At 36.9% G+C, this 72089-nt stretch overlaps 2 protein-coding genes across 2 annotated transcripts; both read left to right on the top strand.

The window, feature by feature from the left end:
- The first annotated feature begins 39017 nt into the window (after nucleotides 1-39017).
- On the top strand, nucleotides 39018-45520 carry LOC114291908 (disease resistance protein Roq1). The gene is made up of 5 exons (XM_082871755.1): nucleotides 39018-39155; nucleotides 41317-42396; nucleotides 43196-43633; nucleotides 43718-44659; nucleotides 44750-45520. Exons 1-5 carry the CDS (start codon nucleotides 39018-39020, stop codon nucleotides 45332-45334), a joined length of 3183 nt encoding a protein of 1060 aa, XP_082727881.1. The 3' UTR covers nucleotides 45335-45520.
- A 616-nt stretch (nucleotides 45521-46136) lies between these two features.
- Nucleotides 46137-67873, top strand: LOC145791401 (DNA repair RAD52-like protein 2, chloroplastic). The gene is made up of 6 exons (XM_082871754.1): nucleotides 46137-46393; nucleotides 46612-46743; nucleotides 56200-56385; nucleotides 64981-65018; nucleotides 65129-65223; nucleotides 67444-67873. The coding sequence occupies exons 1-6, from the start codon at nucleotides 46137-46139 to the stop codon at nucleotides 67585-67587; spliced, it is 852 nt and encodes a 283-aa protein (XP_082727880.1). The 3' UTR covers nucleotides 67588-67873.
- Nucleotides 67874-72089: the final 4216 nt, after the last annotated feature.

Raw genomic sequence — 72089 nt, 5'->3', positions numbered from 1 at the left:
TCACTCTTTCTTTGGAAGGTGAATTTCCAATTGTTTCATTTCTATCTCATCTTTGTTTTCTTACTTTTGTTTCATATTGTTTTGTTGTAAAGTGATTAGGTTTCAATCCCTTCATTTTCTTGCACTTTCTATCTTATATTTGTTTTCTTATTTTAGTTTTTTTATAATCAAACCAGAAGTGATTAGTTGAGCCACATACATATTCCTTGTTTGTTCATTTTATCGGTGTTACAACAAGACAGGTTTTGCTAGGCCTAGTTGGCCAGCCGGCTAGCTTCTTTTGGACAACACAGAGTAGTATTCTGGCGTTGAGTATCCTAGTTTCCGATAATCCTCAAAGACACATGAAGCTTCTATTTTTTTTTATTTGAGTGTTTTGTGAGGTTTTTATTTTGTTGTAATATTTTCCTCATCTCTTTCTCATTTTGTTTGTAATTATTTTTTCAAGTGTTGTAATAATTTTCCGCCCCGCTTCTTTCTATCCCAGTCTTTGACTTGCTTTCTTTATTTGTGCATAAGCATCATATTTTGTTTTTCATTATATCCATGTTTTGTATCCATGTTTTATGTATCTTGAAAGTTTGCATTTGTGGATTTAATCAATTCCTATATGATTATGTGCGCTACCTTATGTTCTTGAGATGATTCACATGTCATATCTTAGAAGCCGAATCTTCAGTTATATCTCATGTGTGAATTGGATTTATGATTTTATACAAGATCATGCATATTTTACTAACTTTGTTTTATAGCTGTTCGCGGGATGTCGATAGACATATAAGTTTTTATGCTTTAGCATCCTGCTTGTGTGTGTGTGTGTGTATGTGTTTTTTTTTTATCTTACTATGTTTAGCATTATACCATGAGGCTACCTTCTTACTTGATATAACTGTATGAGTCTCGGTAGATGGAGGTTGTGTGGTTTAATTTAAGACGATGTTGATTTTCATGTTTGTAAACTCAATTTCTTTGAGTTTTACATCTTCAAAACACATGAAATCAAATTTTACATCTTCAAAACTCTTTTGAAACACATGAAATCAAATTGTTCCAAAATAAATGACATAGTCTATACTTGTATGTTTCACATAGTAAATTTTAGGATTTATTTAATAACTGGAATATGAACATATAAAGTTAATAAAACTCATATCATGATTTAGTAGAGGCCGATCTTTGATCAGGTGAGCGGAGGTGCTCAATTAATGACTTTTTCCTCTCACACCTAAGATTCTGAGCCAAACATCTTTGGTTACGACGAATAGCGGGCTTGGTGCGAGTCATAAGTTTCCTAATTTTCTCAAAAATAGGTGGCGACTCTAAGATCTGGTGATGTAATCCAGTTTTGGCAAAAATTCTGTATTAACACAGATTTTTCATAAAAGTTGTCAAATCTGAACTCTCATCTATGTTTCACATTGCACTCGTGACACTAGATCAAAAAAGTTGAGAGTCTGAACTGTTTAATGCGCACAGATACCCCCCGGGCATGTTACACTACCATGACTCCCGCCTTTACTATCACGCACCTGGCCTCTTCCTACCATCCTAATTAAGGACAGAAATAAACAATTTAGCATACAATCACATATGTGCGCACAACTGTATTTCACACGTCTTATCACAATAATTTTGTAAGTTTCCATTTTATGTAAACACTTAGTTTTACTCCACGTAAGCACTTAATCAGGTAACCATATACGAATTACTCCATTACGATGAAATTTGTCCCATGAAATACCAAGAATTCCTATTAGAATGAGCATTGATTAGGTGCCCTTCTAATAGGAGTTCAAGGAATTTAATAGGCGCAAACAACATCCTAAAAGTTCAATCCCATACCCATGTAGTCATATAGCATGTTATCACATAACACATAAAACATGGAACATCTCGTAGTTTAGAGAAATGAACCCATTGTGGAGGGGGGAAAAAATACTTTCCGCGAGCCTAAGTATTCAAACCCAGTAGCTCTGATCCTAAAGTTGTAATGCCCCCAAATTATTAACATAAGAAAAACACAAATTTACTCCATCAACACGATCTTGTTCCAAACTTAATAATTTCCATTGCATATATGTGTACGCGATATAATGCCTCATCATTAACATCATCATCAAATCTCTAAAATTTGTATCCATTATACTCGAGAGATTAACAAAAGTATTCCACATGCAATTATACATTGAACATTTCCTAGAATATGAATCTGTGGCATGTGGCACTACGAGTCAAGTACAATTTAATAACCTCATGGGATACAAGTTCCAAGGCTTATGCCTGCTTACACAAAATGGTTATCGAAACTCACACATGTAAAGCCCTCGGCTTGTCAAAATAACAACAAAAGAGAAGAGCCATGTGCCTTTAAAATACACTCCACGCTTTTAACTCGGCAGAATCACCACATCCTTTCTTGTACAAATCCACTAAGGTGTGCACAAAGTCCAGTAAGAAGATCTTAACAAAGTATATAAATTTTATAGAGCCTCCTGAGATGAGTGCATATGCTATGCCATGCTCAAAATATATATTTTTTATTTTTTAAAAATTTTGTGCACAATGCTAATTTGAAAACACAACAATTCAATAACTTCAATATAATTCAAGGGGTGGTAAATACAACTCAGGTAATCCGTAGGTTGGTGTATGCAAGTAGACATATCAAGCACTACCAATTGCCACTTTACTAGTTTCTAATCGGAAGACACGTATACTCCACGCGTGTTTTTAGTCTTTCACCATGGACACTCAAGCCAATGTAACCAATACCAAACTACACCCCTATCGCATAGCCCAAGGGATACCTGAGTGCGATAAATAGTTCGGACTCTCGATTTCTTTGATCTAGTCTCACAAGTGCAATGTGAAACATGGATAAGAGTCCAAATCTGACAACTTTTATAGAAAATTCATTTTATTGCAAAATCTTTGCCATAAATGGATTGCGTCATCAGATCTTAGAGACACTACCTAATACTTTGAAAAAATTAGGAAACCCATAACTCATGCCAAGGCTACTGACCGTCATAACTAAGGATGCTTGGCTCGAAACATTAGGTATGAGAGGAAAAGGTTATTAATTGAGCACCTCTACTCAGCTGATCAAAGATCGACCTCTACTAAACCATGATATGATTTTTATTTACTTTATATGTTCATATTCTGATTATTCAATAAATCAAGAAATTACTTTGTGAAATAAATAAGTATGGATTGTGTCATTTATTTTGGAACGATTTGAACGACACAACCTCTATCCACTAGCATTCATAAAGATATATCACTTAAGCATGTAGCCACATGATAGGATGTTAAACATAATAAAAACAAAATATGTACAGGAGGGATACTAAAGATATAAATATGCAAGATACTATATACAAAATACAGATACAATAATTAAAAAAAATATTCAAAATTGCACATTTCTAACCTCCTGGATGTGTCCGAAACGATCTATTTGGCTAGGACCAATCTTCGTCGCACTTCTAGGTGCCTCACTCAAAAATTCTGCTGAAATCTAGGCCATAGCACAAGTATCTGGAAATTTGGGGCCAAATTGCAATTTTCAAAACTCAGGGAATATTTTGTTTAGACTGCCTACGTCAGCAATGACGCTATCACTACATCATGCTAACATCATCCTCCACCAAAATAAAAAACCAAAACATATAACTAAGAGGGTTTGAACCTAGGATCTAAGCCTTCAACACTCAGCATCTTAACCATTAAACCAAATCAAGCCTTATGTTATGCTTTCCCTCAGATAATATTTAAACACTAAAACCAGAGAGCGAATTACCCAAGGCCAGACAACCGGTTGGACGTTTGGGAGGACGTTTGGGCGGTTGTCTGGGTGGACAACTGGTAGTCACCATTTGCCCAGTTTTGGTTAGTTTTGCTGAAACCGATAGATATGAACGAGAATTGTTTCCAAAAATTCACCTTTAAAAGAAAGGATTTTGATTAACAAACTCTTTTCCTAACACCCTCAAGCCTATGGAATAAGCTTTAAAATCTCAAAAAAAGGTTTGAATTTAAGCTTCAATGTAGTTTTTGAATTGGTTTTAGTAAAGTAAAGGGTATATTAGTGAACAAGCTCTTAGGTGTAAGTTGTATTCTCACAAAATATATCTCAGGTAAAACTTGTTTCTCTCTCTTAGACAACTTTCTTTTGCAAAGAAGCTTTTTTTTCTCTCTCCCTGACTTCTCTCTCCTCGTCTCAAAACCAATTCTCACCATTTTATAAAACAAAATTTTCCCTCTCACTACACCCAATAATACCTCACAAACGACATGGAAACCCACGAGGTTTCTCACAAGCCATGTGGTCATCCCACGAAGGAATGAGGCCAGTTTTTTCAAAAATTGCTTTGTTTTCCAAATTTTTATCCAGAAAAAAGTTTTTAACAGGTTTAAAATAATTTGGCCAAAATGGATGTAAGGTTGGGATTAAAGCTTAATTTGACGTTTCTGTTAGGAAATTCATCAAATAGCATTTTCCAATTTTTATCATTTGGGTGTTCGAAAGAAAGCGCCCATGTCTTATGACCGGTCAAAAATAAGATGTCTTCAGTTGCCCTTTTTTAATAGAATTTGAAGTTATTTCTTGACGTGAGTAAATGTCAAAACCCGAAAATGACCCTTTTGACAAAGCCATAAGACTTGAACAAACAAATAAGATGCAAATGCAGTTGGTTGAAACCAAGGGTTGCCTATGTATCTCTTTACAAGGAATCAAACCAGTGTAATTTAGGGGCAGGATGCAAATGATATGCTCCAAATACAATTGAAAGTTGAATTTATTAGTAATTTATCTTTTTAAAAATGCCTAAAATATTTTGTGAATTTGGTAAAAAATAAAATTAAAAACTCTTACTTTCTCATAAATCTTAAATCAATATCTTCTCCCTCTCATTCTTTAAAAATTTTCCTAAAGTAATTGAAGTACAAAAATATGATTTTAAATTTTAAACAATATTTTTAAAACTATGATTTTACAAAATAACATATATATATATATATATAATAAATTCAAAATGACTTTAAGTTGAATATTTTTGTAATACATACATCTGTTTAAAAATTCTATAATACGTGCACATTTTTTTATATATATAAAATATAATACGCGCACCTTAAAAAAGAGTCGTACCATATGTCGAATTATAATTATTATTATTATTATTATTATTATTATTATTATTTTGTTATGATAAATTATGGTGTTTGTTATGACTTTATACAACAATTGTTAAAATTTAGCTATAAGTTATTGTGATTATTATTTTAGTTATCATCGAACACGTCTTTGGTTATAAGTTAAGTAATGTTAAGTTACGACCTATTTTGATATTAGTTATGACTCATTGTAATTTTGATTATGATCTATTGTCATTATTATTTTAATTATGACTAGAAAAATTTTGTTATGTCTCAAGTGACGTTTAGTTATAATTCATTGCATTTTTTTTAATTGTGACTTAAAGCGATTTAGTTATGACATTTATAATATCAATATTACAAATAATCATAATCTACATATGATACACACCTAAAAAAATATATATTGTAAAATAACCCAATTAAATTTGGAAGAAATACATTAAATATTTTGAATTTAGTAAATAAATAAATAAAAAGCTCCACTTTCCTAGCATCTTCGTCCCCATCATGCCCATCCCACGACTTTTCCCTCACTTTTCCACTCCCTTTCATTTATTTATTTTATTTTATTACTTACCCCAATTTCCTAGCAGCTTCTACCGTGTCCAAATGTCTACTGTACGGGGAGCAAATATTCCGGCAAGCCCGTACTCCTTTCTTCCGAGCTCCGTCGATATCCGATCACCTGCGGGCAAGTAACGGTGAGCTACCCGGCGGTGTGTGGCCGGAAAAATCCTCCGACGGTCAAGTTAGCACACACCTTAGGATGAATAGAGAGAAGGGAGAGAGTGTTTGGGTGTAAGAATTTCCTTACCGAATGTTCGTCTCTTGCGTATGGGGGGCGCAGACATGCTTATATACCTTCTGAGCCCCATACCCACTCCCAGTCATCTCCTGACACGTGGCTCTGCTATCCCATCTGTCAGCATAAACCATGCCATTCATCACCTAATCTCAACTGCCTGTCATCACGGCTGGAGCTCGGCAACCGAGCTGCTCTACCTCGGCCATGTCATGCTTCATACCCATGCGACTAGCCGGACAAACACATGGAGGACCGGGCTAGGCGGCATCTCGGCAAAGCCTAGCCCGGGCACCTCCTATGGTTGGCCTTCCTGCCGGTCAATCAACTACCTCGGCTGACCGCGCCTTTCCGGGCGCCGGTCTCTCAGTCTGTCTGGCTTCGACCATCCTCGGACCGAGCATCCTGGTCTGACCGGTCACTTCCTGGCCGAGCAGTTTCTGTACGGTCCGGGGTGGCACACACTCAGTCCAAACTCTGCCCGGCCCAAGTTCTGGTAGCCCATTTCCGGGCGGATAGTTGATCAGCTCGGCCCCATACACCGTTGGGCCCTCAACCTGCTCGGCCGTCACCTCGGCCCAACTCCAGATCATAAATTACCCTCTCAATTGCCCCTTAATTCCGTCCGCGAAAGCGTGACTGGGATTACTCACTTCGACCGAGATGACGCTTCCCCGGTTCCGAAGATGCCAAAGCTTCACCGAACTAATCTGCAATCCTTCCCCGGTCATGTCCCTCGGCTTACAGCCTTTTCGTCGAAAGTAGCTCGGCTAGCTCTTCGTCTCTTCATCCCGTCGCTTCAATCCTGACGTAGCCATAAATGGGGACACATGGCGAGCTCCCATTGGTCATCGAGAAGCCAACCCGCCGTTCTTGTCAGATTTTGAATTTGGGCGGTCTCTTTCGCCTATACATACTCGCCCCCCATCGTTCCACTTCTTCCTACTGCTGCCTCCATTTCTGACGATTCTGAAGCTCAAGTTCGACTGCCATTCTTCGTGATTGTGGGATTAGGCCCTGCCCTTTTCTGGTAAGTCATTCCACCCCCATTTCGTTGCTATTTTCCTTCATATTGCACACATTAGGGCACAAAAACGTAGTCCTTAGGGAATTGGCCATAGATAACGTCTCAAACCTCCTACCGTTCTTGGTGTTCTTCGTCTTCCTGAAGAACACTGAAGAACTGGGACGAACCGGGCTCTCGGTATTATTTTGATCCAAAAAACCAATCAAACCGGGCAAACAACATGTTTGTCGCCACCCTGGCACAAACCGAGATACCGAAAGGACTTTGTCGCTCAACCGGGCTAACATCTGGTCTGCTTGGGCGACCGGGCTCCTTAGATAGAGAAGACAACCGAGGTGGTCTGGCACGCTTATTGACCGAGCTAAAATCCAGCTCCTTTTGCGCGACCGCGCTCAAACCTAACACTTACCATCCTTTTCCTGCAGAGTCCAAGGGGACCACTGTCATTCCTGAGGCTCTCAAGACCGAGAAGCGTCCAATAACCAGTGCCAAATCCCCTCAGCCGGGATAAACTAGGCCGGCCAGAAATGGGGAAATTCCGCTTCCTAGTGGATACTCCGGCCGCACTAACTGCTTTCAGAAAGGACTACGGCATCCCGGCCGATGTTCATCTCGAGCTGGCCGAAGAAGAGACCACACCCTGGGGCAGACTTGATCAATGCCCCTTCACCGTGCTCTCAATTGTCGAAGGGGGGCTCCGTTTCCCTCTCAATCCTCTCATAACCGAGTTCCTTCGTCGCACCGGGCTGGCTCCCACACAAGTGTCAACCAATACCTATAGAATAATCAACGGCGTCCACGAACTGAACAATCGGCTAGGCACTCACTTAGGTCTAGCCGAGATACTAAGGCAATACACAATGGGCCACACCGGCGACGGCCTAGCGTATTACTTGAAGATTAGACCGGGCAAGGAAAAAATTGTGACCGGCACCCCGGATAAAGATCTTCACGACGATGATTTTTTCTGGGTGTCGGGCAATTACGAAACGGCCGAGGTGCCGGGTTGGTTCATAAACAAGGACTTCGGTTCTTCATGTAAGTCATTCAAACTTGCTCGGTTTAGTTTAACGTCTTACCTTGTAACTAACCGGTTTCCTGTTTCTTTTGCAGCAATCCAAGCCTTACAAGCCAACTATCAATTTTCAAACGTTGAGGCAATTCGGACCGTGCTCCGGTATCCCCACCGAGATTGCAACGACTTACTCGGCTACACCCCGACCTACAGGTATTCTGCTCCGCGCCGGAGCAAAGTAACTGATTTCCTCCGAGCTCCTTCGCCACCTCCAGATCCTACCCTTCCAGACGTTCCACTCATCCGCCTGACCGAGGAACAAGAGATGGCCAAACGCAGCAGGATCAAGAACCTACTCACCGCCACATCTGCCGAGCTGCCGAGCGTCGTAACCCAGTCGCCAACCGCCGGTCAATCCAGCAGCGCTGTGGTCGCCATTGCCTCTCAATCTGCCGGGCAGTCCAGCCGGGAACCCTCTGCACGGTGTGCCGGGAAAAGAGCTCGGGCAGACCCCTCCGCCGAGTTAGTCACCGAGCTGACTACCGAGCATCCAACTGACGCCCCCGACCCAATTCCGGCCTGGCGTCCCCAGTTGAAACACTGGGGTCAGGACATCCCGACAACGGCCTCGATCAAGGCTGACAAAGAGCACCTGCTCGCCTTTGATCTGTCCAAAGCATTCCTACTACCGAGCGACGTGGTTGGCAGCGAGCACGTCCTTGACACTCGGTTGGTCAAGTCATCAGTGAAGTCCATGGCCAGGGTAGGTTAATGCAGCTCTGAAAATTGTCCCAAGTGTTTGCCCGGTTCCGTTTCTAATCAACTTTGTTTTTTGCAGGCCATTCAGAAACAGCACCTGGTTTTGGAGCGCATCCACCGGCTTAGGCAAAAGGCAAACGACACAGCCAGCCAGGTTGAGAGCCTTCAAGCCGAGCTCGGCCGGGCTAAGGCTTCCCTCCAGATAGCCAACGCTGATAATAACAGACTGCTCGGTCAGCTGGATGCAGCCGAGAAAAAACAAAACGAGCTCCAGACCGAGGTGGACACCCTGAAGAAGACTAAGAGAAAAGCATGCCGGGCTGCTAACAACGCCGGGTTCAACGAGGCTGAGCAGAGCTACAAGAAGCAGGTCTTTGCAACACAAGACATCTACTTCAAGGCCGGTTGGAAGTCCGCCTGCGAACACCTCGGCCAAGGTTCCGACACCGACGTATTTGCCAACCCTCCTCCAGCTTCTCTACCGGTCTACCTTGTGCCTTACGCCAACGACGTATTCAGCGCTCTGCAAGCGGAGGCCGAGGAAGGACTTGAAGATGGGGAGGATGACACAGATTCTGAGGCAGAGGAGGCCGAGGTGCCAGAGCAACCCGGCAATGCTGAGCCCGGTGCCCAAGAAGTCAGTCCTACCATCAACCTTGAGGCTGCCGAGGATGAATTCACCAATCTATCCCCCTTAGTTTAGTTTTCTTTTTCCTTGCTTTTTGTAATTCTGCTTCCAATTCTTTTGATGTAACCGGGCTCTGTCCCCACCTTTTGTAATGAATTTCTTATCAATGAAAATTCAGATTTTTGCAAGTGTATGCACGGTTGTAATAAGTTCTGTTTTCAGCATAACATCTCGGTATAACTCATCAAACCGGAATACATAACACGGTCTAAGCACTTCAGCAGAACAAGACAAATTCATGAACCGAAATAGCCACTTCGGCTGTAACTAAGTCGAACAAATCAACACTTTCAACCGGAGTACGTTATCTCGGTTGGGAATCCAGAGTTGGACAAGACACCAACTCTTCCAACCGGAGTACATCATCTCGGTTGGGAATCCTAAGTTGGGCAAAACACCAACTCTTCCAACCAGAGTACATCATCTCGGTTGGGAATCCAAAGTTGGGCAAAACACCAACTCTTCCAACCAGAGTACATCATCTCAGTTGGGAATCCAAAGTTGGACAAGACACCAACTCTTCCAACTGGAGTACATCATCTCGGTTGGGAATCCTAAGTTGGGCAAAACGCCAACTCTTCCAACCAGAGTACATCATCTCGGTCCGCAACATTAAAACAATAATCCAAGTGCTAAAGCAAAATTACTTCTATAATTTTGACAAAAAGAATTACATTCTGCTTTGCAAGCCAAAAAATTTCTTTACAAAAAGAGGAAAGTAAAAGCTTAAAAATAATACAATTTCAAGTTGGCCGCATTCCATGGCCGGGGTATGGCTCTTCCCTCTAGATCCTCCAAGTGATAAGCCTCCTTGCCAGCCAGACCAGTGATCTTGTAGGGTCCTTCCCAATTTGCCCCTAGTTTGCCCTCTCCTGGCACCAGGGTGTTACCCATAATCTTCCTCAAAACCCAATCTCCAACTTTGAACGGTCTGGGGTGCACTGTCTTGTTATATTTCTTGGAGAGCTCTTGTTGGTAGGCGGCCACATAGATGAGGGCTTTCTCCCGGCGCTCTTCCGCTAGGTCGAGCTCCAAGGCAATAGCCTCAGCATTTAGCTCGGGCTCGAAACTTTCGCTTCTAAGGGTGGGCATTCCAACTTCCAAAGGTATGACCGCCTCCATGCCATAAGCCAAAGCAAATGGAGTTTCCCCGGTCGAACGTCGCGGGGTTGTTCGGTATGCCCAAAGGACGCTAGGTAATTCTTCAGCCCATTTGCCCTTAGCCTTTTCCAGCCGTTTCTTCAACCCATCTAGTATAGTCTTGTTTGATGCTTCGGCTTGACCATTGGACTGCGGGTAGGCCGGGGTGGAGTTGTAGAATTCTATCTTCAAGTCTTCACAAAATCCTCTGAACAGGCGACCGTCAAACTGGGTGCCGTTGTCAGAGATCAAAATCTTGGGGACGCCAAACCGCGTGACGACGTTCTTCCAGACAAATCGCTTCACGTCTTTCTCTTTGATGGTTGCCAAGGGCTCAGCTTCAACCCACTTTGTGAAGTAATCCGTGGCCGCGATGAAGAATTTCCGGTTGCCCGGTGCTGTTGGCAGTGGTCCCACTATATCTAGCCCCCACATGGCGAAAGGCCAAGGACTGGTGAGGGGAAGAAGTTCCCTGGCAGGCTGGTGGATCTGATGGGCGAATTTCTGGCATTTTTCGCACTTGCGGACATATTTTTGCGCGTCGGCCTGCATGCACGGCCACCAGTATCCCTGCGAAATAGCTCGGTAGGCCAAGGACCTGCCCCCTATGTGGCTGCCACAAATGCCTTCATGAATTTCAAACAAGAAGGCCTCCACACTATTCGGGTGCACGCACTTGAGATAAGGACCGGTGAAGGACTTCTTATACAACGCGCCAGATGGAGAGAGCCAAAACCGCTCCGACTTCACCCGGATTTTGTGTGTTTCTTTCTTGTCTGTCGGAAGAGTCCGGTCTCTGAGGAACAAGATCAAGGGGTCCATCCATGAAGGACCTAACTCGGTGCAGAGTACATCCGTCTGCCCGGCATTTTCAATGCTCGGCCGCGGAAGAAAGTCAATTAACAGGGGGTTTGGAGACGTACGATCTACCATGGAGGCAAGGCCGGCCAGCTCATCAGCTCGGCTGTTGTCTTCACGTCCAATTTGTTGGACTCTGATTGCCTCAAAATGCTTGATATGCTCCCTGACCAGAGCTTGGTACTTCGCCATTCTGTCGTCTTTAGCTTCGTAAATCCCAGAGACTTGGTTAACCACAAGCTGGGAATCACTGTACACCAGGAGCTCGGCAGCCTTCAGTTGAATAGCGCTCTTGAGCCCGGCGAGAAGTGCCTCGTACTCAGCCTCGTTGTTAGACGCCGGGAAGCCAAGCGTTATAGAATGTTCAATGGTTAGGCCATCCGGGGATATAAGAACAATACCTAAGCCGGCGCCATGGCGGTTGGACGCTCCATCAACAAAAAGCTTCCACATGTCTCCCACAAAAAGCTTCCAGCAGTCAGATGGGTCCTGGGAGTTGCGAAGGGCAATGGGATCACAGCTGCTCGGTTGTGCGGTGTCAAGTTCGGTGTTGACCGGTTCAAACTCAGTGCCCCTTGGTGATTCGACACCGAACTCGGCAAGTTGCTCTGCACTGCTCAAGTCCGTAGGCGAATCATCAGGTTACGGTATGAAGCCGGCCGCAGGTTCTGAGCTATGTGGAGCCATTCCTTCCCCCCTTGATGATTCGGCACCGGACTCAGCAAGTTGGTTCGGAATGCCCAAGTCCGTAGGCGAATCATCAAGTTCGGAGCGGTGTGGTTCAATTTCATCCTCCCTTGGTGATGCGGTACCGGACAGAGGGGATGGGTTGGTGATACACAACTCCGTCATCGCATCACCGGGTGGTATGACCGTGCAAACTGAAGGAACTGTGATGGGGCGCGCTGACTCCGCGGCGCTACCTAATTCGACTGGTTGTTCCTTAGCTGGTATTGCGTGCATCTCATCATCTGCCTCGGCAATATCGACCGGGCATACCGGATGAGTGCCAGGTGAGAACTCGGCGACAAAATCTGCAAGGGTTTGGGCTTTGATGGCGGTGCGCGGCTGGAACTTCACATCAAACTGTCCCAATTCGACCGCCCACTTTAGAATTCGGCCTGAAAAGTCCGCACGTTCAAACAAGGCCTTGAGGGGAAACTCAGTCAGCACGGCAATGGTATGGGCGTGGAAATAGTGCGCCAACTTTCTTGAAGCCATCATCAAGGCCAAAGCAAGCTTCTCCAAAGGCAAGTATCTCGACTCTGCCGGTAACAAAGTTTTGCTGACATAAAAAATTGGGAGGTGCTTGATTCCTTCAGCCCGGACTAGCATTGCACTGACTGCGTGCTGGGAAACGGCAAGGTAAAGGTAGAGTTCCTCACCCGGTTCTGGTGTAACCAAAAGCGGCGGAGAAGACAAATAATCCTTGAGCTCGGCCAAAGCTCGGTCACACTCGTCATCCCATGAGAACTTTGATTTCAATGCTTGAAAGAAAGGGCGGCAGCGATCTGATGACCGGCTTATAAATCGATTAAGCGCGGCCATCCCGGCCAAATACTGCACGTCCTTAGCCGAGCTGGGCTGCTTCAACTCTTGCACGGCTCTGATCTGAGTAGGGTCTACTTCGATGCCTTGGTTCGTGACTAAGAATCCCAAAAATTTCCCGGATCCCACGCCAAAGGCACACTTCGAGGCGTTCAAGCGCAGCTTGTGCTTCTTCAGAATGGCGAACATTTCGGCTAAGTCGGACAAATGGTTTGCCTCCTGTCGGCTTTTTACCACCATATCATCGATGTAAGCTTCCATTGTCCGGCCGAGCAAAGGAGCAAACATTTTGGTCACCATCCTCTGAAAGGTTCCCCCGGCGTTTTTCAAACCAAAGGGCATAACTCGATAGCAGAAGAGTCCCCTTGGAGTTGTGAAAGAGGTGATCTCTCGGTCAGGCCCATGCATGGCGATCTGGTGATAGCCACAGTACGCATCCAAGAAACTGAGCCTATTGTGTCCAGCCGTCAAGTCCACTAGCTGGTCAATGCGCGGCAGAGGGAAGCTGTCTTTGGGGCAAGCTCGGTTGACTGTCTTGTAGTCAACACAAACTCGCCACTTTCCATTCTTCTTAGGCACCACTACCGTGTTGGAAATCCACCGAGGGTAGTGCACTTCCTGTATTGCTCGAGCCTCAAGCAAGTTCTTTACCTCCTCTGCGACTACCTCGGCGTGATGCAGCGCCGATCTCCTTGTTCACTGGATGACTGGCTTTGCTCCAGGGAAGACATTGAGGTGATGGAAGATAAAGCTTGGGTCAAGGCCAGGCATGTCGTAGGGCGACCATGCAAAGACTTCGATATTCGCCATCAAAAATTCAATCATCGCGGTTCTCTCCATGGCCGAGAGACTTGAACCGAGCAAGAAAAATCTGTCCGGCTGCCCGGCATCAATCCGCACCTCAACCAATTCTTCAACAGCCTTGTCTTCGGCTTTGGTGCCAACATCATCCAAGACACTTCGGTCCTCCGGTCCCTCGATCATTTGAACGAATCCTTTGGCAGCTCGGCTCCCGTTGACCGCCACGAAGCATTGCTTGGACATGACCTGATCACCCCAAATCTCCTCGATTGCCCCCATAGCCGAGGGGAATCTCATCACCTGGTGGTAGGTCGATGCGACGGCTTGCATGGCGTGAAGCCATCCTCTTCCAAGGATAAGGTTGTACGTTGAAGGCACTTGTAGCACCCAAAACTCCACTTGCTTGACCACGGATCCCGCTTTGACCGGCAGGATAATCTTTCCCAATGGCCACTCCGGCTACGAGTTAAATCCAACCAATGGCGAAGTGGCCGGAGCCAAGTCTGTCTCACGGAGTTTGAGCTGTTTGAACGCATCGTAATACATGATCTCGACCGAGCTTCCCTGATCGATCAAGATCCGTCTAACATCAAATTCTTTGACGCGTAGTGTTACTACAAGAGCATCGTTGTGCGGCGTCTGGATACGCTCTAAATCCCTTGAGGTGAAACTAATCACGTCTTTCTCTTCTGTCTTCCCCCTTTTGATGGCAGGGTGTACTGACAAAACTTCCCTCATATGCTCTGCCTTCTTGATCATACCCCGGAGTTCGCAAACATGCTCCGGTTCCACGATGCCGTGGATGACATTAATAACTCCTTGTGGTGGTGCATCTCGGTCATCCTGTCCCCTGGGATCGACCGGAGCCTGATTTGGTTTCACGCCGCCATCAATGTAAAGGTCCAGATGCCCGGCCGCAACCAGTTCTTCCAAGTGTTGTCGCAAAGGCAAACAATCCTCAGTCCGGTGGCCCCTCTCCCGGTGAAACGTACAACGATACCGCGGATTGTACCCCTTTTGTCCATCGCCCAACTTAGCAGGAAACCGGACATACTCCTCGTCTCGGATTTCACTGAGTATGCGATAGATTGGAATCTTGAAGACCGTGGTTATGCCAGTCCTCGCCTTCATTCTTCTGTTTGCGTCCTCAACGTCATCTCGGGGGTAATCATCCCGGTCATTCCGACATCCTCTACCCCGGTTTTTTCGATTTGAACCTCGGTCTGATTCCTCTGCTCGGTCATTTGAGCGGTTGGACTCTTGCCCAACTGCGTGCACTTTGCCTGCTGTCTTCTTGTCCGTTACTACCGGAGTGGCCTTTACGGCAGAAGCCGACGCGTCATCCTCTACCCGGATGTGCTCATTGATGCGCTGCATGAGTTGGCCCATGGAGGTCGGCTGGTGCATGGTAAGCGAGTCCCTCAGTCTATGTCCGACCGGGAGACCGCGCTTATACTGCGTGATTGCAAGGTTGACCGGGCAGTCTATGATCTTGTTGAAGGTTTCCCAGTACCTTGAGTTGTACGCCTTCAGTGTGTCGCACGGTTCCATCTTGACACTAAGCAAGTGATCAACTTCCTTCGGTGTTTTTGTGTTGGTTTTGAAGCGCGTAACAAACGCCTCGGCCAACTGATGCCACCTTTGAATGCTCCCTTCCGGCAACCTTTCAAACCATTTTAAGCCCAGCTCGCCTAAACTTTACGGGAAGATTAGGCACATGAGTCCGTCATTGCGCCTATGTCCGGCCATAACCTGCCGGAAGTGGCTCACATGCATGTATGGATCGGTTTTTCCGTTGTAAAGTGTGAACTTAGGCTGGTGGAAGCCTGCCGGGAGCGGTGTTGTTTCTATATCCAGGGAAAAAGGGGTGGCACTCAGCCTAGCTAAGTCCATATCTTCAAAGAGTGGCACTGTTGGGCGGGGCGGAGGCATTCCGACCTCCTCGCTGGCGTGAACCCCGTAAGACAGCCGCTGGAAAGCAGGTATTCTCTGAGCTTCGCGCCGGCGAGCCCGCTCCTTTAATACCGCCCGTAAATCCTCCGACTGAGCTGAGTAAGAATACCTCGACGTCGTCGCCGGACGTGAGGGTTTGTAGGTGCTGTCTTGCGCGCTAGACTTTTCTGCCTGCACGTCGGAATCACTAACCTGATAACTTCTGGTAATAGATATGGACTGAGTATTTCGTTGACTCTGTCCGCCTGAACGGCGGGAGGGGGTGCGCTCACTGTGGTCTCCCACTCCAGCTACACCTTTCCCTTTGACATGCCGCTTCAGATCCTCCATCTCCGCCGCCATTCGCCGGATGACAGCATCTTGGTCCCTCAACTTACTTTCCAGTCGCCTGGCGTGTGAATCTCTCCTCCGCCGGTGACCATCTGGACTCCGTGAATGACCATGACTCCTTCCGCGCTTATCCCGCGCGTCTCCTGGCTGTCCTCCGGCAGGCGTTCCCAGGTCTGCCATTGGATGGACAACAAGAGGTCCCTCTCTCCTTCGGGTATACTCCGGGGTGGCTCCGTCGATGGCGGACAACGGAAACTCGTCGTTGTTCACCATGGACGGCGATCAGATGAACCTGGAAGACAAGGTTTTGTCTGTCAAGTATTCCCACAGACGGCACCAATTGTACGGGGAGCAAATATTCCGGCAAGCCCGTACTCCTTTCTTCCGAGCTCCGTCGATATCCGATCACCTGCGGGCAAGTAACGGTGAGCTACCCGGCGGTGTGTGGCCGGAAAAACCCTCCGACGGTCAAGTTAGCACACACCTTAGGATGAATAGAGAGAAGGGAGAGAGTGTTTGGGTGTAAGAATTTCCTTACCGAATGTTCGTCTCTTGCGTATGGGGGGCGCAGACATGCTTATATACCTTCTGAGCCCCATACCCACTCCCAGTCATCTCCTGACACGTGGCTCTGCTATCCCATCTGTCAGCATAAACCATGCCATTCATCACCTAATCTCAACTGCCTGTCATCACGGCTGGAGCTCGGCAACCGAGCTGCTCTACCTCGGCCATGTCATGCTTCATACCCATGTGACTAGCCGGACAAACACATGGAGGACCGGGCTAGGCGGCATCTCGGCAAAGCCTAGCCCGGGCACCTCCTATGGTTGGCCTTCCTACCGGTCAATCAACTACCTCGGCTGACCGCGCCTTTCCGGGCGCCGGTCTCTCAGTCTGTCTGGCTTCGACCATCCTCGGACCGAGCATCCTGGTCTGACCGGTCACTTCCTGGCTGAGCAATTTCTGTACGGTCCGGGGTGGCACACACTCAGTCCAAACTCTGCCCGGCCCAAGTTCTGGTAGCCCATTTCCGGGCGGATAGTTGATCAGCTCGGCCCCATACACCGTTGGGCCCTCAACCTGCTCGGCCGTCACCTCGGCCCAACTCCAGATCATAAATTACCCTCTCATCTACCCATGGAGTCTCATTCACATTTGTTGCAAAAGATAATTTTATGTACAAACAAGTGTTGAAGCTTCCAGAATAAATCCTAAATCAAAGTTGCATCTCCTAAAAAAAATCTATGATGCCTTGACAGATAGCATTCATCCTTAATCCAATGGAGCAATCCTTAAAATAGAGTGTGTATTATATTTGACAAAATAACATTTTCAATTTTGATGTTGTCTATAACCCCTAATTTATTAATGAAAATTGTTTCTAATCATATTATTGGGTCACTTTCCAAAGAAGAACCAAGGAAGATTGTGAAAACATCCAAAAACTAAAACTTAACTTTTGAAAATCTCCAAACAGATCATTGGCTAAAACCTGTCAAGACTGTAACCTAATGGTTTAAATAACAAGGAGAAAAACAAAGGACAGAGAACAATTGTCAAAAAAACATTTCACTTCTTGCCCTCTTATATTATTTTATTTCATAGAGTTTATTTTCTTCCAATGGAGGTATTATATGCTTTGTTCCAATCCTAGTAGAGTGTGAGATTCAAGATCAACTACGCCACTGGAACCAATAATGTTTTGAAATTACTGGCTACATGTGCCTACACTGGCTTCTAGCATGGTGTAAAAACCAAGGGTTTAAAAACTGGATTGGTGAAGAAATTAGATAAAGGGTCATATGGATGAGTTATTAATTCAATTATGCAAAATTAGACTAAACTGTGACTTTGTAATTACTTAATAAGTATATTAAAAATTATGTCTAAATAAAAAAATAAGTATTAAATAGAGAACTTAGACCATAAAGCTAATTTTTTAACTTTTGTGATAATTGCTTCACGCACTAAACTCTTAAAGTCATAAAGAAATGTATTTTTTGTCGAACAAATGTACCATTGTGTTTGTTTTATACATAAAAACTTTGAAATTTCATAACTTGAGTTGTACACATCCGTTTTTAATAAAATTGATATTTATAGACAAGGGCAGAGTTAACAAGGACCTAGGGGTCACGTGCCCCTCTTAGGTTTTGGATTTTTTTTTTTTTAAGCAAACATAAAATATATATTTTAAATTAAAAAATTTATAAAAATATTATTTTAAATGTCAATGACATTTTTAAAATAATAAGAATAATAATGGTTATTTTGATTGAAAATAAAGTGATTATGATATTATTATTTTTGAAAATTCCAATATAATGGTGATGTCTATCACTATTGATATGCAAACATAATCAAATGAAAATATAGAATTTATTGAATTGTTAGTTACATTTGACATGTAACGTTCATTCTCCATGTGTTTCTTTACTATTAGTTGGTGATATCACATGTTAATGATGGCGTGGTATAACCATTATATTGAATTTTTACGCATATTTTGTATAAAAAATTACTTCACCAATATATAATTTATTTTAAAACTTTATATCCATGACTTTTTTTAATATTGTCCATGATACACTAATTACAAATAATATGTAGCTTATTTGGTTCTAGTTTTCAAAAAATTCTACATTTTTATTTTCCGTATTTTAATGTTTTCAATAATTCTTTTTTAATATTTTAAGCAATTTTTTTTTAATTTTTAGACACACCTAACATAAATATACTTCAAAAGAATAATATTTGTAAAAAAAATCTTTAAAAAATACACTAAATACCAAAAAATATAAAAATAATATGAAAATTCAGTACATTTTTTATATTTTTGTGTATTTATTAAATTTTTAAAATATTTTTTTCACAAATATTTTACTATTTGGATACATAACTAAGTAATGTGCATCTAAAAAAGTTTAAAAAAAAAATTGTTTAAAATTTTAAAAATATTCACTAAAACCAAAAAAATATGAAAAATAAAAACTTAGTTTTCAGAAAACTAAAATCAAACACATTGATTTTTTTTTTTTTTTTTTATCTTTCTTGATGTTAATGGTAAAAATTTATGTGAAATATTTTTATAAAAAATTTTAATATTATAATTAATAAGTGCTCCCTCTGATTTAATTTCTTGGCTCCACCACTGTTTATTGATTCAGTTTTTTGAAGATCTTTTAAACAACGTCAATGTGGATTCTCCTTTTTGAGGTCTTCCAACTAAGATCGATATTCAATGTGAAATTGGGGGGGGGGGGGGGGGTGTCTTGCAACTAAGGTCATCCAACTAAGATTGAATAGGTCATCCAACTAAGATCGATATTCAATGTGAAATTGTGTGTTGGGGGGGGTCTCTTGCAACTAAGATCGATATTCAATGTGAAATTTTGTGGTGGGGAGGGGGGAGGGAAGAAAGAAAGGATAACTTTTCGCTCGATGATCTATTTCCATGTAAATTTTTTATATACAACAAAAATAGCAAAACACAGTTTCATCACTTATTTTTGCGAGAAAAATGCTTCTTTCGGCATTGAATTTGAATTTTTTTCACTTAAATCATGAGATGCAAGATCGAAAAATCTATCTATACAAATTTATATATATGTAAATTCTATAAGTTGATCTTGTTTTAACGATCTTGAAAATATGATTCCAGAAATATTAATTCTATGAAAGTTAGACGTGTAGAACTCATATTATAGAATTTTTAAATTTTTTAATACAAAATACATATAAAGGGCAAAGATATATAGAATTGTCTTTCCCAATCAGATTACCAACTAACAAATGTCATGTATATATCCTTATAACCAATAAAGATCAAAGCTTGGATCTCGCCTCAAAACACTGCATGTGATGGATATTTCATCAATTTTTCCTATTAAATATACATTATATATTTATATAAATATGTTTATTTTTATATTGACGTTGTTTGTAAAAATTATAATTATACTAATATTTGAGAGAAAATGAATTGAATAAATAAATCAAGCATATCTCGTATATGTAGGGATAGCAACGGGTTGAGTTTTTTCGAATTTCGCGTCAAATCTTTAATTTTAACAACAATGATTTAGACCACTAAAAAATACATCACTAATAGCACTAATATATTGAAAATGGCAAAAAAAATAATAAAAAAATAAAAACAAGGCATAGAAAGTGGGCAGGGCCCACTGCCACATCATTAGTGCTCCCTCTAGTGATCTCTTTTTAGTGCTCTCAAGCATTTTTCTAATTTTAAACTCAACTATTTTGATGATACAATTTCAAGAAAAAAAAAAATTCATATTTTACTCTAATCCTAACAATTTTCATCTTCATACCCCTATAATTTATCCTACCCCATCAATGTTCTCCCAAACCTTTCTATATTAAAAGACGGAGAGAAATATAATTAGATCAGATAATCTTCTCATTCTTACATGTATGTTTATGTTTACAAGGAGTATATTGCTGGTGTGGTGCAAAGCAATAGTGGTACTTTCATGCTTGAGGTGTCAACTCTGATCCTAGCAGGCAGACTACTTTTTTCAGCATCTGACTATTCGTGTCTAAGTTTAACTGATTCAATCGTGTATTTTACCGGTGTTATACAAAAGGGAAAATTACTTGTAAGTGGAGCAGAAGGAAATTTTTTACAAATCATTGAAAAATATAACATTTTAATTATTAAAGTGTATAAATTTAACATTAATTTATAATTTTTTTTTTTTGACAGCACTGTGCCGTTGTTTCGCCTATACAAAAAGGCTGATTTTTGAAGTAGAACAGGCTTGTGAGTGTACCCGAGGAACCTAAACGGTCCGATCCAATATTCTAAATATTAGTAAAATCTATAAATCAACGGTTGAAAATTATTGGAGACTAGTTTGTTTGTGTTTTGAATGGATTAATTATTAAAATAAAATTATACGAGACTAGTCTCCCAACTTAAACATAATACTACTTCCATGTAAATATTTGAATGTTACTAAATGTTGGGCTCATAAACTTTACATACGTCTAGGTTATAAAAGAGTCGAATCGAGTTGAGCTAAGTTTTAATATGTTTGGACTTATTTATTAAGATTTTAACGATTTTGAACTTGAGTGCGAACTCTATATAAAAATTTAACAAACCAAGTTCGAGCTGAATTGTTTTAAACTTGACTCAAGTTCGAGTCTATTCACATATCTTAACAAGTCAAAAAAAATTATAAATTTATACTTACATATAAAGTTAAAATTAATTATATATAATATATATGGACATACTAAAGAAAAGTCAATATCTTACTAAAATAATAATATCTACCACCACCACATTTATCCTATTGTTCATACATATTTTTATGTTATTTAATATATAAATAATATATTTATTCTATTATTTAAATAACTATTAAACGAATCAACTAACAAGCCAAGCTAACAAGTTGAGTTTTAATATGTTTGGACTTGTTTACTAAGTAGTTGTTTCGCATGTGCTAAAATAGTACACGCTATTTTAGCACATTATCTTATTTGAGTCACAATCATCTTATTTGGGTCACATCACTTCTTATTTGAGTCACATCACCTCTCTACAATATCACTTCAAACCCAATCCATATTTCAAATTTTTTCATAAAAAGTCAAAAGTATACTAATTTAGCACTTCCCAAACAACCCCTAAAATTTTAACGAGTTCGAACTTTAACACAATAAAAATTTAACGAACCGAGTTTGAATGAGTCCTTATTAGGTCGAGCTCGAGTCTGTTTCCGAATAGATTTTGTTCATTTACAACCTTACATCGTCCAATTAAAAAATAAAAAAGGACACAAATAAGAAATCAATCTCCTTTTTTATTATTTAATAAAACTTAATAGCTTTTTTAAATATATATATATATATATGATTCACACCAATGACGTAGACTATTTTTAATTGCCGAAAATGTTGTTTAACATGATTCCACTCCGTTCATTTTGTCCATTGCTTCTTCACCCCATCTTCGTAGTAGCTTCCTCCATTCGCATGCCCTCAAAAGATCTTTTTCACATTTGGTGCAAAAGAATTTATTGTCAAGGCACATACAAGTTGAGAAATGTCTTATTCTCCGATTTTATCATCCCAATTGCACCTTTAATAAACTAGCAAATAATATCAACTAATCAATTCTCTTTAAATTTTTTACAGATCTAAGTTGAAACCCTAGGTTTACTTTTTTTTTTTGGCTATTGTATTGCTATGATCCGTGGCTTCAGATTCTCTAGTTTTTTTTTTTGTTTTTTATTATTATTATTATTATTATTATTATTTTTTTTTTTTGTAGTTGTGGTTGATGATGATGATGATGATAATAATGTGTGGTTGTTGTTGTTGTTGATGAAATATATTGTATATCCGTATGTTTGGTTTGAACGGATAGTGAGTAGCTTTTCAATGAGGAAAGATTGACCAAAGTTGTTAAATTTGGATAGATAGATAGTAGGAAAAGATATATATTTTTAACAGATAGATTTGTTGTTGTTAGATTTTCAATAGATAGATTTGTTATTGTTGTTGAACAGATAATAAAATTGGGATAGATAGATTTAAACAGATAAATGAAAAATAGAAAAGATATTAAAATTTGGATAGATATTCGAATAGATAAAGGACAAAAATTGAACAGATAGTCAAAAAATTTAGACAGATGGATATATATATGTTGAACAGATAAGGAAAAAATGAATAGATAGGGGGAAAAAATTCAACAAATAGATATAAATTTGAATAGATAGTTCAAAATTTTGAGCAGATAGATATAAATTTAAACAGATGGTCAAAAAAAGTCAAATAGATAAAAAATAAAAAATCAACAGGCAAATTCAGAGATAAAATTGAAAACAAAATATCTTTTAAAACAAACAAAATGATTTCTCACCAAACTATTTCACAAAAGATGGATCTATCAACTAACAAAAAATATCTACCGGACTTAATGCCTTATACCCTTCTTAAAACGAATATATTACCAATTTTCTCTTTTTTTTAATTGTGTCTTAAAGCGATTTACTTATGACATTTGTGATATCAATATCACAAATTATCATAACTAACATATAGTACATACCTAAAAAAGTGTATATTGTAAAATGACCCCATTAAATTTTAGAAATACATAAAATATTGTGAATTTAGTAAAAAATAAAAATAAAAATAAAAAACTCCACTTTCCCGGCATCTTCGTCCCAATGTCCATCCCACGACTTTTCCCTCACTTTTCTACTCCCTTTCATTTGTTTATTTTTAAAGTTATAAAGAAATGCATTTTTTGTTGGACAAATGTACCATTGTGTTTGTTTTATACTTGAAAACTTTTGAAATTTCAAAACTGGAGTTCTACATATTCATTTTTAATAAAACTGATATTTATAGATTCATGGTTTTGAAGATCTTTTGAACAAGATCAATGTGGATTCTCCTTTTTGAGGTCTTTCAAGCAAGATCAATATTCAATGTGAAATTTTTTTGGGGTTGGGGGGGGAGGGGAAGAAAGAAAGGAACATGATATAATATGTCTATATGTGAACTTTTTTAAAAATTAATAAAAAAATAGAATAAATTTAAAAATTAAAAATAATAACATGTATGCTTATCTGTATATTTTTAAATCACTTTTAAATGGAAAAACAAAATTTAAAAATGGGGACAAATAGATCTAAAAATGGGGATAAATGGGTTCAAACATGGGGACATTTATGTGTAGTTAAAAATATTATGACAGATAATACAAAAAAATGGAGGGAGATAGGTAACAAGTATATGGACATATAGGTTCAATTATGAGGACAAATAGGTTCCGATACGATGATAGATAGGTTAAAAATATGGAGATAGATAGGTCCAAATATGGTGATAAATAAGTTAAAAATATGGGGACAAATAGATCTTAATAAGTTCAAATATGGGTAAGCTTTTTTTTTTTAGATTTGGGAGACAAATTGTTTAAAAAGAGGCATATCTTCCATATTAAAGCCTATTTGTCCATTTTTAAGACCTATTTGTCCATTTCTTTGTCATTTCACCGTGTATCTATACATTTTCAAGTTAAAAATATATATATATTTTTTCTATATCTCTCCCTATTTTATTTATTTATTTATTTTATTTTTAATGCCTTTAAAACCTAAAAATACTACCAAATTATTTTTTTTATTTATGTTAAAATTTCAACAGGTCATAACTTTTCGCTCGATAATCTATTTCCATGTAAATTTTTTATATCTGTTCAACTGAAATAGCCAAAGACAATTTCATCACTTATTTTTACGAGATAAAATGCTTCTTTCGGCATTGAATTTGAATTTTTTCACTTAAGTCATGAGATGCAAGATTGAAAAATCTATCTATTCAAATTATATATATAAATTCTATCTATTGATCTTGTTTTAAATATCTTGAAAATATGATTCCATAAATATTAATTCTATTAAAATTAGATATGTAGAACTCATGTTATAGAATTTTTAAGTTTTCTAATACAAAATACTTATAAAGGGCAAAGATATTAAGAATTGTCTTTCCCAGTCAAAGCATTCTAGACTTGCCAACTAACAAATGTCATGTATATATCCTTATAACCAACAAAGATCAAAGTTTGGATCTCGTCTCAAAACACTGCATGTGATGGATATTTCATCAATTTTTCCTATTAAATATACATTATATATTTATATAAATATGTTTATTTTTATATTGATGTTGTTTGTAAAAATTATAATTATACTAATATTTGAGAGAAAATGAATTGAATAAATAAATCAAACATATCTCATATATGTAAGGATAGCAGTGGGTTGAGTTTTTTCAGGTTTCGCATCAAATCCTTAATTTTAAACTCAAATATTTCAATGATACAATTTCAAAAAAAAAAAAAAAACTCAGCTATTTTAATGATATAATTGCATCTTCATACCCTTATAATTTACCTTACCTCATCAATGTTCTTCCAAATATTTTAATATTAAAATCAGATGGAGAGAAATATAATTAGATCAGATAATCTTCTCATTCCTAGATATATGTTTACAAGGAGTATGTGTGAGTGATTTTCTGACCACACTGCCAACTCAGTAATCAGCTGGAGAGAACTGGCAGAATAGATGACACCTGGCTGACCTACAACAGAAAGAGAAGATTCTGGCGGTGATTCGTCCACCCGGGAGCACTCCGACGATCAAGTCAGTATATCTCTCAAAGATAATCAATAGTGCTGAACTCAATGTTCAGAATATAAATTGTGTACCTTAAACCCATCGGGGGTGCCTTTTTTTTATAGTTAACTCAATCCTTGGCCCAACAGAAAGCCTAGCTTCAATGGACTTTAACTCAGTGCTTATCCAAGACTCTTCAATAGATAGAGACAAACTCCCTAAGAGCTTTATCTTTATCCAAGCTGAGTCCCCTCATCATCTAGGACTCTTGTGCCTTATCCACTTATCTCGGATTCCGATATCTTCAGAGATAACCTTGGCCTTGTCGAGATCACATCGGTGTCATGACCAAGACACGTGGCACGTCGGCTGACACGTCGGCGTCACCTTGGCCACGTGTTGGTACTCAGAAAATATATCCCCACAGAGTATATTGCTGGTGTGGTGCAAAGCAATGGTACTTTCATGCTTGAGGTGTCAACTTTGATCCTAGCAGACTATTTTAATATGTTTAAACTTAATTTTCAAGATTTTAACATGTTTGAACTCGAATGCGAACTCAATAGAAATTTAACAAATAGAGTTCGAGCTGAGTTGGTTTAGACTTGATTTTGACTCGAGCTCGAGCATGTTCATAAACTTGAACGAGCCAAAAGAATTATAAATTCATACATGCATATAAGATTAAAAAATTAATTATATATATAATATATATATATATATATAAACATACTAAAGAAAAGTCAATATGTTACTAAAATAATAATATCTACAACCACCATATTTGTCCTATTATTCATACATATTTTTACATTATTATAAACATACTAAAGAAAAGGAAATATCTTACTAAAATAATAATATCTACAACCACCATATTTATCCTATTGTTCATACATATTTTTACGTTATTTAATTTATAAATAGTATATTTATTCTATTATTTAAATAAATATTAAATGAACCAACTAATGACCCAAGCTAACGAGTTGAGTTTTAATATGTTTGGACTTATTTATTAAGATGTTAACGAGTTCTAACTCAAATGCAATAAAAATTTCACGAACTGAGTTTAAAAGAGTCCTTATTGAGTCGAGCTCGAATCAGTTCATGAACAGGTTCTATTCATTTGCAACTCTACATCGTCCAATTAAAAAATAAAAAATAAAAAAGGACACAAATAAGAAATCAATCTCTTTTTTTTATTATTTAATAAAACTTAATAACTTTTTTAAAAAAATAATATATGTATATATATACATATGATTCACACCAATGACATGGATTATTTTTAATTGCTGAAAATGTTGTTTAATATGATTCCATTCCATTCATTTTTTCCATTGCTTCTCCACCCCATCTTCGTAGCAGCTTCCTCCATTTGCATGCCCTCAAAAGATCTCTTTTACATTTGATGCAAAAGAATTTATTGTCAAGACACATACAAGTTCAAAAATGTCCTATTCTCCGATTTTATCACCCCCAATTACATCTCTAATGAAATAGCAAATAATATCAACTAGTCAATTCTCTTTAATTTTTTTTTTCTTTATTCAATATTGCTTCACCTTATCAGAAGTGTAATTGAGGGTGATAAAATAGGGAATGTTGCGAAATTCCATACAAGCTTTGGTAATTAATTAGCTATGTTGTGCTATTACTCCTTAAATCTCCTTGCGCTTGCTTCCAAGGAAAAATCATAAATCAATAGTATAGCGATCCCGGGTTTACCCTTGCTGTACAGTGATCCGGACATGTGTCCGTGGATGTTGGTAGTTGTTTATTATCTTGTTTACATCCTTTTACTTTGTATAATGAGTCATAGGATGTGTTGGGCAGGGTTGTTACAGGTTGGTTGTGTTTGGGAGCCTAGTATTGCTGCCCAGATTTTTGGACCTTCGCTCGAGCGAGGAGTTGGTCGCTCGAGCGAGAGTTGAGTTCGTGTCTGGTGGATCGAGCCAGAGTGGCTTCGCTCGAGCGAGCGATGGCGTCTGGTTCTAGACCTGAGAGTTGCCTTTCTTGGCTCGAGCGAGCATCCTTCGCTCAAGCGAGCATCCTTCGCTCGAGCGGTCTGGGTTTTTCTTCGCTCGATCGAGAACTTCTTGGCTCGAGCGAGAGTTTTCTGTGTCTGGTCGCTCGAGCGACGAAGTCTTCGCTCGAGCGAGCGTGTTTTATATCAGCGGACAGTAGCGTTTTTGAACATGATATTTTTCACTTTCTTTTTCTTTCAAACCCTTGATCCGAGACCCTCTCTCTCTAAACTTACCCTCTCTCTCTAAACTTACCCTCTCTCTAAGATTTTATCTCCCTAGAGTGTGAATCTAGCCTAGGGCCTTTGTTAAAAAGATAGGGGGCGTTGAGAGCTTCGATTTAATCTGAAAAAGTTTGGATTTGGAGCACGCTGATCTTCGAGTCTTCATCTCCTTTTTGGCTCAAACTTCGAGGTAGGGATACCCTACTCCTCTCTATGGGTTTTGTCTTTAAATTTTAGTATTTTGAGATGTTGGGGTTGGTTTGGTAATTTTGTGAAAGTTTGGGGCTTTTGTGTAATTTTACAAAAGTTGGGGTTTTATTCATAATAACCCTAGATGCATGTTTGGAATAGAGAAATGGAATTAATGTTGAATCATTGATGAAAATGGGACCTAAGGGTTGAAATGGTAATTATGGAAAATGGCCTAATTACATTGTTTAATTAATTGGGATAATTAATTGGGAGAAATGAGGAAATGAAATGTTGATTGAATATCTATTTGTGCATTTATTTTCTGTTTAGAAATAACTGCTTTGGGCTATCGGTGGAGGATAGTCGTGATTGTTGTAGACAATGCATGATGATTAGGCAAACGGAAACTAATCAATGGAATGTGTCATGGAATTTGACTGTTGATAGAATACATTAACTGTATGTATTGAGTGATTGTATATAGAACCAATGTGTTTGTATACGTTATGTGTAGAGGAGGAGATGGGGGATGTACTCCGCGGTTTAGGGGAAGATAGGGGATGTACCTCTAAACCGGATAGTGTTGGGAGAAGATAGGGGATGAACTCCGTAGATACAGCTCATATGCTTGTCTAGAGAAGTGAAGATAGAGCTCATGTGCTTATCTTTGTGAAATGTGGATATAGCTTATATGCTTATCTGAATGTGGGATATTGTTGTTATACATATCTGTTGAGAATGTGGATACAGCTTATATGCTTATCTGTAAATGTGGGATATAGTTTTTATACTTATCTGTTGAAATGATGATAGAGCTGACATGCTTATCTGTTGAAAAAGGGAAAATGAAAAGTAACTTGGACTCTTAAGTCGTATGACATAAAATGTGATTTATGTGAAAGTATCAGTGTTAGCCATCTATCAATTGCTAATATTTTAGTCATTGTCCATGGTTAGTTTAGTGTATTTTTACTGGGTTGTGGCTCACCCTATATGGGAATATCATTTTCAGGTACAGGTAGCATGCCACCTCCAAGGACATAGCTTGGGAGGCTAGAGGCGGACATACTTTTGTCGTTTTACTTTTGATGTATTACATGTAACTTCAAGCCAAGGGCTTAATGTGTAAACGAGTTAGTACTCTTTTGTTGTAACCAAGTGTTAACTTGGAAAGCTGTAAGCCCGTAGGGCATTTTGTTTTGATGTTAACATGTAATACTTATGTAATGAGACTCTAATGAATAAAAGAATGTGGCTAGTTCATATGTCAATGCATGTCTTATTTGATGGGTTTAATGTTATTATTTTGAGGGCGTTACAACTTGGTATCAGAGCGTACCGGGTTCGAATACTTTGGGTACGTGGGAAGTGATTAGTATCACAATGGGTTTGTCTCGCTTGATAGAGACTTAGATGTAGTATCATATGCTATGTGCTTAATTGATAACATGCTTATGTGACTATGTGGGTATGGGATTTAGTTTCTAGGATGTTGATTGGATCCTTGGGTTTCTGGGAGTCTTGTTGGAAAAGCACTTGATCAATGCTGTTTCTAACCGGAACTCTAGTAACGCCTCGGGACTATCATTATCCAGAAATGAAATTCGTAAGTGCTTATGTGTTTATGTGCTTATGTGGAATGAATTACAGTTGTCCATGCATTAGGACGTGAGTGTTTAGTTTCGGCACATTTATGAATGTGCTAACGTTCTGTGTTGCCTTTATTAGGATGTCAGGACGAGGAAGAGGTGCTAGGCGTGGTAGACCTGCGAGGCAGGAAATACCGTTACCGGAGGAGGTTCCGGCAGTGCAGGAGGGAGTCGGGCAGGCCAATGTGGCCGAGCCAGTGGGTCAGCAGGCTATGGGTGCCTTGGCCAGGGAGATAGCAGGAGCTTTGGGTATTCTTAGAACTGAGAATCAGGCAGCTGAGGCAGGGCCTTCTTTCTTGAAGAGGGAGTTTTTCCGGTCTAATCCGGATGAGTTTATCGGGGATCCAAAGGAGCCACTGAAGGCTGATGAGTGGCTAGAGCAAATGAGTAAGACGTTCGAGATGCTTGGCATCGAGGACGGAGCACTGAAAGTGACCTTGGCATCCTTCCAGCTGAAGGGAGATGCGGGTCAATGGTGGAAGTACGAGAAGGCTCGTGTTGGCGGTACTTGGGAGGCGTTTCTGAATGCTTTTCAGGAGAGGTTTTTGTCTGCAGCAGCTAGGGAGAAGTTGAGGGACCAGTTTAGCCGGCTTAAACAGCAGGGCTTGTCAGTGGCCGAGTTTGAGGCTACTTTTACCAGTCTGTCCAGGTTTGCACCGGAACTGATGGCGTCTGAGGAACGCCGTTGCTATGAGTTTGAGCGGAAGATAAGGCGGGGCCTCAAGTTGAGAGTTGGTGGGTCTTACATCTGAGAGTATAGACACCTGGTAGATGCTGCTGCTCATATGGAAATTATGATGCAGGAAGAGGAGGAAGAACAGAGGGGCTCCAAGAGGAGCCAGGATGGTCAGAGTGATGGCAAGAGACAGAAGGGTTATAACCCTCAGCAGTCTCAGGGTGCAGTCTCTAGATCGACCTTTCCAGTGCCGAGTGCAGGCTCGGGGAGAGGCAATCAGGGGGAGTTTACTTGTTACAAGTGTGGCCAGCTGGGTCACAAGGTTTCAGTTTGCCCGCAGAAGGGTGGGGGTCAGAGAGCTGCTTCTTCTTCAGCTAGACCGCAGAGTCAGAGTTTGGGCAGGGGGTAGCCCTTGTCTTGTTATCAGTGTGGACAGCCTGGGCACCTGAAGAGGTTTTGCCCGCAGTTGAGTGCCACCTCGGGAGCGTCTGGTTCTAAGCAGACACAGGGTTTTCAGCCAGCTCAGTCTGTGCAGGCCTCGAGGGCCAATCCGGGAGTTTCGTCATCCCAGTCTGTGCAGCAGTCTTTTGCTCCGAGAGGTGAGCAGGTAGACCAGGGGCCTACGGGGTGCGTGTATGTTGTTACCGCGCAGGATTTAGTACCGGCTCCATCAGTAGTGAGAGGTACTTTTCTGTTTTGCAACTCGGTTGCTAATGTGTTGATAGACACGGGTGTATCTCATTCTTTTGTATCTGTTGCATTTGCATCTGTTTTGGAATTGGAGTTAGCACAGTTAGCATCTCCTATTTGTGTGGTATCGCCTTTGGGTGGTGAGTTGATTCTGAAACAGGGTGTTAGAGGATGTGATATAGAGGTCGCCGACTATAAGCTTCCTTTTCCGTTTGTTGTCATGCCCATGAAGGGCTTTGATGTTATTTTGGGTATGGACTGGCTATCGTCATACCGGGCTGTTATTGATTGCTACCGCCAGAGGGTCACGTTATGTACCTTGAGCGGGGAGTGGTTCCATTTCTTGGGAGACCGGGTTGGTTGTGTTTTGCCACCGGGGTATGATTCGCGAGGGCGAAGTGAGCTTAGTAGTCTACTTGCCAGCTTTGAGAGTGGTGAGACCCAGGTTATATTGCCGAGGGTGGTTTGTGAGTATTCGGATGTCTTTCCCGAAGATCTTGTTAGTTTGCCACCTCACCGAAAGATAGAGTTCTCTATTGATTTAGTGCCCGGCACGGCGCCGATTTCTATGGCACCTTACCGTTTTGCTCCAACAGAGTTGGTTGAGTTGAAAGTTCAGCCCCAGGAATTGCTAGATAAGGGCTTTGTTCGCCCTAGTGTTTCACCGTGGGGAGCACCGGCTCTCTTTGTTAAAAAGAAAGATGGTACCTTGAGATTGTGTATTGACAACCGGAAGTTGAATCGGGCTACGGTTAAGAATAAGTACCCTATGCCCCGTATAGATGATTTGTTTGACCAGTTGAAGGGTTCCCGTTGTTTCTCTAAGATAGACTTGAGATCGGGTTACCACTAGTTGAGGGTCAGGGAGGAGGATATTCCTAAGACGGCATTCCGTACGCGGTATGGCCATTACGAGTTTCTGGTGATGCCATTCGGGCTTACCAATGCACCGGCAGTCTTTATAGACTTGATGAACCGGATTTTCCGGGAATTCTTGGATCGGTTTGTGGTCGTCTTTGTGGACGACATCCTTATCTATTCGTCTTCTGAGGAGGAGCATGAGGCACACTTGCGAGTGGTGCTTGAGTTACTTAGAGCCCATAGGCTGTATGCCAAGTTTGGAAAGTGTGAGTTCTGGCTGAGGGAAGTCAAATTCTTAGGCCACGTGGTATCCGGGGAAGGGGTGTCTGTTGATACATCCAAGGTTGAGGCAGTGCAAGATTGGGCACAGCCTAAGAGTGTGTTTGAGATCCGCAGTTTTCTGGGATTAGCTGGGTATTACCGTCGGTTTGTGAAAGATTTCTCCAGGTTAGCGTCACCGTTGACTAGACTGACTCAGAAGGGAGTCAAGTTTGTGTGGAGTGAGACTTGTGAAAAGTCGTTCCAAGAGCTGAAAGTTAGATTGACCACCGCTCCGGTGTTGATTATTCCGGAGAGAGGGTTGGGTTATGCGGTTTATTGTGATGCCTCACGAGAGGGTTTGGATTGTGTGTTGATGCAAGAGGGGAAAGTGGTAGCTTATGGCTCACGTCAGTTGAAAATACACGAGAAGAATTACCCCACACACGACCTAGAGTTAGCAGCAGTGATCTTTGCCTTGAAAATCTGGAGGCACTACCTTTATGGTGAGAAGTTCGAGGTGTTCTCGGACCACAAGAGTTTGAAGTATCTGTTTACACAGAGAGACTTGAATTTGAGGCAGAGGAGGTGGATGGAGTTCATTGAGGATTTTGATTTTGAGTTACACTATCATCCGGGAAAGGCCAATGTTGTGGCCGATGTCCTTAGTAGGAAGTCCATTCGTGATGTAGCTGGTATAGCCATCCGGGAATGGGAGATGTTGGGAGCACTTGGCGAGTTTGATTTGCTACTAGGCGAATCTGTTGAGGCTGCGGCCTTGTTTTCTGTTGTTGCGCAGCCTACGCTTGTGACTAGAGTGTTAGAGGCACAGAGAGGTGACCTTGAGGTAGAATCCCTCCGAGAGAAGATCTCCAGTGGGAAGGTTGAGAAGGGTTTGACGGTGTATCCCGACCTGAGTGTGAGATACTGAGACCGTTTGTTTGTACCGGAGTCTTGCCGAGAGGAAGTACTCCGAGAGTTTCACCATTCGCGCCTTGCGGTGCATCCGGGAGGTATTAAGATGTATCAGGATTTGGGTCGCCAGTTTTGGTGGCGGGGTATGAAGAGAGATGTGGCTGTTTTCATATCGAAGTGCCTTACTTGCCAGCAAGTGAAGGCCGAGCATCAGAGGCCAGCGGGTTTGTTGCAACCCTTGCCTATTGCCGAGTGGAAGTGGGAGCATGTCACTATGGACTTCGTTGTAGGTCTTCCGAGGACTCAGCGGGGTAGTGATGCTATTTGGGTAGTTGTAGACCGGCTGACTAAGTCGGCGCACTTTATTCCTATGCGCGTGAAAGATTCGGTAGATCATCTTGCCGACTTGTATATTCGGGACGTAGTGAGATTGCACGGGGTCCCAGTGACGATCGTCTCAGATAGAGATCCTCGTTTTACTGCTAGGTTGTGGCAGAGTTTGCAGAGTGCCTTGGGCACTAAGTTGACCTTTAGTACGGCCTATCATCCTCAGACTGACGGGCAGTCCGAGCGTACTATTCAGATCCTCGAGGATATGCTTCGGGGTTGTGTCCTGGACTTCAGTGGGACGTGGGAGAGGCACTTGCCATTGGTAGAGTTTGCCTACGACAACAGCTTTCAGTCTAGCATCGGTATGGCACCGTTTGAGGCCTTGTATGGCCGACCGTGTAGGTCTCCAGTGTGTTGGGCCGAGGTGGGTGATGCACCTTTGTTGGGTCCGGAGTTGGTTAGGGAGACGACGGAGAAAGTTGAGCTTATCTGTAGGAGGCTTGTTACAGCCAAGAGTCGTCAGAAATCTTATGCTGACCGTAGGAGGAGGCCTTTGGCGTTTGAGGTAGGTGATCATGTCTTTTTGAAGATATCACCTAAGCGAGGCTTGATGAGGTTTGGGAAGAGTGGGAAGTTATCCCCTCGGTTTATTGGTCCTTTTGAGATCCTTGAGAGGATTGGCGAGGTTGCTTATCGATTAGCCTTACCACCGCAGTTATCCGGAGTGCATGACGTGTTTCATGTGAGTATGCTTCGGAAGTATGAGCCAGATCCATCACATGTGTTGGATTGGACCGATTTAGAGGTAGATGAGGATGCCTCGTATGAGGAGAGACCGGTTCGGGTCTTGGATAGGCAGGATCAGGTCCTGCGTGGCAAGACCATTCCTTTGGTGAAAGTCTTGTGGAAACATCACGGAGTGGAGGAAGCCACTTGGGAACGTGAGTTGGAAGTCCGTGAGAAATATCCGGACTTGTTTGTTGACGTGTAATCTTGTAGTTAAATTTTGTTGAACTTAAGAGCTTTTATATATGTCTTAAGATGTGAAACATTGAAAATGTTTTGATTTATTGGAAGTATGTTTTAGAACTTGCCTCATATGGAAGTTGAATGTAACATTATATATGTTGAATATATTGTTGAAATTGGAAAGATAGTGCATAATGTTGATGCATGTTGAAAATACATATGTTGTTTACATATTGTGAAATGTCTCTTGTTAAAGGGATGGGATGACCGGTAATGGGTCGAATTGTTGAATGTTAAAATGTAACATTTTCTAAAATGGAGGAAAACCTGTTTTTGAAAACTTGTGCTTAATTTTGGGGACGAAATTCTTTAAAGGGGGGAGGTTATAGCGATCCCGGGTTTACCCTTGCTGTACAGTGATCCGGACATGTGTCCGTGGATGTTGGTAGTTGTTTATTATCTTGTTTACATCCTTTTACTTTGTATAATGAGTCATAGGATGTGTTGGGCAGGGTTGTTACAGGTTGGTTGTGTTTGGGAGCCTAGTATTGCTGCCCAGATTTTTGGACCTTCGCTCGAGCGAGGAGTTGGTCGCTCGAGCGAGAGTTGAGTTCGTGTCTGGTGGATCGAGCCAGAGTGGCTTCGCTCGAGCGAGCGATGGCGTCTGGTTCTGGACCTGAGAGTTGCCTTTCTTGGCTCGAGCGAGCATCCTTCGCTCGAGCGGTCTGGGTTTTTCTTCGCTCGATCGAGAACTTCTTGGCTCGAGCGAGAGTTTTCTGTGTCTGGTCGCTCGAGCGACGAAGTCTTCGCTCGAGCGAGCGTGTTTTATATCAGCGGACAGTAGCGTTTTTGAACATGATATTTTTCACTTTCTTTTTCTTTCAAACCCTTGATCCGAGACCCTCTCTCTCTAAACTTACCCTCTCTCTAAGATTTTATCTCCCTAGAGTGTGAATCTAGCATAGGGCCTTTGTTAAAAAGATAGGGGGCGTTGAGAGCTTCGATTTAATCTGAAAAAGTTTGGATTTGGAGCACGCTGATCTTCGAGTCTTCATCTCCTTTTTGGCTCAAACTTCGAGGTAGGGATACCCTACTCCTCTCTATGGGTTTTGTCTTTAAATTTTAGTATTTTGAAATGTTGGGGTTGGTTTGGTAATTTTGTGAAAGTTTGGGGCTTTTGTGTAATTTTACAAAAGTTGGGGTTTTATTCATAATAACCCTAGATGCATGTTTGGAATAGAGAAATGGAATTAATGTTGAATCATTGATGAAAATGGGACCTAAGGGTTGAAATGGTAATTATGGAAAATGGCCTAATTACATTGTTTAATTAATTGGGATAATTAATTGGGAGAAATGAGAAAATGAAATGTTGATTGAATATCTATTTGTGCATTTATTTTCTGTTTAGAAATAACTGCTTTGGGCTATCGGTGGAGGATAGTCGTGATTGTTGTAGACAATGCATGATGATTAGGCAAACGGAAACTAATCAATGGAATGTGTCATGGAATTTGACTGTTGATAGAATACATTAACTGTATGTATTGAGTGATTGTATATAGAACCAATGTGTTTGTATACGTTATGTGTAGAGGAGGAGATGGGGGATGTACTCCGCAGTTTAGGGGAAGATAGGGGATGTACCTCTAAACCGGATAGTGTTGGGAGAAGATAGGGGATGAACTCCGTAGATACAGCTCATATGCTTGTCTAGAGAAGTGAAGATAGAGCTCATGTGCTTATCTTTGTGAAATGTGGATATAGCTTATATGCTTATCTGAATGTGGGATATTGTTGTTATACATATCTGTTGAGAATGTGGATACAGCTTATATGCTTATCTGTAAATGTGGGATATAGTTTTTATACTTATCTGTTGAAATGATGATAGAGCTGACATGCTTATCTGTTGAAAAAGGGAAAATGAAAAGTAACTTGGACTCTTAAGTCGTATGACATAAAATGTGATTTATGTGAAAGTATCAGTGTTAGCCATCTATCAATTGCTAATATTTTAGTCATTGTCCATGGTTGGTTTAGTGTATTTCTACTAGGCTGTGGCTCACCCTATATGGGAATATCATTTTCAGGTACAGGTAGCATGCCACCTCCAAGGACATAGCTTGGGAGGCTAGAGGCGGACATACTTTTGTCGTTTTACTTTTGATGTATTACATGTAACTTCAAGCCAAGGGCTTAATGTGTAAACGAGTTAGTACTTTTTTGTTGTAACCAAGTGTTAACTTGGAAAGCTGTAAGCCCGTAGGGCATTTTGTTTTGATGTTAACATGTAATACTTATGTAATGAGACTCTAATGAATAAAAGAATGTGGCTAGTTCATATGTCAATGCATGTCTTATTTGATGGGTTTAATGTTATTATTTTGAGGACGTTACAAATAGGTCAAAAAGAAATCTACTATACTATGTGTGTGATTATAAACATATGAGATATAAAAAATATTCAAACCCAAAGGTCTTATATTTTTTCTTCCCACTATTACTAGAGGTGTTGTTGGGTCTACATAGTCTCACCACAGGATTTATTTCAATAATTTGAATCGTTCATATTCGAAGGTCCGCTGAGAAAATCATTTTTATAAAAAAAAAATCGAATTGATCAGAATACTATAAATATATTATTATATTACATTTGTCTTCAAAATAATAAATTGTTCATGATCAAAATTATAGTTGACATTTATTTTTTAATGACAAATGTGATCTAATCATTTACTCAATGTTATTTAAATAATTTAATTTTTACAAGAATAATATTTTTTGTGAGCTCTCTAATATAAACGGTTTCAATTATCGAGGTGATCCTTGTGATAAGCCCACAAAGACCCAACAACATCTCTAACTCCTAACCATTATTTATAATCTCTCCATGCCCATAGTGGTTGAAACCTACCAAAGTGGGTATCATTCCAAGCGAGTAATTATGTCTTGTGAATATTTTCTTACTTACAACGAATTAATCTGCCTATCTACATATCTATTTTTATAATCAAAAAATAAGAAAAATTTAAAAATCATTTTTATATGTGAGTTAAGGTGGTGTTTGATAAAATTGAAAACTAAAAACTAAAGACTGAAAATTAAATATTGAAAACTAAATACTGAATTTTTTAAGCTAAAAAATTGCTTGATAAAAATTTAAGTGCTAAACTAAAATGCAAATCAAATTTGAAATTTATTATTTTTAAATTGTATATTTCAATTTTTATATTATAATGGTGGTGGTGGTAACGATAATAGTGATAGTAAAACGATGATGATATTTATGGCAATAATGACAATAACAATGACAATGAATGTAGTGGTAGTAGTGGTGGTGGTGGTAGCAGTAGTGATGGTAGTAGTAGTGTTGCCATGATGGTGGTGGTTGTGGTGGCGGTGGTGGCATGGTGGTGGATTGGTGGTAGCGATAACAGTAGTGGTGGTGGTAGCGGTAGCGGTAGTGGCAGTGGCGGTGACGGTGGCATGGTGGTGATGGTGGCAGTAATAGCGGTAGCGATGGTGATAGTGGTGGTGAATTTATAATAGCATATATTGATATTTATATTTAGTATTTATAAATTCAGTTAGAATTAAGTAAGTTTTAAATGACTTAAATTTTTTTTTAAGTTTTAGCCAATATTTTAAGAGAGACTTAAATTTTTAAGTGATATCAATTATGGTTGTCAAAATGATTTAATTGATTATTACTTAGGCTTTGTTTGGAAAGTTGGCTATTTTAGTAAGCTATTTTAGTTTTTGACTATTTTAGTAGGTAAAAATATTTGTGTTTGGAAAGATGATTGGATTCTTTTGTGAATTTTAGCCAACAAATCCTCCAAACCCAACTTACCAAACACCGCCTTAATATATTCAGTTCTAAGTACTAAATTATGTTACCAAACACCCTATCTTCTTTTTCCTATTTTTTGTTGGCCTTACCATATCGTGGGCCATGGTGTATCCAAATGAATGATTCTATCCCATACCAATAATTTTACTAAAAAATTTATAAAAAATACAAATGATTAAATGTGATTGATTGTGAAAATAACAATAATATTTTTACGTCCAATAATATGTGGACATAGATGCTTTTAATAGAGTTGTTAATAAAATTTCAAATAGATATAGCATTGTTGGTATCCAAATATTCCATATGAGTAAATGAATCGCAATAAAAACAATTTACATTTGAAAAATATATTTTAAAGGTCTCACTTTCTCACTAACTTCGTCCACCCATGCCTGTCTCACTGTACTCCACTTGCACTCTCTCTAATCCACAGTCTCATTCACATTTGGTGCAAAAGAATGCAAAAATCACACATATTTTTATTTTATTTTATTTGTTTTTCATAAACTTTTTTTTTTATATTTTAGTAATTGTAAAAAAAAATTAAGTATTTAAATTATTTAAAAGTTAAAAAAATTAAAATGTGAAAAAAAATTACTAAAAAAATTACAAATAAAATTTTAAAAATCAAACAAAACAGAAACCAAAATTTGAAACCTACCTCATACACTAATGCTTATGCGTGAATAATGTCACATTTTATTAGGACACATCTCAATTAGCTCCGTTTGGTAAGAGATTTTTTGGTTTAAAAAAATTAAAAAGTCACAAAAGAAATTTCAAATTTCAAATTCAACCCTATTTGTAAAATGTCAAACCATACAAATTAATCAATCAAATTTTTTTTCACAACTATCTATTTTATTAAAAAAATCAAATTAATGTTTGATATGTAAATCAAATTTGAAATTTATTATTTTTAAATTGTATATTTCAATTTTTATATTATAATGGTGGTGGTGGTGGTGGTAACGATAATAGTGATAGTAAAACGATGATGACATTTATGGCAACAATGACAATGATAATGAATGTGGTGGTGGTGGTGGTGGTAGTAGCGATGGTAGTAGTAGCAATGATAGTAGTAGTGTTGCCATGATGGTGGTGGTTGTGGTTGTAGTGGCGGTGGTGGCATGGTGGTGGATTGGTGGTAGTGATAACAGTAGTAGTGGTGGTAGTGGTAGCGGTAGTGGCAGTGGCATGGTGGTGATGGTGGCAGTAATAGCGGTAGCGATGGTGATAGGGGTGGTGAATTTATAATAGTGTATATTGATATTTATATTTAATATTTATAAATTCAGTTAGAATTAAGTAAGTTTTAAATGACTTCAATTTTTTTTTTTTAAGTTTTAGCCAATATTTTAAGAGAGACTTAAATTTTTAAGTGATATCAATTATATTTGTCAAACGGATTTAATTGATTAATACTTAGGCCTCGTTTGGAAAGTTGGTTATTTTAGTAGGCTATTTTAATTTTTGACTATTTTAGTAGGCTAAAATATTTATGTTTAGAAAGATGATTGGATTCTTTTGTGGATTTTAGCCAACAAATCCTCCAAACCCAACTTGCCAAACACTGCCTTAATATATTCAATTCTAAGTACTAAATTATGTTACCAAACACCCTATCTTCTTTTCCCTATTTTTTGTTGGCCTTACCATGCCATGGACCGTGGTGTATCCAAATGAATGATTCTATCCCATACCAATAATTTTACTAAAAAATTTATTAAAAATACAAATGATTAAATGTGATTGATTGTGAAAATAACAATAATATTTTTACGTCTAATAATATGTGGACATAGATGCTTTTAATAGAGTTGTTAATAAAATTTCAAATAGATAGATGCTTTTAATAGAGTTGTTAATAAAATTTCAAATAGATATAGCATTGTTGGTATCCAAATATTCCATATGAGTAAATGAATCGCAATAAAAACAATTTACATTTGAAAATTTTATTTTAAAGGTCTCACTTTCTCACCAACTTCGTCCATCCATGCCTGTCTCACGGTACTCCACTTGCACTCACTCTAATCCACGGTCCCATTCACATTTGGTGCAAAAGAATGCAAAAATCACACATATTTTTATTTTATTTTATTTTTTTTCATAAACTTTTTTTTTATATATTTTAGTAATTGTAAAAAAAATTAAGTATTTAGATTAAGTACATTTAAAAGTTAAAAAAATTAAAATGTGAAAAAAAATTACTAAAAAAATTAAAAATAAAATTTTAAAAATCAAACAAAACAGAATCCAAATTTTCAAACCTACCTCATACGCTAATGCTTATGCGTGAATAATGATGCATTTTATTAAGGCACGCCACCCTTAGCTCTGTTTGGTAAGAGATTTTTTGGTTTAAAAAAAATTAGAAAGTCACAAAAAAATTTCAAATTTCAAATTCAACTCTATTAGTAAAATGTCAAATCATACAAATTAATCAATCAAATTTTTTTTTTCACAGCTATCTATTTAATTAAAAAAATCATTCCAAATACATTAATTTTTTTTTATCTCATAAAAAAATTAAGAGTAAAAAAAATACTAAAAACCTAAGTTCCAAGCGGCCTCTTTGAAGAACGATTAACGCCATCCATTTGTATAGATCAGTGGCTACCTAATTGGTATAGTTAACAATAGAAAACAAAGTTTCAATAAACAATAACTATTCACAAATATAAAAAGTATTACGCCAAATTAACTACTAATTTAATAATAATTAAAAAGTGAACACAGTCACCAAGCCCAACTACCTAACCCAAACTTGAGAATAAATAATCAATTGTAAACAACATTCAAATCCTTCTCTATTGTATATTATTTGTTTTACCACCATTTCATATCATTAAGAAATGAAAAAACATTATTTAGTTTCAAGAATAATTATTTATGAACAAGGAATCAATTATGAATGACCACTTAAATAGTGATTCCAAAGGATCACAGAAAATGAGTGACATATAGCAATATTTGTCTTTAAATAATAGAGCAATGATTGAATTGGTTTAGGGCATTTTCGTTTAAATTAAACAAATGAAGGTGGGTAGATTGGTTCATGATTTTCCAAAGGGTAAGAATTCTTGTCAAGACACATACAAGCTTCCAGGAAAAACCAACATGTAAATTAAGATAGCATTTCTCTCATCGGTTTCTTACTTGGTACTTCATTTACATATATTAGATAAAAGAGTATTGTTTCAAAACCATGATAGTGAAAATCCTTTCTTTTCATCCAAGACTCTTCCAATTGTTTCAACAAAGACAGTAACATGGTCTTTTGGTTCAGTATTGCATGAGAATTAGCGATTAAATTCAATTGATGGCATTCTTATTGTTCTTTATTTTCCATCTTAATCTGATAATTAGACTTGAGTCAAAGTTTATCTAGAAAATTGTGAAAGTAGTTGGAGACAAACTAAGTCGCACAACCTTGGGTATTGCCCCCAACCTGATTGGAATATATTCTCGAGCCAAAAACATTGGGCTTTGGTTACAAGATGAGTCTAGTGATGTTGGTATAGTCGCAATTTGTGGGATGGGTGGAATAGGGAAGACAACCATCGCCAAAGTACTATATAATTCGAACTTCTCAAGATTCGAAGGTAGCAGTTTTCTTGCAAATGTAAGAGAAATTTTAAAACAACAAGATGGTTTACTTCGATTACAACGACAACTTCTTTCAGATATGTTAAAGGGAAGAAAGGAAAAATTGTACAGTGTAGATGAAGGAGTTATAAAGATTAAAAATGCATTATGTTGCAAAAAAGTTCTTGTAGTCCTTGATGATGTGGATACAGTAGATCAATTGGATGCAATACTTGGAATGAGAGACTGGCTTTCTCAAGGTAGTAAAATCATCATAACCACTAGGCGTGAGCAATTGCTCAAGGCTCATGAAGTTTGTCGGGTGCACAAGGTTGAAAATTTGGATCATAATGAATCCTTAGAGCTCTTTAGTTGGCATGCCTTTGGGAAAAATTGTCCCATTGATGGTTTCATAGAGGACTCAAAGAGGGTGGTACACTACAGTGGAGGGCTTCCATTAGCTATAAAAATTTTGGGCTCTTCTCTGTCTGGAAAAAGTTTAAATATCTGGAAAAGTCAATTAGAAAAATTGAAAGCATTTCCTGATTATGAAATCTTTGGAAAACTCAAAATAAGCTATAACTCTTTACAAGATGACCACGATAAAAATTTATTCCTCCATATTGCTTGTTTCTTTGTTGGGATGGATGAAGATTGGGTAGTTACAATTCTAGATGGATGCGATTTTTACACAATGGTTGGGATTCAAAATCTCATTGATAGATGTCTGTTAACAATTGATGAATGCAAAAAGTTGGTGATGCATCAATTGGTTCAAGAAATGGGAAGAGAAATTGTTCGGCAAGAATCACCTAAGGAGCCAGGAGAACGTAGTAGACTTTGGAATCACAAGGATTCCTTGAATGTTTTGAGAGAAAATACTGTAAGTGTTAACCTTGTTGCTTTTCATGTTTATTTCTATTTATTTATGTAGTTATGCTATTTATATCGGAAAAATAATCTAGAAAAATCTTTGTATAATATAATAAACGAAAATGGGTAAATTACACCACCGGTTCCTCTAGTTTGATCGAAGTTTTATTTGATTCTCGTAGTTTCAATTTGAACAATTTAATCACTACAATTTTTTTATTTTTTATGTTTTGTAATGTGGTCTCTCCGACATGTGTTGTTAAGATTTTGAATGGAAGAAAATTATATACAAAACTAGAGGGACCAAATTGAAATTCAAAACAAATTACAATGACCACCGGTGTAATATATTCATTACACCGATGGTCCCTATAGTCTGTTTGAATTCCAATTTGGTATATTATACCAGTGGTCATTGTAGTTTGTTTGGAATTTCAATTTGGTCCCTCTAATTTTATATATGGTCTTTTTCTGTTTCAAATTCTAACGGTAAGTAACAAGGGACTACGTTGCAACAAATTTGAAAATGTAGGGATCAAATGGTTCAAATTGAAACTATAGAGACTAAAATAACACTTGCTTAAACTATAAGGACTAATAGTGTAATTCAACAATATATATATATATATATATGGATGTATATCATCTAGGATAATAGGGCAATTGGATTTTTGAAATTATCAGTTTCATTTCTGTTGTTTTTATTTGAAAAAGGCCACATCATTTTGTATGATTGATCTTTGCAAAAATTATATTTTTATAGCATTACTCTTATTGATAAATATTGCCCTCCTCTTGTTCATTGGCAGGGGACAAGAAAAATCGAAGGCCTCACACTTGATATGAATTTGTCCAAGAAAGATAAACATGACAGGACAATTTTTGGTGTTAATAGAAAACGTCATTATGATGAATTACTCGACACACCATTTTTAACAAATGTAGGCAACTCATTTAAAAGATACTGTTCTGGCATGTTCTCCTCCAAGAATGTAGGCACTGCTCTAGGAAATTCAAATCAAGTAACTTTGGAAGTTGATGCATTTGCAATGATGCATAAACTAAAACTTTTGCAGCTCAATTATGTACAAATAAGTGGAAGCTTGGAAAATTTTCCCAAAGGATTACGATGGTTATGTTGGCATGGATTCCCTTTCAAATTTATACCTTGTGATTTTCCTTTGGAGAGCCTGATTGTTCTTGACATGAGTTATAGTAGCTTGCAAATAATTTGGGAAGGAGAAAAGGTATGTTACAGATGTATATATATTTTTTAATTTCGTGTGAAAACTGAAAGAAATATTAATAGCAGCTTTTTTCTTGTTTTACAGCTTCTCAAGTCACTAAAAATCCTTGATCTTAGTCATTCCCATTGCCTTAAAACTCCCGACTTCTCGAAAGTCCCCAATCTAGAGAAGTTGATATTTATAAATTGTGCAAGGCTAGTTGAGGTTCATGAATCCATTGGACACCTTGAGAGACTTGTTTTGTTCAATTTAAAAGATTGCAAAAATTTGAGGAAGCTCCCGAGAAGCATTTGTATGCTAAAGTTTTTGGAAACACTTGACATCTCAGGTTGCTCAAATCTTGAGGAACTGCCAACAGGAATGGAGACTATGGAGTCATTAACAGTTCTCCATGCAAATAGAATTTCCATAAGTCAATTACTCTGTACCAGTAAGGAGGTCAAATCATGGCATTCATTCATCTATCCCTGTCTGTTGAAGCCAAGAAAAAGCATGGAAATTTCATGGGCTCTTTTACCACGGCGCTTGGTACACTTAAGTCTTGAGAACTGTAATTTATCAGATGAAGATTTTCCTATGGATCTTGGCAACCTATCCTCCTTGCAAATTTTAAATCTGAGTTGTAATGCAATTCGTAGCCTCCCAAATTTCATTAGAGGTCATACTGGACTCCAGATCCTTAGTTTAGATGAGTGCACAAGGCTCCGATCACTTGAAGTGTCGCAGAAATTGAAAGAATTACAGTTCGTAGGATGTACATTGTTGGAGAAAGTAACCTTTCCAACCATAGAATATAATAACATATATGGCAATCAAGGCACTCGCTGTTTGCATCCAAATCTACTACGGCTGGGCGGGAATCACAATATAGTTGAGATTATGGGAAGCTTCAAGTTTGAACCTCTAGGAAATATTGACATGGAGATAATTAACAATTTGGGCTTGTCCAACTTCGGATCCATGGGAAGCCAAACTGTTATGCTTTCCAACTTGTTCTCAGGGAGTCCAAGGAAGCTTCCCCTACAGGTCTCTCTCTCTCTCTCTCTCTCACACACACACACACACACAATATATATATACATAATCGTTAAATTAATTATGCTTTATGTCGCACAGGGATGTCATGAAGAACACATATTCTATGCTTATTGTTTAGGAAGCAAGGTTCCAGACTGGTTTAATCTTAAAAATGAAGGATCTTCAATATCATTTACTGTGCCGTCGCATCTTAATTTCAGAATCCGATGCTTGATTGTATGTTCTATTTATACACTTTCCAATAATCGAAAAGAAGATGATAGGTTTGATACGATTGATTGCATCCCACATACCATTATTAGTAATACGACCAAGAGTTTTATTTGGAGTCATTCCCCATATATCTTTGGCATTCCTAAAGCGGATGAGGATATGATGATGTTAAGCTATTGGAAGTTTGAAAATCAGTTGGAAGGTGGGGATGAACTGAATATTTCAGTGGTTGAAAAAGAGTATTTTCATGTAAAGGAGGTCGGAGTCCATCTTGTGTACAAGGAGCAAGAAGAGAAGAGTAACCAATCAACTAGTGAAGAAGCATCCCAACAACTCTCTCTCTATGGAAATGTAGTTCCCGGAAATGCATCTGCAGTACGTCCCGCGAGTAAAAAACTCTACCATCTAGGCCATCAGGTGTTGAATTGTAGACTTTGTGACGATCTATAATAACAGCCTTCGTGCACTACTACCTTGGGAATTGGTTGTTTTGGAGCTGTGAGATTGGGTAGGCAACGATGTTAAGGATTTTGATTAAGTGATATGAATCAGTTGTATATTGCTAGTGGCTCTGCTTTGTGATTTTCTGTTATGAAGGAAGAAGTTATTTCAGTGAGAGAGAATATGTTGCTACTTTTCTTTGATTTTGATGATGTTGTGTACTATTGTTTGGGTGAAGCTGCTGCTACTGGGATTATATTTTAATTTTGCTCAGAGTTATATTTTACTTTGGAATTACTCATGTTTTGCTAACGTAACTCTCACCTAGTGTCTGACAAAATCAAATTCAAATAGTCTATTTTAAAATAGGAGCACTGTTTGGATCCATGTGCTCGCACCGATTCTATTTTAATAATTCGAACTATTTATTCTATCAGGCATTCATTTCGTCTATTTCTTTCACATAAAAAAATTGGGTCAATCTAATAATTATAATATATTGAATTTATTGAATTTCTCACCAAAAAAATAAATAATTTATTTTTCAAAACACAATTGTTGTCCAAATTTTTGATGTCAAACCTAATAAATTGAATATATTACAATTATCGGATCGACTTAATTTTTTGTATAAATTAAATACATGAAATATTCAACAAAATAAATAATTTGAATTATCAAAATAAAACCCATAGTAAGTCTCACGAGTCTAAACAATGCCCTCCAATCCAAATTATAGATTGGAAAGAATCCTCCTCCAACATAATTGGAGAGGGTGAATAATAAATGAATACTAATCTCCTTTACCATTATGATACCACCCCAATCAATACATTGGTGGGCTGGAGGTAGGTTCAAAGGCTGGTTACTCCAAGCGTGGCAGATTGTCCCTGCTGTTGTGTTATGGTCTGTCTGGAAACTGAGGAATGACTGCGTGTTCAAGGGTGCTCATCCCAACATTCAAGATTTGTGCGAGAAAATTAAGGTGAAGATAGCCTTGTGGATCAAAAGCCATGTGGTGGTGAATTATTCAGTCTATGACATCGTGTCCAATCTTCATCAGATCAGGTTAGCCCCTTGAGGTTTGTGGTGAATTGCTGGGTGAAGATCTGCAATGGTGAATTCTGCTGGGTTCGTGTTGATTGCTGGGGTTGGGCTCTTCTGCAGAAGAATTAAATCTGCTGGGTTTGGTTTTTGGTTACTACTGCACTGGTTTAAAACTGCTGGGATTGCTATTTGGTTGCTATTGCATTGGTTCTGTTGGTGGGGCTTTTGTTTTGTCGCAGCAGCACTCCAATTGCTGCATTGCAGCTTCTGGTTCTGGTTTGTGTTGATTGCTGGGGTTGGGTTGTTCTGGTTCTTTTTGGCTGCTATACATTGGTTGTTTTTTGGCTGCAGCATAGGACAGGTTTGGTCAGGTCTGGTTGCTATTGACTGATCATATTGCCAAGGGCACTAGCAAGGCTTGTTCTGGTTTTGTGCCCGGAGTATTGGTTAATCCCAAGGTCAATTGCAGTGGGCTGGTTTTCGTCTTTGTTTTTCTTTGTTTTTCTTCTTCTTCTTGGGATTGGTTCCTCGCCAAACTCCTCTTCCTCCTCCTTTGTTGATGTAATCTCTCTTCTTGTTTGGTTTTTGCATCTATAAAGGTTCCTTTTTGCTGATCCAAAAAAAAAAGAGGCTCCAAGTACAATAATAAGAAAGTGAAGAGAAATCCCACGAATCCAAGGAATACGAAATGTTACATTTTCACTCGTTTTTTTATTTTAAATGAAAAACACTCCCTCTTTTTATGAATTCCTTTGTCATATCATGCATTGTATATGTCCTTTTGGTTTAATCCTTTTTGGTTTAGTCCCCAATTTTATTATTTGAGATTGGGACGTGTATATATGTTTATTTTCTTTTTACATTTTTATCTTTTTTTAAAAAAAAAAATTATTTTGCTAAAGATTTTGATCAATTGATGGGTTTGGGTTAGTATGTTTTTAGAAATATGATAGTCAGGGCCGACCTTAACTTTTTGGGGGTTTAACGCGAATTTAGAAGATGAGCCCTGACTCCCATATATATTTTGAAATTGGTAAAATAATAACAATCTTCAATTTATTTTTATTCTTTTTCTTGTACCTTCTATAAATTTGTTGCATATGGTATACATAATTATTGAGATAAATTTTGAACATTTTCAATTGTCAACACTCTTATTTTATTCACATTTTTTTCCTGACGTAGTAAATTAAATTGTAAAATTTGATTATTTTCAACTTTAAAAAATTATTTCTATAGAAATAATTGTAACTCATATAATCAAACAATATTCTATATAATAATTCATACATTTGGCAAGCAACAATCTATTATTTTTAAATAATTAATCAGCTCAATTGTTTGTTTAAATAATCTACATTTTTAAATTACTAATATTATAATGTAGTGTTTAGTTAACTGAAATGAAATTGAATTGAATGGAATAGTCATTCCTTAGTCTCTTTACAAAATTATTTATTCACAATGATGAATGATGATTTCGTTTGTAATCTTTTTTAGTAAATTAAACGTGAAAATAGACATTATGATGGAATAATTATTCTATTTAATTTTATTTTAATAAACCAAACATAACTTAAGACCAAAATAATTAACCAAACATATCGTAAGATTGAAATTATTTCAGGACTCTAATTTTTAGACAGAATTTAAGAGCCCGAAGCGATGACCTTACTCACCTTACCTTAGGGCCAGCTTAGAATTCTCTGAAATGAATTACTAGACTATATAAATATGCTTTTGATTTATTCCCTATTTTTATTAGCCGTAATGCTGGGGACCCCAGTGGGGGGTGACCCCCAGCACCCCCACCTCCACGTGGGGGGCTGCCAATGAAAAAAAAAAAAAAACAAAAAACAAACAGTTATGGACCAATCAAAAGGGACCCCAGCACCCCCCTTGGGAGTCTTATGCATTTTCCTTTTATTAGATGTGATTGGGCTATATGTGTATTTTGTTGAAGGGTTAAATATATTTGAGTTTGTGAATTTTGATGGATTTGTGTTTTTATAAATATGACAATGTTATTTCAAATTCTTTGCAATAAACCATCAGACTATAGATATATATGTGCATGATATTTACACAATGTGTGAGATTTATGTATTTTAAGATTTTATATACTAATTAAGGGAAATTCTATTCCACTCATAGGATAAGTTGGGAGTAGATATCGAAATTTGATTTATTATTTTTTATTTATTTATTTATTTTATTTTTTTTGCCATTTCCACAAAGGTACATTTTGGGGAAATTATTTTTTTGGTAAAGTGATTTTGTTAAAAGTATTGCAAAAGTAAACTTTTTGGATTATTGAAATAAAACTTAAGATAAATTTTCCAGACTCTCAAATTCTTGAGATGTGAATATCACGTATAGCAAATGCTTTTAACTTACATTTAATGTACATTGGTATTACTTGCACCAATTAGTAAACTAACTAGTGTACCAACATTATTATTGACCCCACTCATTAATTACATTACAAATACCAAAAACTTCTTAAATTATGCCACATCATCAATTGATGCACTAATTAGTACATAAATTGGTGCATATAACATTATTCTTTGACGTGAGTACACAAGAAACACAGAGTCCAAAAAAATAGAAAGAAAAAAGAATCACCTTGTTTGGTTCTAATTTACGTAATTTAATTTTTAAAAAAATTTAATTTTTAATTTTTTGTATTTTTTATTTTATTTTTAATGAATTTGTTTTAATATTTTAATTAATTTTTTTAATTTTTAAATACACCTAACTTAGATTTACGTAAAATATAGTAAAAAATATATTTTAAAAAACAAAAATATATTCAAATTTCGTTTTTTTTTTTGTTTTTTGATATTTATAAATTGTTAAAAATTATTTTTCACAAATGTTATACTTTTAAATTTTATTGATGTTAAGTGTAAAAAATTTGTTTAAAATATTAAAAAAAAATTCAATACAAATAATTAAAAAAAATGATAAAAATAAAAAATTCAAATTTTTAAAAATTGATTGGAACCAAACAAACAAGGGGACATTTCCCTAAATAAGCTAAAATAGTAAATCAATTCCCAAACTAAGCCTAGTTTTCAAAGAATTCCCAAAGTAAGCTAACTCGCGGTTCACAATCGCTATTTCAACATATTTCCGCCTGTCCCGCGTGAAAGTTGGGAATTCTTAAAATCGTGGTTACGAAAAGCGATTTTGATTAAGAAATCGCGGTTACAAAACGCGATTATAATTAACTTTTTTTCGTTTTTAACTCGTTGTTACAAACCACGAGTTCATCGAAAAAAAATTATGTTCTGAATTCGCTGTTCAGAACCCCGCTTTTATGAAAAAAAAAATTTGTTACTTTTTTCCTCACATTTCGTGATGCATGTGACTTTCTGCAGCGCAAATAAATGCTTTATTTTTTTATCACATTTCAGAATTCATCTAAGTCACATCAATACGACCACACGGCAATAGTGTTGATAAACAATTATGTGATGGACTGAAGGAGTAAAGTGTAATTTACCGAATATAAAAAGAAGCAAAAAAATGCAAAGAGGAAAAAATGGAATGACTGTGAAGTTCATTAAGTGAAAATAAGATAAAATATAAGCTGTTTATGAAGAATATTACTTTAAAACAAAGAAAATTTAAGCATTTAATTTCATTTATAATTTTTTGAAAACACCAATTTGTACTGAAATCGTCAATTTCAAGTGACTACTTACTGTATTAAAAAAGTAAGCATGAAAAAATAGTTTCATGTGGCGATGTGACAACTCACTGCATGTTGTTTTATTTGACAACTCACTGCTCCAATATGAAGGGATTGCATTGTCATCCTCTGGTTTACAATTATGATTTTATCTGACAACCACGTCTGTGACTACATCACAGGTACACAAAGTCACGGGTACTCAGGATTGCATGAAATGAAAAGCTAAAAAATAATATCACGGGTATCACTTCTTCCATAGTGCCCCAGCATGCATTATCGTCACTAGATCATCTCTACTTAACCCTCAGTATGATGTTTATAAATAGCGACACCCCCAGTATGATGTTTGTTCAAGTCATAACAATAGTAATATATCTACAATTACTATTATTATTTGTTTGTTTATTTTATGAACAATGTCTTCAAGAGGTGCAGGAAGTTCACGCCAGCAAAGAAATCCGAAAGTGTGGCTGCTACCTCCATTTACTTATGACTACAAGAGCGAAAAGTACTCGAGTCCGAAGGATTATTATGCTGGTATCCGAGCAGAATGGGCGTTCAGGGTAACGGAGCAAGAAGGATTGTTTAATGATCTACGTAACTTTGGGGCACCGGTACCTCATCGTCATTCATTGACCATGGCTAGACGAAATGTGAGTGACTATGAAAAAGCAGTTAGCAGAATTAAGAAGGAGAACAACAGAATGTTGATGCGGAGATGTCGACATTTCATGCTTCAGCTAGCCACCGAAATGGCAGAAGCAAGCAACAGAGATTTGACAGTGATTGAGCGAAATAATGTCTTAAACAATGAAAATATCTCTCTGACTACTACATGTCAGATGAGGAATGAGAAATCAAACACCTTTATCTTTCATATATGTTTGTATGTTGTCTCATATCTTCGTTACTGGAATGTAAGACAATGCTGTTGTTCATCTAACATACGGATGTATTTCAAGTATTTGTTTTATGAACCTGAAATTTATGAAATAACTACATTTATAACCGCACATTTATTAGTTCATGACTTTCTTTATTGAATTGCAATGAGTTAATGAATGTTCTGGATTAACGAATGGATTAATGTATGTTGAATTATGTGAATACTTAAAACACATAAAACATAACAGGTAGCTCGGTGAAAAGCTTCCCTTAACTGGGGCTCGTGAAATAGGGATCTTGTACGTAAAGAATTTCAATCTCCATCGGGAAAGAAGAAAGAGTCGCCTTCCAATTCCTGGAAGTCCAGTCAAAATGATGACTCTAGTAAGGAACGGGGGGTTGACAGATAACTAAACTTGGGGGGCTGGACAAACAAGCTCAAAGCCAAGTGGTTGGTCTAGTTGGGGAACTAAATAAAGTTCATACAAACGAACAACCGCCTTGAACAACACATAAAACAGAACAGGTAGCTCGGTGAAAAGCTTCCCTTAACTGGGGCTCGTGAAATAGGGATCTTGTACGTAAAGAATTTCAATCTCCATCGGGAAAGAAGAAAGAGTCGCCTTCCAATTCCTGGAAGTCCAGTCAAAATGATGACTCTAGTAAGGAACGGAGGGTTGACAGATAACTAAACTTGGGGGGCTGGACAAACAAGCTCAAAGCCAACTGGTTGGTCCAGTTGGGGAACTAAATAAAGTTCATACAAACGAACAACCGCCTTGAACAACACATAAAACAGAACAGGTAGCTTGGTGAAAAGCTTCCCTTAACTGGGGCTCGTGAAATAGGGATCCTGTACGTAAAGAATTTCAATCTCCATCGGGAAAGAAGAAAGAGTCGCCTTCCAATTCCTGGAAGTCCAGTCAAAATGATGACTCTAGTAAGGAACGGAGGGTTGACAGATAACTAAACTTGGGGGGCTGGACAAACAAGCTCAAAGCCAACTGGTTGGTCCAGTTGGGGAACTAAATAAAGTTCATACAAACGAACAACCGCCTTGAACAACACATAAAACAGAACAGGTAGCTCGGTGAAAAGCTTCCCTTAACTGGGGCTCGTGAAATAGGGATCCTGTACGTAAAGAATTTCAATCTCCATCGGGAAAGAAGAAAGAGTCGCCTTCCAATTCCTGCAAGTCTAGTCAAAATGATGACTCTAGTAAGGAATTTAAAACCCAATTGGTTTTACTTGATTTGCTTGTCAAAATCACTATTTACAATTAATTATACACAAACAGATTTACCTCAACACCAATTTGATATATGTGAGATTCTCAATTCAGAAAGTCACATGGCAACAGTGAATTCACTGATTTACCTTAAAGTGAGCATGCCTTTATTTTGTCAGTATATGCAGATGGATTGTCAAGTCATGTGACTTGGAGCACAGACTTTGGTTTTCTCGATTTTTTGCTCGATTTTTTTATTACAATGACAACTCATTTCTTATTAATATATGTGGGATTCTCAATTCAGAAAGTCACATGGCAACAGTGAATTCACTGATTTACCTTACAGTGAGCATGCCCTTATTTTGTCGGTATATGCAGATGGATTGTCAAGTTATGTGACTTGGTGCACAGGCTTTGGTTTTCTCGATTTTATGCTCGATTTTTTTATTACAATGACAACTCATTTCTTATTAATATATGTGCGATTCTCAATTCAGAAAGTCACATGGCAACAATAAATTCACTGATTTACCTTACAGTGAGCATGCCTTTATTTTGTCGGTATATGCAGATGGATTGTCAAGTCATGTGACTTGGAGCATAGGCTTTGGTTTTCTCGATTTTTTTATTACAGTGACAACTTATTTCTTATTAATATATGTGGGATTCTCAATTCAGAAAGTCACATGGCAACAGTGAATTCACTGATTTAGCATGCCCTTATTTTGTCAGTATATCCAGATGGATTGTCAAGTCATGTGACTTGGTGCACAGACTTTGGTTTTCTCGATTTTTTGCTCGATTTTTTTATTACAATGACAACTCATTTCTTATTAATATATGTGGGATTCTCAATTCAGAAAGTCACATGGCAACAGTGAATTCACTGATTTACCTTACAGTGAGCATGCCCTTATTTTGTCGGTATATGCAGATGGATTGTCAAGTCATGTGACTTGGTGCACAGGCTTTGGTTTTTTTGATTTTTTGCTCGATTTTTTTATTACAATGACAACTCATTTCTTATTAATATATGTGCGATTCTCAATTCAGAAAGTCACATGGCAACAGTGAATTCACTGATTTACCTTACAATGAGCATGCATTTATTTTGTCAGTATATGCAGATGGATTGTCAAATCATGTGACTTGGAGCACAGGCTTTGGTTTTCTCGATTTTTTTATTACAGTGACAACTTATTTCTTATTAATATATGTGGAATTCTCAATTCAGAAAGTCACATGGCAACAGTGAATTCACTGATTTACCTTACAGTGAGCATGCCCTTATTTTGTCAGTAGATGCAGATGGATTGTCAAGTCATGTGACTTGGTGCACAGACTTTGGTTTTCTCGATTTTTTGCTCGATTTTTTTATTACAATGATAACTCATTTCTTATTAATATATGTGCGATTCTCAATTCAAAAAGTCACATGGCAACAGTGAATTCACTGATTTACCTTACAGTGAGCATGCCCTTATTTTGTCGGTATATGCAGATGGATTGTCAAGTCATGTGACTTGGTGCATAGGCTTTGGTTTTCTCGATTTTTTACTCAATTTTTTTATTACAGTGACAACTCAACACCAATTTGATATATGTGGGATTCTCAATTCATAAAGTCACATGGCAACAGTGAATTCACTGATTTACCTTACTGTGAGCATGCCCTTACTTTGTTGGTATATGCAGATGGATTGTCAAGTCACGTGACTTGGTACACAATATTTCCTTTTCTCTCTTTTTTCATTCTACTGACGACTCATACCTTGTTCGTATATGTGGGCTTGTCATGCAGGGCCATCTTTCTAAAGTTGTTCATAACCAACTATATAAACGACTAAAGGTGAAGACACAACCTTACAACTCATTTCGCCCTACGAAATTATCATTCATTTGTTTTAAAAAATTAGCATGGCTACATGGTTCATGGGAGGGAGTGGGAATTGCAGAGGTGGTAGGAACTTGCAAAGAGGTGACAGTTCACGACAAGGAGGGGGAAAGGAAAGGGGAAGTGGCGATGCTGAAGATGAAACACCATTTCCTTTGTTAGATGCCTCTTGTGCTTATCATGATAGGTTTGGGAAGCGACATTTTGTCATGCCCAAGTACTATCGAGATCCATGTGGTTTGGTGGAGCAACCATTAGATAATCAAACAGGATATGGTTTAGCAAACGCTAGACTTCTAAAGTGGCCCGCACTATTTATAGAGCGAGTCCAAATGGAAAGATTATGTCGGGAAAATCGATTGAAAGGGCCAAAAGCATGTTCTGTTGAGATCCAAAAGGAAGATCCTGATAGTGTTGATCGACTATGTAAAAGACTACAACGTGAGATTTCTCAAATGCGCCGTAGGTTAGCCCGCGATATGCAGCTATACATAGTTAAGAAGGATGCCCAGAAGAACAAAACAGAACCAAATGATGCGGCTATCAAGGGTATCATGGAGGATCCTCAGCTTGTCTCTGACGCTGAGCTTTCGGATTGTTCAGACTCTGAGCCACCTACCGATTTAAGCGCGAATTAGGTGTTAATGTCTACACTTCGGCAATATTAGGTCATGCATTAATATGTGATGTCTGTTTAGAGTAAGTGTTTCCGTAATGAGTTTGTCAGATTGTCTGGCTAATATTTGTCTGTCTAACTGTTATGTTTATCTATGTATTGTGTGTTCAGTTTATGGTGTCCACAATGTATTGTTGTCCGAGACTTATGTCTGTACTACTTATGTATTTTTGTGGGAGACGTATGTGTTTTTTCCTCAAGGTTTTATGAATTACATTATCACCTTCTAACCCAAAACAAAGACAACAAATTTTTTTTTTTTATTTAAATGAAAACGGCTTTAGTAAAGCCAAAACAAATTTCTGAATAACACATTCTAACCCAAAACAAAGACAAGAGAAAAAAATATAAAATAAAAAAGTTTACATGAAAACGGCTTTAGTAAAGCGAAAAGAAATTTATGAAATACATTATCACCTTCTAACCCAAAACAAAGACAACAGAAAAAAAAAAAATATTATTTACATGAAAACGGCTTTAGTCAAGCCAAAACAAATTTCTGAATAACACATTCTAACCCAAAACAAAGACAAGAGAAAAAAATAAAAAATTAAAAACTTTACACGAAAATGGCTTTAGTAAAGCGAAAAGAAATTTATGAATTACATTATCACCTTCTAACCCAAAACAAAGACAAAAGAAAAAATATATATATTTAAATGAAAACGGCTTTATTAAAGCCCAAACAAATTACTGAATAACACCTTCTAACCTAAAACAAAGAAAAAATAAAAAAAAAAATTTTTTACATCAAAACGGCTTTACTAAAGCTCAAAAAATTTATGAATTACATTATTACCTTCTAACCCAAAACAAACACAAGAAAAAACAAAATAAATTTATTTTAGTCAAACAAAAAAAAAATGCTGAATTACACATTCTAACCCAAAATAAAGACAAAAGAAAAGAAAAAAAAATTAACATGAGAACGGTTTTAGTAAAACAATTTTAACCAAAAAAATTATTCTGAAATACATTATCACCAAAACAATGACAACAGAAACAAAAAATAAAAAATTTCTTCTTTACAGTTCAGTTAAATTGAAACTAAAAAAAAAAATTTACGCTAAAAGCTATCATAACAACGATATCAGGAGAAAAAAATTTTGGCCAAAAAGCGTGGTTCGAAAGAGCGAGTTCAGAAGAAATATTTTTTTTCATAAAACGTAGTTTGGAACAGCGAGTTCAGAAGAAAAATGGTTTTTGATAAACTCGTGGTTACAAACAGCGAGTTCATAACAAATTTTTTATTTCATAAAAGCGGGGTTCTCAACAGCGAATTCAGAACAAATTTTTTTTGGGATGAAATCGTGGTTTGTAACAGCGAGTTCAAAGGAAAAAAAGTTAATTATAATCGCGTTTTGTAACCGCAATTTCTTAATCAAAATCGCTTTTCGTAATCACGATTTTAAGAATTCCCAACTTCCACGCGGGACAGACAGAAATATGTTGAAATCGCGATTCCGTCATCAGAAAAAGAAGAAGACCTGGAGGACCTAGTTCCCACCTCTGGAATCAGCCGCCCTCTCTCTGAAATCCTCAAAGAACTCAACAAGAAAGTCCCCGATTCCCTCATCAGGGTTCGCACCGAATCTGATGGCTTCCCCGTCAAATACATCCCCTGGTCTGCCTCTCTCTCTCTAAAATGTTTCAACAGAATTTACAAAAATTGTGAAATTTGTTATATAGAAATGTTACTTTTCACTGTGCTAAATAGACATATTGTCCGTTTGTTTCGACGTTAATATTGTTTTATATTTTACAATTTTTGAATTGACTCACGCAATTTTTAAAAGTAAGTTATTTTTTAGAAATGGTAGAGTATATATATGGGTAGTGCTAATAATGAGTCATTTTAGGAGAAGCTTGAGTAATGGTTTACTCTTTGAAGAGAGTACTCTTATAAGTCAAGTGAAATTAGAAGGATCGGAAGAGGAAGGCACTATATGGGTAGTGCTAAGAGAATCTGTTGCTGAGGAGGGGTTAATTGGAGTGGTAAATATGGGTGATGGAGCTTCGGTGGAGAAGAATGAAGAAGGTGGATTAGAATTGGCAATCTTGGATAGTTCTCAATTTATGAAGTGTGAAGAGATGGACGTGTTGCCTTTGGAGTCTTGTCCACCTTTGGCTGTGAATAAACATGAAGTTGGGGTTTTTTTGGTCCAGTGTCAGTGGTGCATAGAAGATTAGAAGATCAATTAGGTAGATGAAGGAGGAACTAACTAGAGTATAAATACCCAAGCAACCCAAGATAAAGCTGAATATAGCTTATGATACTACTTTTTTATTTTTTACTATCAGCAAAAAAATTAATCATTTTATAGATAACGAATGAGTACATAATGAAAATAAATATTCGATAACTTCAATATGCCCTCTTGATTAGATACGCCAAGTTTATATAGGAACAAAATTTGAATATTATCACTTCTCAATCTTGAAACGATGACTCCATAACTTCTGTGTTTAGAAAACGCAAATCCTTTTACTTGAAGGATTCAACCACTGTATCAGACCCGCCTGGTTGCGAGAAACTTGCCCTCAAGTTTAAATCCTCAGACAAGTCACCCTTGTAAGGATGGAGATGCTTGACATTAAAAACATCTGAGGCGTGCATGTGGTTTGGCAACTGCAGCTGGTAAGCATTGATTTTGTTCAAAATTCTACGGGGTCCAATTTTTCGATCATGCAACTTATAGTTTAGACTTGCTGGAACTCAATCTATTGCTAATACAATCCACAGTTGATCTCCTATTTTAAAAGTAACCTTGCAACTATGAACATCTGCAACTGCTTTATCTTTGTGTTGGTTATTTCAATTTGTCATCACACTTTCTCATGTATGGACATGATATTATCAGTCATTTCTTCAGCTCTCATGCTAGCATTCTTTGAATTTGTAGTGGGAACTAGATCGAAAACAGTGTTTGGACTTTGTCCATTAACAATCTCAAATGGACTCAGTTGAGCAGTGTGGTTTTTAGATTTGTTATAAGAAAAGTCAGCATAAGGTAGTACCAAATCCGATTCTTTAGGTTTGTTTGCAATTAAGCATCGCCACAAGTTATCCCAACTGCAATTAACCACTTATTTGGTCATTTTTTTTTTGGGATGATAAGATGCTAAATCGCAAGTTAGTCCCTAATTTCTTCCATAAAAATCCTCCATAAATGTCCAATGAACTTTGAGTCACAATCAAAAGTAATTGACCAAGGGATGCCATATAAACAAAATATCTCTTTAAAATACCAATTTGCTATATTTGATGCATCCATCGTCCTATGACTGGGAATTAAGTGTGCCATTTTGGATAAGTGATTCACCACCACCATAATTGAATCCTAAGAAGAAGCACATACACATACATGTAAAAATTTTAAAAATACAGGACACGACTTGCGAGGGACGCGTGTAATCAAGGTTTCAAAAAATGGTTGCGGTGGTGCGGTTGCGGTTGTGAGGTGTAAAGGCCGTAGCATAACAGTTGCGGTAATCGGAACCATGAATTTTTTTTTATTTTTTACACAATTTAAATAAAACTTACTCGATACGCACATTTTTTGTTTTTCTTCAGAATCGTATTTATTGGGATTTAAAATTGATTTTGATCAATTTTTGTTAGTTTTTAAGTATGATCCAATATATTTCATATTTTTAAATCACTATAAAAGGAGTTTTTTTACATTTTGTTTCAATAGTTAATGACTTTATATGTCATAAATCCATATTTTACCTCTTATTTTTATTTATTTCTTAAGAATAATTGATTTTAAATATTTACAAAATTATTTTTGACCAATACCTGAACTAACTAAATCAAAAATGTTTACAATTATTAACTGAAATGATTATAAAAATAAAAATTGAGACATAAATAAAAATTATTTTTGAGCTACTGAATATTGCAGAATGTGTATTATGTATATTTTGTAAGTTTTTTTTTTTTTTTTTTGCTGAAAGGAAGCTATTCAAAATATTGTAAATGTGTGTAACAGGCTGTTACGGTACCGCCACGGTGGTTAGGTAACACCAAAACGGCCGTTACATGTGAATTTCCGTCACACCGCAAAAACAGGTGTAACGGGTAGTGCTTACGGCCGCAACCGTTACGTAATGGCCGCAACCGTTACATAACACCACTTTTTGAAACCTTGCATGTAATACATAAAATTATATTTGTTTATTATATGATGTTTATTAGAATATCATATATTTATTTATGCCAAATATTTTCTGACACTCAGTCTATAAATCCAAATTTCAGTTTTGTCAGGCCAAAGGTCTATGCACTGGAATACTTTGTCCAAAAGGACAAGTTTAGATAAAATGACCAAAATATCCTATATATATCATATATACAGTAGTGAATAAATAGAAAATCACTCTCTTCTCTCTCTCTCTCTCTCTCTCTCTCAACCGTTGCTCCTCCTTCGTCATTGCTCCGCTACCCTCATCTGCCATGAGATCCAAATCGTGAGATCTAGATCCATAGCTTCACCACCGCCGGCCTTGAAATCCAGATCCACCACCATTGCCACCGTCGCGAGACGATCTAGGTCTTCTTTCGTCGGTTACTACCAAGGAGCGAAAGACGGCGACGAGGGAAGGGTGGTTAGTGTCGGACTCTGGCAGTGTGGTGGTAGCTGAGCTTCTAGATCTAGAGCTTGACAGAGTTAGAGAAGATCTCTGCTTGACAAAATGGTGTCGTTTTGGTATTGGAGCGTTCTAAATCTCTGCAACATATCATCAACGCTCTTGGATCGGCCATGAAAGCATCTCTCTCTCTCTCTCTCTCACTCTCTCTCTCACTGTTCCAAACTTTGGGACTGCAACACTGTTATTTACTTCTTATTCTTCTTCATCGCTCTCTTGTTTCATGCAATTACATTTATTTGCTTGTGTTTTCTTTATAAAGGTTTGATCTGAAACACTATTATTATCTCTAGATTTGAAGCAAATCTTTACATTGATATCTTTGTTTGTTTCGGTTTAATCCTAAAAATCTTTTTCTAAAACCATTTTTGATTAAAGAAAACCATCTCAAATTTTCACTCTTCTTAAAAATTCTTCAAATTTGAGTTTGACATTTGGTTCGTACTTGTTTCATCGTTAACTTGTTGGAAATTTTTCCTTTCCCTTGATTTGCTACAATTTTGATGAAATGATTGGTGAAGGATTGGAGATGATTAATGAATTAGCTGAAGAAAGTTGAACTAAATGCGTTTTCTGGATCATGAATCTCACTGAATGTGTTTGTAAGTGATTATCTATTTACATATTCGAAAGCCTTGTGTTGGTTTTTGTTTAATATTTTTGCCCTTTAAGTTTACTGGTATAGTGTATATATATTTGACATAGGTCTCAATGAAAGGAGATACTTTGGAAGACTTTGACAAGGAAGATGATTACTTTGGAAGTGGAAAGAGATACTAACAAATTTGTTTTTGTTTTCTTTTTTTTTAAGTTTTTTGATATTGTTATTGATGATGATGATGATGATGATGATGATGAACAGATAGGATTCGATGATGATGTTATTGTTGATGAACAAATAAGATTTGTTATTATTGATGATGTTTTTGAACAGATGAGAGAGAGAGAGAGAGAGAGAGAGAGAGAGAGAAGAAATATTTGAATAGATATAAATTTTTGAACAGATTGGATTTGGTTTAGCTTGATATTTCAACAGATAGAAAAAAAAATACAAAAAAGTAAATAGATAAAATTTCAACATATAAAATTCAGGGAAAAAAATTGAAATAGATAGGAATAAAATTTGAATTGAAAAGATCATAAAATTAAACAGATAAGATAAAAAAAAAAATTAAACAGATAGGGAAAAAATTTGAATAGATAGTCAACGAAAATCGATAGATAAAAAAAAGTCAACAAATAAGTTAAAGGGTAAAATTGGAAACAAAATGTCCTTCAAAACAAACAAAAGTACTTTTCACCAAACTATTTCACAAAAGGTGGATATCTCACTAATAAAAAATATCTACTGAACCTAGTTACTTATACCCTTCTTAGCTTGGACTTTTCAATGATTATCTCTATTTTAGGGTTGTTTGGGGTGTCTAAATAAGTGCACTTTTTATCTTTTTGGACTAAAAAATTGAGGTTGAAAATATGGATGTTTGGGTTAACTTTTTGACTTTTTATGGAAAAATGTGTAATAAAAAATTGTAAAAATTGATTTGTAGGGAAAAATTCGAATTGAGAGTTGTGCAGCCGTAATTGTTGACTTTTGGTGAATAGTGTTAACTTTTTAACTTTTTGAGTAACTTTTTAACTTTTTGGCTTTTTTACAAATTCCCAAACTTGGCCTTACTCTCATCAAGTTCATCAAATGCTACTCGGGTAAAAAAAAATAAAATTCGGACATCATGTGTCCCGAATATGTCCAACCCAAGAAAAATTGAGACTTTCCATGTCCATGTCCGGCATGTGTTGAACACCAGTACGTGACCACTGGAGAGGTGTCCATGCTTCATAGAATTTTTAATCTTAACACCTTTGACTGCGTGGAAGACCGAGAACGAAATTCATACTCACATCAGTCCATGCAGTTTGGATGGAGTCGGGAGAGGAGCATATAAGCCCACCCTGCATTGGTTGTTCCTCTCTTTGAATGTTGGCAAATACGGTATATCTGAACATGCCTAGGTACTTTGCGCTTCAACTTTGGTTAGTTATAAGTTTCTTTCACCAATGCAATGCTTTTATCCCAACCAGAATATCCCAAAGCATGCTGTTCAATGACAATCTTCTCCCTTAAAGAGTAGTCACAAACACAGAGCTGCGACCCTTTGAAAAGAAAACCTTCTTTGATGGAGTAATCATTACACTCACCAGCCACCGCAGCTTGCATGATAGGACCAAAATATTCATCATTCATGTACAATTCTTTGGGTGTCAAACTCTAGAATTTCTGCCCTCATTATTGTTACAAGTGAAACCCTTGTGCTTAAATCATCGACCTCCTTATTTTGAGTACTGACTTCATGCTTTAATGTGAAAGTGAAACATTGTAAATAGCTCACTCACTTAGCATGCCCCTTATTCAACTTTTGCTGACTGTTTATGTACTTGAGAGCTTCATGATCATTGATCAGAGTTGAGAATGTACTCCCACACCCTTTGTACTAATAATGCTGCTAATGCTTTAATATTCAAATGATTGCAAAAAGTTCTATGTCATAGGTTGAAAATCGAAGTCGTGAGCCTTCCTTTAGAAAGCAATAGGGGGTCTTTTTAATGAAGAACTGAAAACCAGAATATTGTTGAAGTAAACAGCTACACACCTTCAGATAAAGGGTTTCAATACTTGATTAATAACCCACATAAATGTACGTGACAGCCTAAAACAGAAGAACAGAGCTCTTGCTTCTCTCTTGACCAAGAAAGTCAAAGAATCTAGACCCAAAAAGAAAAAAGAAAGAATAAGGGTCTCAACGTTGAATAAGAAAGGATGAAACAAGAAGACAAAGGATACAAATCCATACCTAAAAAACTAAAAGGTGGATGCTGGTTACTGTTGGCTTCCAAAGAGGTGGACTGCACAAATAGTTGGGTCATATATTAGAACACTGTATAAAAGTCCCTATAGAACTCTTCAAAAAGCACCGAGAAAGAGTTTAGTTGAAACTCTTCAACCAAAAAAAAATGATGATGAGGTTAGCCTATGAAAATTAACTTTCCCTCAGACTGTAATAGACCCATAAAAAAGGGATCCATGCACAAAACAAAAAGGAAAAGCCCATGATCCAAGTTAAGAGTAGCCCACAGGAAAAAGAGGGTCACCTATGGAAAGAAAGCCCACGCATAAAAGAAAAATGTTTTTAAAAAATAGAAGTTTAAAGTTATCATGATTCACATAGTAAAAACCTACTTACGAATCATGAGAGGGGGCATTTTTTGGTACGTAAATTTCAACTAAACCAAAGTTTTGGGGATTGATTGGGATAATGATACGTGTAGAGCCTACAGTGGGAATACAAACTTACAGGGAAATATCTAAGTCCCATGTGTTTGCAAAACTCAAAGCCAATCAAGAAGTAGCATCTACGGAGCAGATGAATAAGATGCTACACTGGATTCATGCTTCTAAGTTCTAACCAAGAAGTTATCTTGATAAAGATCAAATGCCATGTGGGGTCAGCAGATAATAAGAGGCCAAATGCTCAATCAAGAGATGACACATGAAGGGCCTATGGCGGTGATGCTAAATGAGATAAATGAAATTGCAAAAGACCAAGCTGATCAGATGAGCAGGGCTTTCCTATTATCTCTAACACTCTGTTTGGATTGGGAGATGAGAAAAGAAAGGAAGTGATTATGGTTTCTTACCTTCTGTTTGGATGGATATGCTGATTAAAACAGGATACATGTTTCTGTTTATTTTATTTGCTTCGTATTTAGACGGGTAGTTTAGGTATTATAATTTTTGTTTTATTTTATTTGCTTTGTTTCTCACCACTTTGGACGAGAAACAAAACTTAAGTTTGGAGTGATTTGTCTTTCTTTCCATTTCTCTTCATTTCTCACCATTACTCACACTATTAATCATCCAAACAAGATATGTGAAATTTCATTCTCTTAATTTCTTTTCTTTTCTTTTCTCACGAAATCCCTCAATCCAAATGGAGTGTAAGAATTTGCAAATCTTTTTCTGTGTTTATAGACATGGCGTGTTATAGGTAAAGGGTTCCAAGCCCTCTCTTTTTATACCATTTCATGTAATTTGAGGCATCAAAGCCTTGAAATTTTAATGAATGCATTGTGTTCATGTTTAAGTCTCTTTTTGCCTTTTAATTTATTTTCTTTATTAATCAGAGGCTTCACTTGTTCCAAGTGAGTAATGAATGATTTGGATTACCAAATTGGGCATTGTTTAATCTAAAAACTAAACGGTGTCTATTTGTAGATAGAAGTTTCGAAATACAGCCAACACTAACATTTTATCATTTCAAAATGTGTCGTCGTTGCCCCTCTCATCTTTCCAATGTTCCTATTATATGCTTGCATTCACATTAGTTCTGTGGAATTTCCGGTTCTTTTGGTAAATGTTAACACCATATTAATTCTTAAACAAAATAGTGGGGGTTTATGTACTTTTGATCCATGATTTATTCATTATTGAACTTTGATTCTTTTGACATTTGTGATGTAATGGCTTGTGATTGTATTGTGTATGTGTTATATAAACTCTTCTATTTCCCCCACAATACCCATGTCCACCGGATATGACATGGGTAAGGGTATGAGATATGTGTCCGACACTCGTATCCAATTTAGACACTCAGATCCTTTAATTTGTTACAATATATGAGAAGAAGAAACTCATATTTGCTAGTAAAGCAATATTTTTAGCCTCTCACATGAATTAGATATAGAAATTTCATATTTTTTCTGAATCCTTTTCAAGTTCAAGTATATTTCTATATAATTTACAACATTTCTATATAATATGCAATATGTATGTGTATATGATGCGTCCCTGCACTCATATCCAATTTTGGATACGTATCCCAATATTCTAAGATTTAAATTTATGAAGGTCTGACGTTTGGATACACACCCACACCCGATATATGTACCCGAGTCCATGTAACATATTTTAAATTATAGATTGAATGGTTTTTTTTCATGTTGAATTAATGTTAGTTTTTCATTAATTTTGGTTGTTCGTGGATAAAAATGTGTTTATTTATATTTGTTGTCATATCCCTGCCATGCCCATATCCTATTTTCGTGAAAATCACTATGTCCGATGTCCATGCCTGTGCCAATGCCCGTGTCCATGCTTTTTAGCCCATCTTTGAACCAATTTTTGGATTTGTGGACACCTTTGAATAGGTTTTTGACATATAGATGATATTGGTTTTCTTTTGTACATGGGTTGCACCCTGTTGGTGCCTCTTTTTATAATATTATACTTCATTTTTTTATTTTAATAGTTCTTTTACTCAGGAATGGTGCTGAAACTTCTTGTTAACAATCTTGAAAGGGCTAAAATAATCTAAAGTATGAGTTTTTTTATTTTTTATTTTTTTATCTTATGAACTTTTTCTTGTCCTGTTCAACGTTACATTTTATTTGTTATGTAAGGAGCACACTAATCCAATTTATAATGTAGTAATCAGAGTTTAGCTCTAATGTTTAGTACTTGGAAAGGAAGGTTATCTGACATTTCTAGTTGCCTTATCATTCTTGCTAGGCATATTGTGAATCGGATTATGAACTTACATGCTCCCGGTACGTTAAAGTTCACTATTTTTCTTTCACCAAGTGATTTTAATTCCAATTGCAAGGGGCACTGAGATCTGTGAATGCTGAAAACATTTCAAATTCTCAATCTATTGTAGAATGGTCTGGTGAGGTTCGAAGCATAATGTATTCAGCTGATGGCAAGTCTGTGTCTGTTGTTTACCGTGTCACGCTGTATGGGACTGATGCTGAGGTACCATTGCTGCTTTATGCTTCATAATTTGTTCATTTGTATCACAATATGCGTGCATCTTAGATTGGTAGTAGTGACGTAGTCATACCTAGTCCGCTTCTGGACATTGACTGGTATTGTTCTAGTTAGTGAAGATTGACAAGATTATGTTTTCAAATTGCTTGAGTGTGAATTATTGAAAATGTTTTCTGTCGCTGAGTGTCATTGCTTCAAGTCATTACCTTGCTGATGCCGAACATCATATGGAAGTCTATAGTATCTCCTAATATATGTAGTTAACTTTGCTATCTCACTGGTGACTGCTGGGAATTTTTTTCTGACTTATCAAGTTACATATTGAGCTTAATTTTTCTTTAGGCAGGAGCGACCCTGACAGTCAAAACCAAATTATTCTGCTTTCTTAAAGCTTGTGTAGAGCAGGCAAGATTCAGGCTTGATGACACTTCATTAAATTGACTTGATTTTTTAATAATAAATGTCCATTGCTTTCTTCTATAGTGTAGTAACTTTGGTTAATTGATAGTGCGTCTATTAATGCATCAGATGTTGCATCTCTTGGAGGTTGTGAGTTTTGAGCCCCATGTGGAGCGTTAGGAGTGATCCCCTTTCTTTTTCCCCTTAGATATAGGCTAGAGTAGGTTGTAACAATTGACAAGGCCCTGTCCTAAAGTTCTTAACTGTTCTGGCATACCTGGGGCTGGGGCTACCAATTTCAGTGGTTGGCTTGGAGACCTATTATGTAAGCCTAAAATCAATGGAAGTTGCTGAAGGGTACTATCATATGGCATGATTTCTAATGTATTAGTTTCTCTGATCTCTTTTGCATTTTGCTTTCTGAGATTCTTTCTGTTGGCGCTATCTGCATTGAATGAGGAAAAGATATTGGCAGAAGTAGATTTTATTTCTTTGTTAAAAAGAAGAAAACAGGTACCTATTAAAGTTGATGGTAATGTTGTTGAAATATCAACCAGGGGTCATTACTGATGGATTTTCTTTCCCTTTCATATAAGTTGTTTTAACTATAATTTGTGGTTCCTTAAACCGAATTATCCCAACGTATAGTTCTTTGATTCTGTGGCTGTACCACAAGGAAAAGTGTGGCTTTGAAGATTTAAACAAGGATTTGGAGTTAAGGTTTGAAACATAATGGTTACCAGGCATTGGTCCTCCAGACTAGATAGTCAAATTAAAGAAACTAAATAGATTTGCAATAATAGAAATTCAGCAAATAAGATTAATAAAGGGAAAGTACCTTATTTCTTGAGTGATCAATTGAGATCCACGCTCAAATCAGTACAAGAGTTCAACACTCATTTTTAATCAAGAGAAACTCTTCACTCTATTCTAATATCCTTTATAGAAAGGAGCCTGATATGTAGATACTAGACGATCGCAAAGATAAACTTTCTCAAAATTGTTCCATCTAATAAAGCAACCATGTAAGGTTCCAGCAATAAAAATTTTATAAACTAATAACTGGCTAGATAGTAGCCCTGGAAAGGACTCCTAGCTTGACTTAAAATTTTTGTTAGGGAAATTCTAACGAAAGTAGAAACTCCTAAAAATTAAAATTTCTAACAAACATGACTTTCTATGCAAGAGCTCCTTTATTGGCTAATGATGGGCTTTAAATGGGCTGTTTTTGGAATCCTTGCCTTTCTACGTCATCCGTCTATCCTTTATTAAAAGTTTGTGTCTGTTCTCAGTGGACGGAAGGAATGAGAGGAAAGAAACACGAAGGGGCATGTATAATCAGTTTAAAAACTCATCTTAGGTCAAGGGCTCAAGGAACTGAAATGCATCTTTATGTAAAATGCACCTGTGCTTTATGAACTGTCTGACAGATTTTAATTCATTTATTTATTATATTACCCTATTTAGGTTGTTATGTCCATTTTTCTAATGTCAAGAAAGAATGTAATGGGTTTTAAATAATTTATGGTTGGTGGCTTTTAGATATTGTAACCACGTCTTTATATAAAAACTATTATATAACGTGTTAATATAAATTTATTTATTTCTTTTGCATGTATAAGATTGTTCAACATTATTACTATTTTTTTTTTAATATGTGCCAATTCTTTCTCTCTGACTCCTTCCTGTTTCTTTTCTTTTCTTTTTTTTCTTTTTTTAATTTTTATGAATCACAATAGGAAAATATATGTGTGAGGGAACTGACCTCGGTTGCTCTTCACTTTTGTTTTTTGTGTTTATGATAAGATATACAAGGAGTCAACAGGTACTGCTCCTGTAAACGATGTAGGCTATGGAGATCCAGTGCAGAAGGCAGAAGCAATGGCATTTCGTCGAGCTTGTGCTCGTTTTGGTCTGGGACTTCATCTCTATCACGAGGATGTGTTATAGCCAAGCAACATGGGCTTTGTGTCTGGCAATTTTTAGTTTAGCGGATGACACTCGGATCACATTTTGTGTTTTAGTTGATTTTGTTTTGTTCTCAAGAGAGAATAGCAGTAAACCAGATATTTTGATGTAAAACAAAATCAACTTATCTATTGCTGTCTGCAATTGTGATTTCAAAGCGTAGATTTCTGTATTTTATGTAGTATGTTTATTTAGTGATGGGAATGCTGGCTTTTGATATTGGTAAATTTCTGAATACAAACATGTGGGCACCGATGAATATGAACAATATTGCTATTGTTAAATCTGCAATTCTTACAATGTATATTGCTTATGCAGTTGAAATTGAAACTACTGACATTTTGCAGAATTCAAATCAAAGTTTTTGAGACTTTATTTATTTATCAATGTTATTTAATGCTCGGCAGATTTTAGCATTTGAATTTAGTTTATAAAGGTACAATTAGGCAGATTTTAGAACTTGAATGCTGGTTTTCCGACTTCATCTACCTATTGATTATGTAAATTTTACCCAAAGAACAATGCCTCAAGTTAAAAATTTTGGTTGGAAATTGTGTTTCAATATTTTATCTCTCAAACCTCAAAAATCAAAGACTCGTTTTTTAATTATATTAATTTTGCATCTAAATTGTTTTAATCTGGATCAATGTGATTTCTATCTATCACCTTTTGTTTAAAATTAGGTGAAAATTGTTAAACAAGACACCGAATACTTTTTTTGGAAGGAAAATTGAAAATTTTCATTGTACTTGTCAACTATTCCTCAAAAATCATTGTACATAATCAGAATAAGAAAAATGTTTGAGACCCCCATTTTTTGGAGATTTCCACAACTCTCTTTGGATCTCATGTATGTGTAGGATCTACTCATGTATGTGTGGGGTCCATACCATCAATGGTGGAGATCTAAGGAGGTTGTGGAGGTTTTCAAAAAAAAGGGCTCTCAATCATTGTTGATCAGAATAAATATTTTGGGTTAACAACAACGAGATCTTTTGCTCTCAATCAACAAATGACACTACCACCTTACATCCCAAAAGGAGATCCATGACCTTATAACAAGACAATTGGCTCTACGGCCATCACATGTAAGAAAAGGGTTTTGAGCCACCTTGTGGCTTCGGATTCCCACCCGCCTAAAAATATCAACAACTTGAGCATATAGCCCAATAATAGCGTGCAATTAGCATGTTCAATATGCAATCATAACCTATGTGATCATAATGTCATACAATATATAAATGAAGATGATTTTCTCAATGCAAAACACTTACACAAAACCAATTTGAATTACCTCATGCATTTATTGTTTACGTAGTTCCATTTTCACAAAACAGAGGAGTGCGACGCTGTAATTCCCAACTGGACACTAGTCATTATCCAATTCCATTTTCAATGATTTTCAAGTTATGTATTGAACTCAACCATGAGCTACCTGTCACGCCTATATTTTTTCAATCTCAAGGATATGCATGTGCACTGCAGGTCCAAAGCCATCCTAGTTTTGTGGTACTAATCGATTACTATCAACCCAAATACCTTTAACTAGACCTAGTCCCACCTAACAAGAGTTTAGTTGTGTCTTAGGGATGCAATTGGTTTGGTACGGTCGGTATTGAGGTAAAAAATTATACCGAACCGATAATGTCAGTTTTATTATTTTGAACACTAATACAGACCATTTCTCCCATTAAACCGTACCAAACCGAACTGATTGAAATGGTTCAATTTGGTCTGTTTTAATCAGTCTAGGATCTTTCAAACTTGAGCTACTTTTAAATATAATTACTAATCTATATAAAAATATTAAATTAGTTATTTGTCTACCATTTCAAACATATCCAATCCATCCATTTAATAAATACTTTTCAATTCCTAGATTAATAAAAATAAAAACAAAAAAGTTTAAAAATACTAAGGTTTTAAGAATAATGAGTTAGAATTAAGATTATATATAATTGGAGTTTACAAACTTAGGTTATAAAGATGTTAAGGTTAATTAATTAAGGTTATTAATTTATTATACTTATTAATATCATTATATTATTAGATTATATATATTACAAATACAATATATATTGAAGTGGTCGGTTTCGGTTTAGTTCGGTGCACAAGGTGCTTGAATTGATCTCGAACCGAAAACTGAAAAAAAAAAATCAAATTTAAAATCGCACAGACCGATTCTTGTTAAAAAACAAACCAAATATAGTCAGTTTCGTTCGGTTCAATCGATTTGGTCAGTTTTTATGATTTTTCTTACGTCCCTAGTAGTGTCACGACACCCAACCTAATTCATTGAAAAAGATAGTTTTAGAAAAATTGTGGAAACATATAAGTTTTTGAAGAATTGGGATTTACTAATCTTCTTGTTAGTTTATTAACTCAAAATGTGTAACTCTGAGTTTTTGTTTGAGGAAACAAGAGTTGGGATCAAAGGTTTACAATTGAGTAGGGAAGATGTTACGCACTTTACCGAGCGTTTTTAGGCCTCGTTTGGCAATATTACTTTTTAACTTAAAGTCAAAAAGTTATTAAAGAAATTAAAAAACAAACATCCTACACTAAAATGTCAAAGAAATTTTTTTTTTTCTACTTTTTGCACATCTTTTCATAAAAAATTAAAAAGTCATCACAAACATACTAATTTTTTTACATCATATTTCAGCTAAAAAGATAAAAAGTTTCTAAAAAAACATGTTCCCAAACGAGACCTTAGTAGTTAATTCTCTCAATCTATCCTTTTATTTAAGCAAATCAATTTTAGTCTTGATTAATAGGACTATCTTATTAATAAAATGAGTAATGAATGATTTGGATTACCAAATTGGGCACTGTTTAATCTAAAAACTAAACGGTGGCTATTTGTAGATAGAAGTTTAGAAACACAGCCAACACTAACATTTTATCATTTCAAAATGTGTCGACGTTGCCTCTCTCATCTTTCCAATGTTCCTATTATATGCTTGCATTTGCATTAGTTCTGTGGAATTTTTGGTCCTTTTGGTAAATGTTAACACCATATTAATTCTTAAACAAAATAGTGAGGGTTTATGTGCTTTTGATGCATGATTTATTCATTATTGAACTTTAATTCTTTTGACATTTGTGATGTAATGGTTTGTGATTGTATTGTGTATGTGTTATATGAACTCTTCTATTTCCCTCACAATATCCATGTCTACCGGATATGACATGGGTAAGGGTATGAGATATGTGTCTGACACTCGTATCCAATTTAGACACTCAGATCCTTTAATTTGTTACAATATATGAGAAGAAGAAACTCATATTTGCTAGTGAAACAATATTTTTAGCCTCTCACATGAATTAGATATAGAAATTTCATATTTTTTCTGAATCCTTTTCAAGTTCAAGTATATTTCTATATAATTTACAACATTTCTTCTGAGAATAATATATAATATGCAATATGTATGTGTATATGATGCGTCCTTGCACTCATATCCAATTTTGGATACGTATACCAATATCCTAAGATTTAAATTTATGAAGGTCTGACGTTTGGTTACACACCCACACCCGATACATGTACCCGAGTCCATGTAACATATTTTAAATTATAGATTGAATGGTTTTTTTCATGTTGAATTAATGTTAGTTTTTCATTATTTTTGGTTGTTCGTGGATAAAAATGTGTTTATTTATGTTTGTTGTCATATCCCTGCCATATTCATATCTTATTTTCCTGAAAATCACTATGTCCGATGTCCATGCTTTCTAGCCCATCCTTGAACCAATTTTTGGATTTGTGGACACCTTTGAATAGGTTTTTGATGTATAGATGATATTGGTTTTCTTTTGTACATGGGTTGCACCCTGTTGGTGCCTCTTTTTATAATATTATACTTAATTTGTTTTTAATAGTTCTTTTACTCAGGAATGGTGCTGAAACTTCTTGTTAACAATCTTGTAAGGGCTAAAATAATCTAAAGTATGAGTTTTTTTATTTTTTATTTTTTTATCTTATGAACTTTTTCTTGACCTGTTCAACGTTACATTTTATTTGTTATGTAAGGAGCACACTAATCCAATTTATAATGTAGTAATCAAAGTTTAGCTCTAATGTTTAGTACTTGGAAAGGAAGGTTATCTGACATTTCTAGTTGTCTTATCATTCCTGCTAGGCATATTGTGAATCGGATTATGAACTTACATGCTCCAAGTACGTTAAAGTTCACTATTTTTCTTTCACCAAGTGATTTTAATTCCAATTGCAAGGGGCACTGAGATCTGTGAATGCTGAAAACATTTCAAATTCTCAATCTATTGTAGAATGGTCTGGTGAGGTTCGAAGCATAACGTATTCGGCTGATGGCAAGTCTGTGTCTGTTGTTTACCGTGTCACGCTGTATGGGACTGATGCTGAGGTACCATTGGTGCTTTATGCTTCATAATTTGTTCATTTGTATCACAATATGCGTGCATCTTAGATTGGTAGTAGTGGCGTACTCATACCTGCTTCT

Source organism: Camellia sinensis, chromosome 5 (assembly GCF_055761805.1).
Source record: "Camellia sinensis isolate YWXY chromosome 5, ASM5576180v1, whole genome shotgun sequence".
Classification (NCBI taxonomy): domain Eukaryota; kingdom Viridiplantae; phylum Streptophyta; class Magnoliopsida; order Ericales; family Theaceae; genus Camellia; species Camellia sinensis.
Note: the sequence above shows the minus strand (reverse complement) of the source record. Positions and strands in the feature narration are given on the sequence as shown.

Bases quoted from the DNA above. Each gene is read 5' to 3' on its own strand.
- LOC114291908 (XM_082871755.1), top strand. From the start codon at position 39,018: ATGGTGGTGGTTGTGGTTGTAGTGGCGGTGGTGGCATGGTGGTGGATT. The intron at 42,397-43,195 runs GTAAGTGTTAAC...GTTCATTGGCAG, and splicing joins ATGTTTTGAGAGAAAATACT to GGGACAAGAAAAATCGAAGG. The intron at 44,660-44,749 runs GTCTCTCTCTCT...TATGTCGCACAG, and splicing joins CAAGGAAGCTTCCCCTACAG to GGATGTCATGAAGAACACAT.
- LOC145791401 (XM_082871754.1), top strand. From the start codon at position 46,137: ATGATACCACCCCAATCAATACATTGGTGGGCTGGAGGTAGGTTCAAA. The intron at 46,394-46,611 runs GTTAGCCCCTTG...GTTTTGTCGCAG, and splicing joins TCCAATCTTCATCAGATCAG to CAGCACTCCAATTGCTGCAT. The intron at 65,019-65,128 runs GTACGTTAAAGT...AATCTATTGTAG, and splicing joins TATGAACTTACATGCTCCCG to AATGGTCTGGTGAGGTTCGA.